Source organism: Arachis hypogaea, chromosome 13 (genome assembly GCF_003086295.3).
Source record: "Arachis hypogaea cultivar Tifrunner chromosome 13, arahy.Tifrunner.gnm2.J5K5, whole genome shotgun sequence".
Taxonomy (NCBI): domain Eukaryota; kingdom Viridiplantae; phylum Streptophyta; class Magnoliopsida; order Fabales; family Fabaceae; genus Arachis; species Arachis hypogaea.
In genome coordinates this window covers 139,891,012-139,963,100 of record NC_092048.1, presented here as the reverse complement: position 1 = coordinate 139,963,100, position 72,089 = coordinate 139,891,012, and the positions used below count along the sequence as shown (strand labels likewise).

Sequence of the window (72,089 nt, the reverse complement as noted above, 5' to 3'; positions counted from 1 at the left end):
AAAATGTTTATTAAAAATATAAAAAATAATAATTTTTTAATAAATTTATTTTATATTTATTAAATAAAAATATTCAAATTTTTTTAATAATAATAAAATCATATGTCTTTTATGGGTTAAAATTCATAATAATAAACAAACCATGGAAACTAAAAAACATAAATAAACAAACAATTCACGGTCCAAATTGACGCAAGTTTGAATTTCAATTTGTTGCATTTAAAACCTTTTAACAGGCTAATAAATTTTAATTAAGCGAAGACGATTAAGCCGCTTGTGTCCACAAAATTTAGGTGCTTATGGAAATTCCAATAGAAAAAAACAAGTCATAATTTTGCTAACCTAGCTAACGCTTTTGTATATGCATATTCCAGCCTTGAATGTTTTGCTTGCCATGTTTATTTCTGTTCTTTTCTGTTTTCTTGCTTCAAACCAAACATGTGCACTGTTACTCTTGTGTCGGTAACTTTTATTCCCAAAATCTCTGCACTTTACACATATAGGTTTGTTCATGTACCTCTCCCTCCTCTTCCTCATTATTATTATTATTATTATTATTATTATTATTATTATTATTATTATTATTATTATTATTATTATTAAACTAATTTTTTAGAAATTAAAGTATTAAAACTAATGTTTTTTATAGTGTATTTTGTAAATAACAAACAATTTATGGATTCTACAACATAAGATGGATGATTAACATGTTAGTATTTATTAGTTTAACATAAAAGAAAATAATTCCAAACATTATTAACGTTTTCTAATCCTAGCTATGCTAGATGGTGACAACTATTGGCAGGTAACATTTATAAATGCAATAAAATACTGGATAAAATCTGCGAGAAAGAACAAAATCTTTGTATTTAATTATCGTTCCAATATGATATTATTTTCAGAATTTAAATATTGTAATCTATGTTTAATAATTAATTTTTCCAGACATATATTACATCGCAGCCGAATATGAAGTCCATACTGTAGGCAATATCTAAATAATATTTCCCAGGTGACTGGTATTTTTTAATTGTGAGGAAATTGAAACACGCAACTATGTTGCCGGACAAATTAAAGGCAACTAATTAATATAATAATATATAATGCTCAATGCCTCATCAATAATTAATATGTTTTAAAATTAAATATAAAAATAAGTTATATTATATAGATCAGATATTCTTGATCAACTTTTCTACAAGCTGGTATGTAGTAAATGATTAATTAGGATAATTCGAATAATGTTATGTAGTCATTGACAACAAATAAAAATGTATAATTAATAATATTTGTATTTATAAAAAACGTAAATTATTTTTAATTTAATTGACATAATTATTTTTTATTTAATTATACCAAAATTCAATTTTAAATTTAATATGAATTAAATTTTGAAAAACTCTCTTTTATTTTTACATTCATACTTTTATAATTTTTTCTCAAATAAAAATATCAAATTCTTATATTTTTAATCTTTAAAAAATCTTAAATTACCTCAATATATTTTATAAAAAAATAAAAATACATTAAATTTAATTAGTCTCTATTTATTAAAAATCAGAAACATCTAAAATTATTAATTTGTGACCTGCAAAATAAAATAATAAATAATAAATCAACACTAATTCATTGATTATTTATGTATTTAAAATTATAAATATTATAAGTATAAAACTATGGATGTTAAATTAAAAAATTTAAATAATTTTTACTATACAACTCATATTTTATATATAGACTATTATAAAATAAAATATAAAATATAAAATATAAATAAAAATTAAAAATAAAATTTTAAAAATAATTATTAATTTATTATACTAAAATCAATAAATAACTATACATATAAATATTAAATAAAAATATTAGTAACATTAAAATCATGATCAATTGATGCATATGCAAGATCATTTAAAATATATAATAAGAGATATAGTCTAAAATTCGATAATATTAATTGTAAAAATTTATTAATTATAGATATTATATTATTATATATATGAAATTATGAATGCTATGAGTACAAAATTATGAATATTATTAATATAAAATTATAGATATTATTTATATAAACTTATAAATATTATAAGTAAATTTGTTAATTGAATAAATTAATTTTAAATATTTGATATTTTTTTCCAAATTCTGTTATAAAAAATTTGAAAACGTGTGTGATTAAAAAACTAGAATAAATCATTCCACTTTAAAAAACGTTAAACAAATTTTTAATTATCAAAGACGGTGATTTAAATGTATGCGATTTCTTTAAAAGATTTTTAAAATAATTTGAAATCATAATTTATTGGTACACATGTAAAATAATTTAAAATATTATGCAATAATATATAATTTAAAATTGAATAATATTAATTATAAAAATTATGTGTATAAATTTGTAAATGTTATATAATAAATAAAAAATATGATTTTATTATATAATACAAATTAAATGTCATAAATATAAATGATATAATTCATTTAATAAAAATATAAATTCATAAATGTATATAATTATAATATATTATTTAATATATGTAATTAATATTTTTATATACAATAAATATTACAATAAAAACAGATAAAATAAGTAAAAGAATAATAAATAAACATTACTCATATCATTAAATAAAATCAAAATAAAAGTTTTTGGCTGTTTTTGGTTCCTAAGTTTAGTTCTCAAACTTTTTTTGGATAATTCCATACTCAGTCAGTGTTATTAAATGGAGTAATAATATCCCACACTTATTGTTGTATTAATATAGATATTTTCTAGACATATTGAGATTTTTATGCCTCCAAATGATACACCTTCAAAAGATGAAAGTAAATAATATAAAAGTAAATATTGTACTTAGTTATCTAAAAAGATTTTACTAGGAACCAACTTGAAATATAGTCAATTATAATCAATTAGTTAAAAAATATGTTAGTTATATAAAGAAATAAAATAATTTTTTATTAATATTATTTTTTGAAATTTTAAAATTAAAAATAAAGAAGAGTTAATTGAGTTCATTTATACTATAGTTGGTTTTTTAGAGTTTTTCAATAATAAAAAATTGAAAGCCGGTTAAGGAAGTAGCCGAGCCAGATAGCCAGATTTATTTGATGAGATTAGCAAGTAGCTGCTCCTGGAATTGGGATGGGGACGTAAGTAGAATTTCATGTTTGTTAAACAGATTTATTATTATTTTTGGGCTATGCTTTTCAACGTCATGTCCCCACCACCGATATAAGACACATACCAAACCCCAATTTTTCAAAAAAGTGTGAAGTCAACGTCCCTATCACCTTTCTTTACAAAGAAAAGCTTCTTTTTTTAACCAAAATAAAAAAGTTTAAAAAGTATAATTTTGCTATATATTTTTGTTTATTAGACTTTTATAATAAAATAATAACAATAGAGTTAAATTAAACACGTACTGGTGAATGTGGCTATTTTTTAGATTTTTTTTAAATTAAATAAATATAATAATAACAAAAATAAATAAAAAGTATTTACGAAAATACATCATGAAACACATTTTAGATGTTGAGAGGATAACTTCAAAATAGCCATATCTTAAATACTGTGACTCCGTGCTGTGATCGGGTGATGCTGTGTCACATGTATCGTGGGTACACCCAAGATAAATATAAAAGCTAAAATCGGATACTGATCGAGCATCTGAGATAGGCGCATAATGTGTAAGGAGTCTCCACCCGAAATATGTGCAATTGCCATGGATGAGGTCTCAGCATCCGGGATAAGCTCGCATGCATAGATACGTCACAGTATCCAAGAACTATGTGCATAACCACCATATCTTCTACTTTTGTGACCTAAAAGCGTGCATTCGAGTTCTTTCAGAAAATATGCCCCCGACAACTTGTCCGCAAAAGAGATCAACAGACTGAATGTTACTTGACACGTAATTGGAGTTTTAGACTTCGAGGTTAGTAGTTTAACATTTTTTATTGTTGTGAATAATAAGTTTAGATATTTAGTCTTTAATAACTTAGTTAATATGGGTAGGTATAGTGAGTATACTAAGTTAGAAGATATATATTAGTTTTGTTGGTATATCTAGTATGGTTTTATACTTTGTATAATTAATTGTAAATACTTAAGCTAAATAAATAAAATAGGTAACTAATTCTGAGTTAAGTTAAATAAATAAAATATGTAACTCTCATTTTATCTGTTAATCCAATAAGTAGGTATCTGTTGCATTTAATATATATGTTTATCTAGGTAGTTTATAAGTTTTAATAATGTTAAGTAACAATTAATGGTTTAGACGTAATTAATATGTGCGAGTAAAGGTTTTGGAAATTTGAGAGACCACGGTTACTATTGTCACGCTGTGTAACTCTAGGTCTCCCGCTATCGGCCATTATGTTGCCCTATATAAGGGAGGCTAGATTTGGGCATGTAGCAGAGTTGAGAAATTTTATGTTTAACAATTTTTTTATCTCTACATTTGTCGAGTGGTGGAAACCTGAGACCCACACATTCCACCTTTCATGGGCTGAGGCCAGCATTACACTCAAGGATGTTGCCTACTATATTGGTCTACGCACTACTGGTGAGCCCATTGAGGGTTGTACCAGAGACTTCCAGCAATGACATGGACACCCCACGTGGGAGTGGATTGAGGATTTCGAAAGTTGTATCGCTTGACGATCTGAACCCGAGAACATAAGTTGAATCGCCCTCACTGTCATCCTCGTCGACATTATCCAAGGTTGGGCATAGTGGATCAGTGTGGCTTCGAGCGGGACAACTTCAGGAGTCGAAGAAGACGACCCACCACCAACAACCACGTCATGGACCGTAGCATACAACTATATCACATGCTGCGGCATTAGCCGTGCATGTACGTTGAACATTACCCTCACATGCTGATCCCATCAATTCAAAATAACCGGTTGGTAAATCCACCGTTTGAAAATACGTGCAGAAATTTATATGCAACCCGCTCAACCTCCTTCATACCTACTCCCCTCCCATATTACTCAGGATAACGGTCTTTAGCCCATCTAGGCTATCAACCCAGTTTGTGCGCACATGTCAGTCTTATTAGGCTCGAAAATCACTCCTTCAACACCGTAAACAGTAGTGCTACGTTACCAACTTTTTATCTGCCAAAATATGCCAACTTGAGTTGGGCTGGACATGAAGCCCATCTACTAAATAAAGCCACATCTAAGTTAATCATGGTTTAATCCTAATTTATCACGTGTTGGTAATAGTTGGCAGACTCTCTCTTGGTAACGTATACTTTTCCTTCTAACTATTCTATTGGGATAAACCACAATAAAGAAGAATTGATTATTCTCCGTCAAAATAAAATAGAAAGAAGAGAAAGAAAATATTGGTTTATGAGTTGTGTGAAGGGAGGTATTGGGATGGACTCTATAAACAGACTTATTCTCTAACATATCTTGGGTGTAAAGATATTTAAACTATAATACACATATCCCGGATATTGAGACCCTAATTAAATCCTTGACTATATTTCGGATGCTGAGGATGCATTAGGATGTTATACATATCCTAGGTGTTGAGTCTCTCTACATATTATTCGCTTATCTCGGATGCTCAGTACCTGATTTTAGTCTTTATACTTATCCAGGGTGCACCTAAGATGTAATACAGCATTACCCTATCACAACATGAGGTCACAGCATCTGAAATATGGTTATTTTGGGGTTACTCCTTCAGCATTCAAGATGTGTTCCAAGACAAATTTTCGTAAATACTTTACTGTTTATTCATTTTCGTAATTATTATATTTATTTAATTTAAATAAAAAAAATTTATTTTTTTATATATAAAAAAGATTAATATATTTTTGTTGAAAATGGACTAATTTAATATAATTACAAATAAATAAATGTTATAAAAGGAGCATATCTAATACATATTGTATTTGACACAAATCACATGTTTGATTCGACATAATTTTAACATGTGACTTGCATTTTAAATGTTTTGTCTATAAATATAAAATTCATTACCATTTTATTTTATTTTAAAGAGAATTGTTTTAGTATATTATGAATATAATAGATGGTATTACAAATATACTAATGTATCACAATAGTAAAATTATATAAAAATTATTAAAAAATTATAAAACTAATATTATAATTAACATTAACATACTCAGAGTATAAATATTCACATCTTCTATATCATCTATTTTCTGCTTAAAAATATTATGCTCTTCAAGATAAATGCTTTGTTTTGTGGCCAAAATGATATCACATTCAACACATAAGTGTGAATCTACAAAAAAATCGTGGAGCAGTGGTATATATTTTGGATGGTATAGATCGTCAACTTATTCGTGAAGAGAGTGATACTGAATAAACAGAATATATAACATCTGACATATCTCTAAATAGATTCTTTAGTGTCTAAAAATTTTCTGTCTTTTGTATGGTAAATTCATGACAACCTTATGTAACATTTGGAGTTAGTATACTGATGCGTGAGCATGTTTCTTATATTTTTTTAGTGAATTTGCATTTAAATTGTTGAGTTTAATCAAGAATTAATTATCTTTTAGCTACTATGGATGCTACTTTGAGTCTCGTGCAATTTTATTTATTTTAGGTAGCATTTGACTGGATTTGATGGAGAGGAAGCTTGCACAAATAGAAGGAGCACAAGAATTAAAGAAGATGACCAGCGAGGAACGACGCGTGCGCGTACCTGACGTGTGCGCGTGATTTGGAGATTTGTGCAGCGACGTGTGTGCGTACCTGACGCGTACGCGTGACACGCGAAGAAGACTATCGACGCGTACGCATGACTGACGCGTACGCGTGACATGCGCCACGTGCAGAAAACGCAGAAAATGCTGGGAGCGATTTCTGGGCCCCATTTTGGCACTCAAGTAAGGTGCAGCTCTTTGCCAAGTTAGGCGTGGATCCAGTGAAGCAAGTGGTCCCCATCCATCAATTGAAGACTTGCTTATTGCTATAATTAATTCTGATTTAAATTCAAATTTTATTTTAAATTAATTAGGATTAGATATAAAAAGAGAAACTTTTTCTTCTAGGATTTTTTCCATTCCACCTCAACCGAATTTACAGTTACTAGAATCCTAGTTTCTCTTTCTGAACCATGAGCAACTAAACCTCCACTGTTAAGGTTAGGAGCTCTGTCTATTGTATGGATTGATACTATTATTTTTCTATTTTAATTCATGTATTGATTTATAATTCAAGAATTATTTTTGTTCTTTATCTTATGAATTTGGGTGGAACAGAAGTATGATCCTCTTTCTAATTGAGTTCTTGTATAACTTGGAAAAACTCTTTACTTGAACAACAGCTTGAAAACAATTTCTCCTAAATTCTAATTATCTGGACTTAAGGGGATACGTGACATATAATCATCTTATATTTGGATAATTAGGAGTTTTGTGGCATAATAACTAGAATTAAACTTCACCATCTAATCAGAATTAATTGATCAAGGAATTGGCGATTGTTGAAAGTTAGAGGATACTAGAAAGGTCTAAGAAATTAGGGTCTAGTCACATATAATTTGTCATAAATTAAATCTTGCATGATTAAAATAGTTAGTAAAAAAAGTTAATCTGAAAAATAGATAACTCTGAAGGCTTAACTGCCTTCTTCATATTATTTTCACCTCAATTTATTGCTTGCTTTTTAATTCTCTAAATTACTATTTAATGCTTTTGAACACTCAAACATTATTTTCTGCTTGCCTAACTAAGTAAATTAATCAACCATCATTGTTTAGTCCATCAATATTTGTGGAATCGACCCTCACTCACCTGAAGTATTACTTGGTACGACCCGATGTACTTATCGGTTAGTTTGTGGTTTATAAATTTCGCACCATATACCCACTGGGTTTGCTGTCAAAAATCGTTAGACCCTCGTTGACTAAGAATTCGTGACTACTATCTGTCTTTCTTGTCACAACTTCTCAATCAATCGATAGTCTATATATATATGTGCCACATCTTTTAGTATAACCGTGACCCGACTTACCGGCAAGTAAAAGGCGTAAATCTCCGGCCTCCACCTTTTGATTATAGTAGTTAATAAGGAGACTTGTCATTTAATCTCCTCAATCTTCAAGACGTGGTAGAACCCCATTAATTAATTATAAGACGTCCTCTACCATTGGATGCCACATCTTCAGTAGATCAAATTTATGCAGTAAAAAGTTCCTATAGTCTAATACACAATATATATATATATATATATATATATATATATATATATATATATATATATATATATATTAACAAATATTAAACATAAATATTATAGTATCATAATTATTTATTAATTATAATAATTATATTTTAAACTACAAATAGTTAAGTTACAATAATATAAAATTATAATTAAATTTATCTAAAAAAATAGTTAGACCTGTTGAACTAATAAATTAATGAACCAATGACTAAAACGGTTCGATGATCAGTTCAGTATTTAGAACCTTGCTTGCTTAATATACCACATTAGCAAATTTTAACGTAATTAATAATGAAAGTAACAGAATAACTAATGTGCCTAACTTAAGATCTTTAAAAAATAGATTTAATTCAAAAAATCTTTCAAAAATGAATTTAAAAAACGAGTAATCTTTTATAAATAAATTTGACCATTTAACTACTCAAGTAGTATCTCTTATATGTTATATATTACCATGCAACTTACAACTGTAACATGAGCTTTACACATTTGAGATATATTAAACATGTGAAATTCTAGTTATTCTCCCTTTGTACTATGGGTTTTCTTAATCTTTTCTTCTAAGTTTTGTTGAGATTTTTTCCCCTATAAAAATGTTGGTCGCTTGTCTGTCTGTTGTGATAACGATAGTATGCATGATATTGTATTTTTCTTTTTTTTTTTCTTTTTTGAAGGAAACTCAATAACAATATCGGTGAAGTTCAACATAGCTCAACAGTTGAAAGAAAATCATCAAAATATACAATTCAAAAGAGTAAAAACACATACCTAGAACCTAGTAATTTCTATAATGGCTGGCTTCACAATAAACATAATCGTCACAACTCTTACTAACAATGTCATCTTTTGAAATCTTCTTATTTTCAAACATGATTGAAATTTACTAATTAAGCCAAACTGAGAATATAACGGCAGAAATAATCGTACCCACATCTTATTTGGCATTTTTATCTTATCATTACAAGAAATAAAGCATTTAGTTACAGAAAAAATTGTGGCTAAAATTTATAAAAACTGTAATAATTAAGGTTATTAGTCACAGTTTTAAATATCATAAAAACTTTTAAAGAGCCACAGTTTATATATCATTTTTCACATTTAATATTGTAGCTAAATAAAAATAATCAAATTAAAAATTATAATTTTATCACACTTTATCCAAAACTAATTTGTGCAGGTTGATGAGATTTTCAGCCAATATTTTTTCATGACTAATGTCAAGTTATTTAGTCACATTATTACCATAGCTAACTTGTAATTTTTTTTACATACCATCTATGACTAATTTGTATTAATTAATCATGTTTTTCTGTAGATAATAAACTTGAACTTTTTTAAGAATTTGTAGTCTTTATTATAATTTAATTGTGGCTAATTGAATTATTTAAATATATTAAAATTATATTTACACATATAACATTAATAACAAAAATTTAATTTTAAATACACAAATTGAATATCTATTGTACTGAACAAAAAAAGACATAATAATAACAATTTAAATTTAAAATTCTATATAATAAGAAATAAAAAAAATTCTAAATAAAAATAAATTCCAACACTTTGGAAGGAATTTCTTCAGCTACAATTCGCTCTTGATGTTTAGACAAATGTTCTAATATTTACTCCTATACAAGAAATAAAATTAGATTAGTGTGTATATAAATATAGGAAAAAACAAATATTGGTAGACACAATACCACAAACAAATAACATACTAACAACTTAAAACTATTGTCAGTGACTAATTTAATATAAAAAAATAAAATATCTAAAGTATTTATTCTTACTTCGAATTATGGACTACGTTAATCAATATGCATGATATTTTCTTGAAGGAAAAGTACAATAAGTTAATGAAATATTTTTACAATATGTATAATAGAAGTTTATGGAATATTCGAGATATAATTATTAGTATTATCTTTTTTTATTAATTAAAATTTTTAGAATGAATGGTGTATTAAAACGTTAAATCTAAAATGTCAAATCAATTTACAGATAATTATTCTAAATAATATGAAATTCATTTTGTAACTTAATAATTCATTATACACATTATACAAATAATAGTTCAATAATATAGCATTTTCTAAGTCGAGTAAAGAACAATGGCTTCCATCAATTCGAGCTGCCTCAATATATTACAAGTACAAAAATAAGCAGTTAATTAGTCAATATTAGTAATTTTTTAGTTCATTTTTTTGATAAAATTTAAAATTTAATATTTAAGATATAAAAATTAAAATTTTTAAAAAATAAATTAATTAATATTATAATTTTTTGTATGATATTTTTCAGCTTAAATTGGTTGGAAAATTTTTTTTGAACTAAAATAAATTGGTACATATATTACTTATCATTATAGAATGCTAGAGTGATCCAACCCGAAAAGATGAAAATTTAAATTCAATCTAACTTGTGTTAGAAAGGAAGGTTGAGATTAAGACAAAAAAATTATAAGAAAAATGGAGAGATTGATTAAATTAAATTTTTTTGTATTATATTTAATATAAAATATATAAAAATATTTTATTTGATTTAAATTAAATACCGTGATTAAAATAAATAAATTTATTTAAATATTTTTATAAATTATAAAAAAATAAAAACAAAATAAAGAAAAGAGGAAGAGAGAAGACGAAAAAGAAAAAAGCAAGGAGAGGGAGAAAGAATAAGGGAAGAAGTAGAAGGAGGAAATAGAGAAGAGGGGAAGGGAGGGAGAGACGCTGACGGTAGCAGAGGGAAGAGACGATGCTGCCGCACACGAACCGAAGAGATAGAGGGAGAGAGAGTTTCGGCGAGAAACAGAGAGGAGGAGGGAGAAGGTCATCACTGTCGAGACCGCAGTTGTCGCTGGAGGTCGTCGACGCCGTCGCCGTTGAAGGAGGCCACCGCCTTTGCACCTGCACTGCCACCAAACCGTCGTTGTTGCTGTTGAAGTACGCAGGGGTAGTTGAAAGCGTGAACGGAGAGGGAGAACGCGACGGGAGCAAGAAGGAGCTACCACCGCCACGTCTTCTATTCCGCCGTCGCCGTCGAGTCCAGCCGCCTAAGATTGCAGAACCGCCACAGCTGCTGTCGGAAATATCGATGGAGATGAGGTGAGGGAAGCTTGAAAGAGGTGAAGACAGTGAAATGAGGAGAATGGGAATTTAAAAAGTTAAATGAAAAAATAAAAAAAATATTAAAATTTTGGTTTCATTTTCATGAATTTGAGTTTTCTGTGTCTTTATTTCGTGGAGCTGTCAATAATTTTAGTGTCTTCATATTTACTAAATATAATATTAAATTCTAATCCTTTAATCTCAAACCTCTAATAAGAAATGGCAATTGCAGAGTAAGTACTCTCAGTTTTTGGCTTGTTACTATCCAGTTCTTATTCTCCCGGATTTGAAGACAAATTATGTATTCAGTTAAATGAATAGTCATAGATCACTGATTATTAAGTTTGGCATAATATTTCTATGCTCCATTAAATTCAAATAGTAGAATTATTTTATGTGTATATTAAAATTAGTTATTAATATAAAATAATAATTTTTAATTAATTCTCTTATAAATAAGAGATTGTTCTATTGTTATTGGAAGAATTTATTTATTAAATTATTTTTTTAATCTTAGATAATTAACTAAATTATTTAACTATAATAAAACTTAGTTTATAAATTACAATAGTTTTCAAAAATGCTTTATTTTACAATTTTTAAAATTTCTCAGTCCATTCAAGTTTTTTAATATTTCAGATTTTCAGCCAAAAGAAAATTATAATAAAAAATAAAAAACTAAAAAAAAAAAACGAATTAAAAGTTGAAAATGGCGAACAACTTTAAACGTAACAGAAATTTTTATTTTTTAATATCTAACATAGCAGAAATTAAAATATAATAATTTGAATGACATCTCTATATATTACATACACACAAGTGTATAAATATATTAGAATTTTTTATTTTTTAAACTTGTTATAGAGAAATATAAACATTATACATATAAAAAATATCCCTAATAAGATGTCCATCCCTAATTTTTTTATTCTTGTTCTTCAAATTTTTAAGTTTTGTTTTGTTTTATTTTGAATTTTTTTAACCTTTATTTTTTTAATTTTTTATTTTTTTTGCTGAACACATTAAGAAAATTAGATACATTGAAAAAATTGAAAAAGTATAAAATCAAATCTTTTTGAAATTAAAATTATTGCGATTTACAAAATGGATTTTACCCTAATTTAGTAATAATTTGGTTTAATTAATTAAAATTAGAAAAATAATTAATTTTAATTAAAAATCAATTTTTCCAATAACAATTGAACAAATAATAAAAAATAACTAAGCCTCTATTTATGAAAAGATTGACTAAAAATTACCCTATAAAATATATATTAAAAATAAGTTAGTTGACACGTCTATTAATATTTTATGCACAAATAAACTGATTTTAATATATAAATAATATTTTTATTATTCGCAATGTGAGTTGCTATTTGCCACGTCACTTGGTTTCAAGTTCAACATACTCCGGCGTAGGCGTTAGTTTGTGAATTAAGTTTCGTGTGAGTGAATTGTCACCTGACTTGTTTAATTATGGTTATACATTGTTAAGCATAAGGTAATTATCACGGAATATTTAATTTCCAGGAAGAAATTCAACTTTGACAACTAAGTATATGTTATTTTTTTCTTGTTTAATACTTCATCACGTTGAACTTTTACAGGTTTTGTAGATTGTTTTTAATTTGTTTCCAAGCAGCAAGCATGGTACGGTGGATAATTTGGAATCTAATGCGTCAATAAAAAAAATATGTTGTGTATACGTCTTGGTATGTTTTAAATCTTGAATGCCTAGCTATGTGTGTTTTAGAACGTTAAATCTTAAAGAAGCCCTATATGTTATTTCAGCAGAGCTTTTGTTGTTGTTGTTGTTTTCAAACAGAATTTAAAATTATATATTTTGATTTAAAACAGATTAACTAACTAACATTAAATTGACATAAATAAGTTGAAGTAAATGAATTATTTTATTATTTGGAATCTTTTAAATGCAAGGTTTAATCATACAAATGGAAATAAACGTTATGGATGCAAGAAAAAGTCGTATTTTGAGGCTTTGAGGGCGTAAAAGCCCGATAAAAGCCTGAAAGATGAGAAAGGTATTTTTTTCCCTTGTGTTTAATTTTGTTTGCGTCCTTTCTTTTCTCAAAGTTCCTTTCCTACAACACTTTGTAGTATATAATTAATCATGGTTTTTTGAGATTCCAAATGAAGTAAATCAACGGCAAGCGTTAACTAATCTTAATTTAGTAATTAGCAAGAATTAATAATATTAAAATTTGTCATATGTGTATGGACAGGTGAGGGTGTACATTTAATATAGAGAAGTGAAGTTGGCAGTGATAATGGGGCATTAAAGTATACAACCACTATTGGGCCCAAGCATAGTGAAAAGGAAAGAAAATGACATCTTTATAGGTGAGCATATGTCATCATACTCATTACTTATAGCCATGACGATAAGCTTTACCCAAACCCTTATATTTATTTATTTGTTTATTAATTTGGATCCATGACAATCCCACCTCAAATTAAAGAAGAGAGGATCGGAGTGTAGTAGTGCTGCACAAATTGCACTACTCCGATCCCTTGCTTTTTTTCCTCACCTAGTAGCTACCCCTGTCAACTCATGATTGAGCACCAACGAACTCATTAGTCATTACTACTACTCTCATCTTTTATAAAAAGCTGGAGATTTTCGTGACTAAAACAGCTTTTTCCTACCAATCATTTTCTTATCCGTTATTGTCCAAACCTCAAAATCCCCTATATCTTCAGTCTCTTCCACTTCTACATACTGCTATATATCTATACCTATCCAACTATTTCAATAAAATATATATATAATATCATTATTATGCCGTTACTTGTGTAATTGAGTTTTTTTTTTCTGCCCTGCATCCTGAGACTGTGCGAATTATTCAGTTTATAATAATAACTTTGTTGTCTCTCTCTCTCTCTCGGCATGTATGTAAAATGTGAAATAGTTGACGCTTCTTGAAAGATTGCGTGTAAGAAACTCCTTTGCTCGTTTGCGTATAAGCCTTTGATTTATAGGTTGAATTAGGAAGCCAAGCATATATATATATATATATATATATATATATATATATATATATATATATATATATATATATATATATATATATATATAGTAGTACTAGTACTATCATCGTAACATTGATGTAGTGGTATTATTTAGCAGCTTATTATTAATGACCTTACCGTAGAGCTTCCCATAAAAAAATGAGTATTATTCACTCGCCGATAAGAACTTGACAAGTTATATAAGCCAATGGGTCCTAATATATTTTATTTTATTAGCTACTTTATGCATTGATCATATTTAATTTTGACATTGTTAAATTAACCGGATAAATAAACGTGACTAGTGGTGGGTTTTAGTAAACGAAGATTAATTGATCTATATGCTACGAGGCTTAAAGGTAAGTTTATGTTTAAGGATATGTTTTAAGTTAGTATTTGGTCTTGGTAACATGAATTGAAGAAGAGAAGTCGCGCTTTCAGTTACATAAATAACTTGGTATATGATAATGATATATAAATGAGAAGATATATGTGTGTGCATGCTTTATTTGTGTATAAAAAAAAATGAAAAATGAGAAAACCTGATATTTGTTGTGAGGAGAAAGTGGAGCATGCTACCTAATCCGTAAGCTGCCTCTCACTACCCATAACAAATTAAAGAGCAAAAGTGATCCATTGATACAAATACATACTTAATTAATCCACTGAACTGAGAATAGGGTGTTAGCAAAAGTGGCATTATTATACAAGAAAGCGAAAGCAATTGGAGTTTGGAGAAAAAACAACCACCAACCAATGTGAGACCCCTGGAGTGGGGGGAAGAAGCAACAAATTAAATTAAAAGGGAATCTGTTATGTAGTGCTCATGCATAATGATCACAATATAAGAGTAAATGTTAAATACTAGTCTTTAATTATTAAAATTTGAAAAGGAAAATGGTAAGGACAAACATTTTTAGTATAAAAGGTGAAGAATTGATTAGTCTTAATTTAAATACTAGTAGCAAGTTAGAAAACTAAGTTTTTTTAATTTAATTTCACATGGTTTGCGATTTAAGTGTTATTAGTTATTATATATTACACAATTAGAAAGTAAATATAATTAATGCGTTAAATTAAAGGAGTGATAATAATTTATATAAAGAATGTCAAAAATCAATAAATAATAAAGAGAGATTATTTTAAAAGTGAACAATGAAGAGGAGAAGAAAGGATTAATAATTAAATTAGTTCTCAAAATAATGTATTCTTTAAATTCGTCTCTCAGATTTTTTTCAGTCAAATTGGTATTTCAAAAATTAATGAATTAATAATATCTGTTTTTCAGTTACTCTATTCACAATTTTTGTTAATGATTGATGATGTAAAATGTTAAGTGATAGCATACATGACACATAACATATTCAATTAGACGTTGACTAAATATGTTTACGAAAATCTATCAATTTAGTTATTAGGTCAGTAAATAGAAGACAAATATGATTAATTCGTAATTTTTTAAAGACTAATTTGATTAAAAAAAAATTTTAAAAATAAATTTAGAAAATGTCTTATTTTTAAAAAACTAATTTGACTATTAACTTAAAAAAATATATAATTTTAATATATTATATAAAAGGAACAAATATATAATTAAGATAAGACAATAATACGACTAATATAAATAATAATACATTTGATCGTAGTAATAATATTTTATATTTTTAAAATTTAATTATTAAATTTAATATAATTTATTTTTAGTTTGGATATGTTTAATTTTAAATTACGTACATAGAATTTCAATCATGTTATTTTGATAATTTTTTAATCAAAAGTGGTGGAATGAGTTTTTTATTTTTATTTTTATATTTTTGTGAAATACGTATACAAAAGATATGGAGTAAAAAAGATTCTCTGCATTGTGTCTTTGAAACCCAGTTGAAATAAAAGTGATTTGATTGTATTGTACACTTATACTTGAACCAAGCACAGGAGTCATTATTAAAGGCTAATATTACAAAATTATAATAATAGCGGCATCTTTTAAATAAATATTTTGAGATATGTATATATACCGTATACGTAATTTAGACTATACATATTGATAAATGGTAATAATATATATTAAAAAAATTGGCGTTATGAAGAATATCATGATAAGTTAGTAATTTACAATGAATACGTATGTGATATGATATGATAGGAGTAAAGGCTGATAATAATTTTTAGACATAAAAAGGGATGGAAGAGCTAAAGAGAAAAATAAACTAAGGTGGGAAGTTCATTAAAAAGATGAGACATTAAAAAGAAGAAGCATCCTACAATTTATTTGTACTTGACACATAAAAAAAATTATATGTATATTAAAATTAATTATTATATATGTATGTATAATAAATATATCTAATTTAATTTATTTTTAATATATATTTTATATTAATAAGTAATTTGATCGTATAGTTAACATAGATGTGACATATAACACATCCGCTCTCGTCTTCCAGCTGCCGTTCCCAGCTTTGTTGCAAATTTGCAATTTTTAGGTGATGCTGACCCGTTTTGACATTGACATCTTCGATGCATCATGGGTCCCACAGCACATGCCTCTACCAATACAGGAATCAAATCTGGGACCCACTTCTACTTCTAGGGGACCACACCCCTACTTTCCATTTTTTAATTTCTTTGTTTTACCTTTCTCCTGCTACATTAACTTTCTCCATCCGGTACCCAGTAGACTAGTTTAAAACTAATATCCTAATTAAGAGAAAACTAATGGAAAATCAAGGATTCAAGACACATTAGCATGAATGGAATCTGTCCCATGTTTTCCAGAGCCTATTAAGCTACACTCATAGCAGCAAGCACTCATATTATTAAGGATAACAACAAATTATTTAACGTAATCAGACGGAAGCTGGGGCCCTATCCCACCAAGTTGGACTCAGTGGACCCATTTTGGAATTGGTGTTTGGAATTCACCAAAGGGCATGGAAAAAGAAACAGTGTTCCCCGAGATAGCCACATCTCCATTTATTGGTTCCCTTGGATATTATGGTAAAAATAAATTATAATAATTTAAAATCAAATTAAAAATATCATTATTCATATAGTTTTTTTTAATCATTATTCATAAACTTGAGTGATAAGTAGTGAAGCGGGAGGGATGGAGAGAGCAGAGGAGCATTGGGATCACCGTACACGTGTAGAATGAACAGGAAGAAGGAAGAGAGAACACGTACGAGTACGCACGATCACAAAAAGAGGGGATCGGAGCCATGTGCCACACTGCAATCAGAGCGGGCTTTTCGAGTCTGCAGATGCTCAACCCGTACACGCACAATAAAATGCTCTTTTGTTTTCTTGTTTTCTTTTAACTACCTCCATATTAAATACTACTAAAATAATCAAAGACCATTTGCTTTTCCAGATGCAAATGCACCCTTACGTGTCCTCTTGCATCTTATTGGTTCTTCTTTACTTTTCCTTTCTTTTTCTTTTTCTCCTAATTAAACAATTCTTCCTATCATAATTTCTTTCCCCCTTTCAACTGTTTTAATTAACGCTTTGTTAATAAGAAACAAAAATAATAATCTACATTTTTAGGTTACCAAAATTACTGTAGGGTAAAATCTGCACTGCATGCATTGTCAGATACTACTACTACAGTACAATATTTTAGGTGACAGATTTTTATTTTTATATGAACTTTTTTTAACCTTTTATCACGGTGGTAAAAAGCTGCGGCTCCCAGCCGACACGTATTTTTGGGATCCAATCATGCGGCACATCTTTTTAGAGGAGGCTCTCTCTTTAATCATCCTTTGTCTTTTTCTTTTTTAGCATCGGATTTGGTTAAAGCAAGCTAAGGCCACAAACTCCCCCTACTAGTCCTATTAATATGTCACATCACATCGTGTTACTCGCTCATGCTATGAGTAATTAATTGTTAAAAAATGTTAATGGAGGCATATCCTTATATGTAGGCTCCCCGAAATTCATGCATGCACATTGGATGGTGAACACAATGACATTCCTACTTACGCTAGCAAACATAGGAGTAAAATAGTCATTTTCATCTCCGACGCTAAATTCTTTAGTTTTTCAATCTCATACGGTGTTGTCTCGGATCTCCAATTTCCGACCATATCAGTACCAAAAATCAGATCATTCATCAGTTTCGTAGTTTCACTGAATCAATTTCTAGAACCTCCCGTTACCTGCAATTTAGCTGGGTGTAATTTGTAGTATCAGTAATAAAACAAGAAAGAAAAGCTAAAGCAATACGGAAAGAAAGTTCAGTTTTTTTCCACTCAAATTAATTGTGCTAAAGATGAGTTAAATTTTAAAATAATTTTTTACATGTACTGCTTGTATGGAAAAAAAATTAAGATTATAATTGCATTATAAAGGTATCTGAAATTAAAAAAATTGCATTGGGTTGGTCTCTACCTCATTTTTGTTGAGTTATTTGTCACACCGTGAGTGACTTGATTTAATCTTGATGAATCAAAAAATGTTTTATCCCTAAAAAAAATATATGAATATTAAGTTTAAACGATATTGTTTCATAAAATATTTTGCACCAAAATTAAAATAGAGGAGTGCTAGAGGGCCAGCAGTTTTGGTGAGTTGTAGTCATTAATTAGCTATCAATAATATATTTAATGGTGTAAAATTTTATCTAATGATGGAGAATCACTCATTTTTATTTTACTAGTTAAATGCTGACCAAATTTTAATAAATCTGCTAGTTCCAAAACTTTCCCATTAAAATAATGTCGTGTTGTCTACTGCAGTCTGAAAGAAATGTATCAAATCACTTATCGCATAAGGAATAACTTGACGGAAAGAGAATGGAAGATTAGTGTAATGTAATTTTTTTAATTTCGACCATGTTTAGAATTTCGAAGACATTTTTAGTGTAAGAGACTAAGGGCTAATTTTTTTTTATATTGGGTTATTATTGGTGTTTTTCGTTAATATTATAATATTTTGGTGTAATACAGTGATATGAGATAAGAAGAAATCGTGAGTAACGATTTCAAATAAAACAAAAAAATTAAAAAAAGTTAATAGAAATCGTGAATTACGATTTCAAGTAAGACAAAAAAAATAAGAAATCGTGAGTCACGATTTCAATTTTTTGATTTAAAAAAATGTGATTTCTAAAATCATGAATAACAATTTCTTTTGTTAAGCAAATCGTAAATAACGATTTGTATTATGCATCACACTTGTGAAATACACTCATTTTAACTCATACTATTGTATTACACTATTTCATCCATCATATAAAAAATAATTAACTGAGACTAAGATCAATTTAAAGCTTAATTCGTTATAGATTGTGACGGAACAATTGTTCTATATATTATGAAAAGTAATGATTATTTTTTATACAACTATACTACCTGCGTAAGTGTGTATATATAAAACTTAGTTACTAATATAAAATATATATTAAAATATAAAATAAATATTAAAAATAAATTATAATATATATTTATTTATAAATATTTTATAATTGATTTAATAATTATTTTTTATTGTTACAAATATAAAAGGGTGTATAATAAAATGGAGATATTTATTAATCAGTAATTATAAAATGACCATGGGTTCCAAAATTATAGTATAAATCATATATTATTATATAATAAATTTAACTCCACGTATATTTAATATAAGAAATAAATTTTGTATATATTTTATTTGAATGCGGAATTTTATGTTATTTAGATAATTAACTTATGTATCATTTTTTTATAGGATTATAAAATTTGAGACATATCTGGGTAATTTTATAACATATTTAATATGTATTTTAAACGATTATTTTGTTGAAATTAAATAAATTTTAATTATGTATTGAATTATAATACATAAAAAGTAGTTTATTTTCTAAATAAAATATCAAAATAATTATCATTTCCTTTAAGATAAAATATATCTTATAAAAAAGTTTTTAGCTATATGGATACATCAGTATATTGATGCTTCAATAAATTTTAATTATTAATTTTATATATATCTTGTATAATTAAAATCAAGTATTAAAAAAAATTGAAACACTAGTGTGTCCATCTACTTGAAAGTTTTCCTATCTTATAACGGTGGTTTTCGTTTTCACTTTTCAGCGTGTATGTAGCGTGTGAGCAGCTCATGGAATCTTCTTTCACATACTTGATGTGTTCAAAGCAGGTGACGAAGGATGTTTATTCCTCGCATTCATGATTTCATGGGGGGTTTCAACTTTCTAGTGATTGGGTGGGGCACATGGAAAGGTTAAAGATAAAAAGGAAAATAAAATGTACATATCCTTTCGGACATTTATCGGCTTATATGTTTTCAATCTACGGGTACATAGTTAAATAGGACATGAAAGTTTACTCTATATACAACAAAAACAATTATTTTTACTCATAAATATTTAAAACTTTGATAAAATTAATATTATGCTCATAAAAAATATTTTTTTTGACAAAAATACACAAATCTTAAATTTTAGTTAACTTCATTAAAAATAATTCAAAATACTTATTCTATTCCCACTATCATCTTCTTTGCACCCTTTTCTCTTCTCATGAATTCAGAGTTTACGATCTCCATCGTCAAAGTGATTATTTTCAACCTTTCATCATCATTCTACATCCCCAATTTTAACTTTTTCCTTACTAACTTAGCCACCACCTCCTCTTTCACCTCCAACTTCACCACCGCTGCCTCAGAAAAGTATCTGCAGAGCTGCAACCACCTCCTCCGCCGCTCCTCCACCGCAGCTACTGAAGCATTCATTGTCTTTTTCTTCTTCTTGGGCGCGATTGGTGGGTGGTCCGACTCGATCCGCAGCGGTGCTGGAACGGAGCTCCATGGTATAGGTTTGTTGAACTTTGTGTTGTCCATGTATCCACCAACACTAGAGCCGATTATACCCATCTTTTTAGGATTGAAAACCTTTTTCTTTCATTTGGTGTTGAATTTCTTAATTGCTTCCTCTAATCAATTAGAGCAGTGAATCTTAATAAATTATGACTGAAAAATAATAGAATTTCTAACTACATTTTTGTTCAACTAGTTGTCAATTACAAATCTGAAAATTATTGAGGGATTAATTGATTAATTTGTGTTAATCAAATAATCACTAATATTAATATGTATGTGGGTAAATGTGGTTAGGAGAAAAATGCTAGTTTGTTTGTTTGATATGGAGCTTGACTACAGAATAAATTGACATGAATGTTTCTTAGTCTCTGGTGGAGCCGGCAGCACTTTTCTTGAGGTGGCGATGGTGAAGTTACTAAGTTAGTGAGGAAAAATTGAAATTGAGGAAGGAGAAGAATGAGGAATTTTGGTGGTGGGTGAGTAGCGGTGCAGTGGTGGATGAGAGTGGCGGTGATGCATTGGGGAGGAATAGTGTTGATGGAGATGGTGAACTGAAGAAGGTGGTCGAGGAAATGACAAGGGTAGAATAGATATTTTGGATTATTTTTTTAATGAAATCAATTAAAATTTGAGATTTGAGGATTTTTGTCAAAGAAAAGTTATTTTTAATTTTGTATTAAAATTTTGTCAATATTCTAAATATTTGTGAATAATTTAAATGATTAATCGTTTTACGTCAGTAATCTTATTTTAAGATAAATATTCATGTGAAATTATTTTTATATAAAATTGATAATTAAAAATTATTAAATAATTTAATATATTTAATTAAATAATTATTTAATAATTTTTAAATATCAATTTTATATAAAAATAATAGTAAATTTTTACTTTATTTTAACTGTTTTTCTTATAAAAAGGAGAATAAAAGCATATTAATCAGTTAATTTTTTTATTAGTAGAAATTTGGGTATAGCTAATTTTATATAAAATTTATAATTAAAAATCAGTTAAATAATTTGATATATTACAAAATTATCATTGAATAATTTTCAATTTGTAGCTAAGTTTTCACCATTCTTGTTTCTCATGGTTTTGTATAGAGGCTGGTGACCACTGTGGCATCCCGGCGTTGGATGTGGTGTTGCAAATTAAATTGCAATGCCTGGATTTTTTTTTTCGTTATTTTGTTCGTGCAATTGTGGCGCTGCAATGTTAGGACTAGCGCATTGTGACGGCATTTTTTTCAGAAAAATAAATTTGGACTCGTAGTTTTAAAATATCAGAAGTGCAATTCTTAAATTTTGTATATACAGCGACACCGGAAAAATTGAGTAATACTGTTGCAACACTAGTTTTGGTGTCGTTGCGCCACAATGCTGAGAATGAAAAAACAAATTTAATTAAATAAAAATTGGCACCTTAATACATTGTAAGTAAAAGTACTTAGCCAGTGATTCACTGACTAAGATTTTTAAATAGAAATGTGATGAAAATTACATTGTATTAAAAGGAGGGATTATTAGGTCCATTTATCTCTCATACGACTAGGTGAAACTTAAAATTCGTTTTCTGAGGCAGCGCAGTTTAACTGGCATTTACTTTCAATTGGTCAAGTGTACATTTGTGATACATTTTAGTTTGTTTACACAAGTCCGGTGTCACCCATTATATTGAGAAGACTGTAGGCTGTAGCCGCCATTCTCTCTTTCCAATATTTGGTTCTCAGATCAAGGGTGTATATAAAAAATGTTGTTGAAGTTAATTAAGAGCGGCGGTGTTTTAAGCTACCTAAACCACACATTCTATTTTGAACTAATTTTGCATGTGTTGGTAGGAGATATGTCTGTGGAAAACTAATGCTATAGGTTGCGGGAATTAAAATTCCTAAATCACTTATCTTTTATGCCCAAGTCTGTTATTTTTTGTCTGTGGCCTTACAGGGACTTGTATGCCAAAAAAGTTCACCCGCAAATAGAGAGTATTTTCATAGTGCTTATTGATTAAAATGGAAATAATGTACCCTTTTTTATACATCCTGTGTCATTGACCACCAGTCTCCCTTTGATCACCAAAGTGAACCTAAGAGGAAGCTAATAAGCCAGTTGGGGTGCACTGTGTAGCTAGTATGAAAGTTGAAAACAAATTAAAGGGAAAAAAGGTTAGGGCGAACAAGTTATTTAAATATAGATAGCAGTAAAGAAAATAAAGGTTTCAGGGAGGGGATGCAATTAAGGGGCTATTTTAGTTTTAGGACAGCAATTTTTGTAGCCATGTTCCAAAAATTTTTACAGCATGATTTCATTACGACATTACGACCTAATCATTATTCCATTCATAAATTAATTACCCCCTTTTCTACCTCCCTAGCTTTCCCGCACGGCTGAGACAGTGAGACTCATTCCTCATTATTACCATATTACCCTTCTCTCTCATTCGTGCCGCCACCACCTTCCACCATTTTCATCTTTTCTTTATACATACATCATCTTACATCTCTTATTTCTCTCAGTTCCTTCCCCTTCAACTCCACTCTTCCGAACAGTACCACTGAAGGGTTGGTGCTTGTTCATCGGAGAAGAAATTGCACGTCTCATCTGCACTGAAGAAGTTGTGCTCCTCCATCTTCACGTACTGTGTGGCCTGGTACGCCTTCTGGAACTGAAAGCAGCTCATGGATGATGGCGACTCGTCATGCTGAGACATCAAAAGGTTCGAACTTTGCAGAACCCCACCACCACACGAAGACATCGCCGCGTTGTTCATGGGGCTACAGCTGCTGTTGTTATTCTCTTCGTTCAAGATCGCGCTTGAATCGCTATCCGAAGAACCGTCTTTCAAGTCCCCACAAGGGAACAGCGATATCGATGCTGCTCCTCCCACACCATCACCGCCCTCACCGTCGCCCTTGTTGAAGCAATCGTAGCTCAGGTCCTTGTTGGAGTCCGATCCAGCAATGGCGGCAGCGGTTTCAAGATCGCAAGGGTTCTCCTCCGAGTCTTGCAGCGTTGTTATCATCTCCACTTGTTCCTTCTTCACCGAAGCATCGCTTTCGGTGCGTTCGTCTTGCATCCTTGATTTCAATCCCTTAATCTGCATCAAGGTTAAGTGTGATTATTATATGCTACTATTGGTGATAAATAATGTTTGGCCATAATCGACGTTGGTGGGTACCTCTTTATGCAAGGCTTGGTTGTCTTGTTGGAGTTTTTCGAAGTTGAGTTTAAGAGCTTCGTAATTGGCTTTGAGAACGCCGTAGTCTCTTTCTAACTGCTTGGTTTTCCACCTGGCTCTGCGGTTTTGGAACCAAACGGCAACTTGTCTTGGCTGCAAGCCCAGTTCTTGTGCTAGCTTCACCTTTCTGTCCGGTTCCAGCTTGTTCTCAACCTCGAAGTTCTTCTCCAAAGCCTTCACTTGTTCCACGCTTAAGCGCCGTTTCTTCTCGCCGTGGTGCCCCGATTCTTCGATGCAACCGTCTTCGTCCAGTCCATCCAACATCGATTGGAACTCCCTTCCGTACACCTGCTGTTTGTTCCTTGGACTGTGTTCTTCTATATCAATGCAAATCGGAGACAGCATGGTTAGTGTAACAGTACTTGTGTTTTCAAACAAACATCACTATTGGTACGCAACACCCCAAAAAGGAAAACAAAGCACGATTGAACCTTGTGACTTGGAATGCAATACCCAAGGAAAACAAAAAGGAACAAGACCGAATCAAACACATCTCAACTTATAGTAAAACACTACACATGATAGGCTATGGATCTGTCTGAATTACAAAAGTAGATAACAAAAAAAATTTAATAGTTAACCTGTTGTTGATGATGGACAAATTGTCATGAGAGCGCCCAAAGAATCATCGGAGCTGCTAAGTCTCTTCATGATGAGTTGTGTACTTAGGAAAAGCACGGATCTTTAAAATTAGACCGATCAAGGTGTTTCTTTCTTTTAAGATTATGATGATGGATGATCCCTTTTATTTTCTTTTAGCAGTCAAATGTATGTATATTAAGATGGCAGAGAAGATGAGATTATAGAGGAGAAAAGGGGATCTTTATGTTATATTTACTTAAAGGGTGCCATTGAAGAGGAATTGTAGTGTCTCAAAGAGAGCCAGAAGTGTAAGAAGCAGCTACTATACGAGAAGCTATCTCCATAAACATCAAAGTAGTTGTCCTTCTTTCTTGCCACTTCTACTTCTCCCTCTTCATCACCCATCAACCCCACATACACACAAGCACAAGTAATTTAATTCATACAGAAACACGAGTGAGGAATGATCTTAAATTCAGAGTGCACCCTGGTCTCTCTCTACCATCATTACAACAATCAAATTTTGATGGGATAGAAAGGAACACAAGATAGAAGATTACAGAGAACAAGGGAGGAAGAGAAGGAGAGAGAGAGAGGGGTGAACAAGTTCAGAGCCCGGGTGAGTTGTGAGTTTCAGTGTCTTTAAATAAAGCAAACCATAGGGATGGGTTAAAGTCTGACTACTGGGGTTAGGTGCCTCATACTCGGGTTGGCTCCTCTGTGAATATGAAAATGAAATGAAAACTCAAATTCAATGCAAATGCAACTTTACTGCTATACACGGTTGCCGGTTGCTCCTCCTATTTTTATTTTCGTGTACAACTGTACATAGTGACACTTGGCTTTAGGACCGGCGCGCCATTCCTTTCAGCTCTCTTTAAGCCGATTAACCAACATTTCTCTTTCCTCACACTCTCCGTTCAAGCCGGTGCACTCATTTTTTTTTTTTAAATTGAGGGAGGGATTAAATTAAAAGAGGAAGTATAGGGAACCAATAGAGTATCTGTACAATGTATATAATAGGGGTTTAGGGGTTTATGATTCAGTAGGATATCATATGTTTATTATTCTTGGTATCCGAATAATTATTTTATATAATATGAGTGTATTGTGTTTGAGATATTAGTATTATTTTACTCTAGATATTATTTTTTAACTCATATTGTGCTAAATAAATAGCCTATTGTATATATTATACAAATATTTCACCGGCTCTCTAACGAAATTTAAATTAAAATTAGAGTAAAAATAACCAGCTATTTTCGACTAAATTTTTTAGTTATTAGATATTAGTCGGTGTTTTTCACGATTATTTTTTTATTGACATGTTTTATCATTTTTTAATTTAGATGTGGTTAGAATAATGGTGTAAGACATAATTATGGCGTGTATAGATACTTTACGTAATTATAGTGTCAGGAACAAAAATCGAACCATCTGATTTCTGAGAACACAAAATAAACATTTTGATTTGTGTTTTAAAACTTAAAAAAAATTTGAAGTACATAAATTAGACCCTTTAATTTGTGTATTCCAAATTTTTTAATATTTTAAATACAAATCGAAAAATTCAATTATCAGTAAACTTAATTTTTTTACAAAGAAATTAGATGGTACAATTTTTTATCCCTTTATTTTAAAAAAAACTATCTCACATTCACATCTAACACGCATATTTTTCACTACAAAGCACAACACACATACTTTTTATATAAAAAAGATGTATCTGTGTTTTTACATGCATGTGAATTTTTTTTCTTTAATTTAAATACAATTTGTCAGTGATGTTTTGTCAGAAAAAGATTTTAAAAAATGAGTAACATGTTAGAAAAGTGTAATTTACTAGTAACATTTTGTAAATTTGATTGCATCCTACAACGGCGTAACACAAATATTTTGGGCAACTTTCGGGATTACCCCCGTCAAATATTTTAAGAAAAAGTTCGTTATTTTCGTAGTAAGGAAAAATACATGAAGGTATAGCAGGTAGTCAAATCTGTTGAGTCTAGTTTGATTTTGGGTTATATTATAATGACAAATATTGTTTTGGGTTAAAAGTCCAATATTGTTTAATGTGTGCTTTATTGTGGCAGGCCTAAGTATACAAGCATTTGATACATCAGCCCATCACAGCAAATAGAAAAGCAGCTCACATTGTTCTTTGATGCAGTAACCAAGTCCAACAAATTTCTCATAGCAACGTTCAGCAACATTAAATGATTATGCATATATTTGATAAAAGCAATATGAGGACAGCTGTATTCATGCAATGACAAGTGTAGCTCTGTAAAAGTAAGCAAGGACACAAGGGCACACACACTAACCCAAGGAAATCACCAAAGCACTGCTGTGGTTCGTGGTTATGCAAAACACAAACTTGCATAGAGTAGCAGCAAGGAAATGGAGCAGAATGAAAAAGAGGAACATGCCAAGGAAGAAAGAAACACAAAGGACGGCAGAGGTAGTGGTGGAAGCTCCTCGGACAGTAGGGGAAGTGGAGCAGGATGAAGAAAGGACTGCATGCCATCAAGGACCACTCCAACGGGCAGCAAGAAAAAGAAAAGAGGAAGATGCTACAATGAAGCAAAGCTGAAGATATAAAAGAAGCTTCATTTCATCTTCTAAAAGTGAGAAAGAGAGAACACACATTCAGAGCACCTTCTCTAACACAGAGCTGGAATCTCTTTCTTCTACTCAAGCTTAATTCTTATTTTATGCTATGACTGTCTTGAGTTATTTTCTGTTTTGAGAAAAAAGGCTATTATGTGAGGTTCAAAAGCCAAGAGAGAAAAGGCAAGAGTGATACAAAATAGCCACTATTTTTTTGATGTAATTTGGGTTTATGAATTAGGATTGGTTCCCCTTGCCAAGTTGGGTTAGCACTTGGTGAGAATTGAATCTGTGTAGGTTCCCCTTCTAAGTTGGGATAGCACTTTGGGTTTGCTAAGCTTTGGTGTATAAAGCTTAGGGGTAGATACTAGTTAGATTAGGAATTAATTCAATAGTATTGGTGTATGTAATCTGAGAATTATAGTGGAAATTCCACCATGGTTTGTGGTGGAGACTGGATGTAGGATTCATGGCACTAAGAATCCGAACCAGGATACATGCTGGCCTCTTTCTTCCTTTCTCTGCACTTTTAATGTTCTGCATATGAGACAATTCTAAATAATAATCTCCTGCAACGCGAGCAACAGCAACACAGAGTTTGAAACTTTAAGTTTTAAACTAACTTGATTCACCCCCCTTCTCAAGTTCCACTAGAACCATCAAAATCAATTCTAAAAAAAAATGACACTACTAGTCTAAATCTTCTTTTTAAGAGTTCGCACCCAGTTAATTTTTTTGGATATTAGATAAAAATTGGTGTAATTCTTTAATATTAGAAGTTATGGTGTTTTACAAAATTATGGGGCCATAGAATTCGCAGAGTGCGAATTGTCATATTAATATTTTTTAATTTATAAAGACAATACACAAACTGCATATTACATTATTTTAATATTAAATTTCAATATGCAAACTGCATATTATAAATACATAATTTACGTATTGTCAGCACAATACGTGTTCTGCTTATTGTGCTTGCACAAAGCAGTCCCCTATAACACTGTAAAACTTTATCTTTTATAACATTAATGTAAAACTCTTTCCACTCTTCCATATTAAAATAAAAAATCCTTCGCACCCAGCATATCGGTCATGTTTAATTTCCAGGTGCATGCATTGCCGGAACTTGGTAGGGCTGGAGGTGGCAGCTATCTTATCAAAGGTTATAATAGTTTTATTTGTCATAGCCAAATTACCTTGCTCCCCTAAGTTTTTCTCCATCATCCGTCACTGGGTGCCTGCCAAGATCTTTTTTGAAACCATGAAAACATAAAACATGTATTGAATACAATCTTATATATCTTTTAGAAATAAAGAATAAAATAGTAATATAATTATTATTGTTAGTTCTAAATTCTAAAATAATTTATCATGCAAATGTGTTGATATCTAGATATCAAACTTAAATAAACTTAATAACATCTATCTTCGGGAAAAATGGCAACATGTAGAAAATATTTAGGTTTATAAGGCTCTTTTTTTGAAAAATCAACCAAGTAATCTTTTAAATTACTATAATTATATTTCTTTTTCTTCACATTTGTTCTCATCCCAAGTAAGAATTAGAATAAGTTAGCGTTTGAACGCGATTATTTTGATAAAAAAATATTTTTTCATTGAAAAAAGATATTTTTTATTTTTTAGTGTGTTTGTCAAATTTTTAGTAGTAAAAATAAAAATATTAAAAAAATAAAAAAATATTTTTTTGAGAAGCTGTAATTTATATTTTTTTTAAAAGATTTTTTTAAAAAAAAATATTTTTTATGTAATAAATAAATAAAAAAATATTTTTATATTATTATACTCAAATATAATTGATAAATAAAAAAATCTTTTTATATGAAATAACCAAATATAAAATTACTTTTATTTTTTTATAAAATCTTTTTAAAAAAATAATTAAAAAAAATATTTTTTTAAAAGCTCACTCAAACAAGTACTAAACATAGGCGAAAGATTCTTTTGGTTTCGATTAAATATAACAATTAGTTGAACTTCAATTCAAGTAATGCTATATTGATTTTCGCATCAAATGCGAATTCAAAGTTCAACCCCATCTGCAACCGCTTGAGCTTGCAAGTAAAGCCAAGTTTTTAATTCAACGCACAGTGAATAGTCATCAGATTCACCATATGAGAAATAAAGGTGAAAAATTAAAATACACCATTTGATGTGTTCTGAACCCTAGTATAGCTAGCTACCCAACTAACGTATTAGACTTTTAAGCCATAATCAAATTTCCACAAATTAAATTAAACTGCATGTTGTCTAGCTAATTGAACTAGTTTCCTCGGTAAAAGTCTAAAATTCTTATCACGTATTACTATCGATCATGGTAACTGGTCCAGCTTGGAGACATTGCTAGTCACAGCCGAAATTTCTAGTGCTGAAGGAACCACCCTCGTTTGACTTTGGATCCTCTATAAATCGTAGCATCCTCTTATCAACTGTGACTTTGAAAACCTTATACTCTAATTACTAATTACTTATCAAGAAGGTTGTCTAATTTTAAATCGTAATAACTTAATTGTTGGAATAGATATATCTTGTCCTATCTGACTTGTATTAAAAAAAATGTTCTTCTTCTTCTTCCACATTGCTGCCGATCTTAATTGACTAATCTTCACGAACTAACTTGTACCCATTGTCAAATGTATATTATTATACTCGTTAAAACAGATCTCTAGTAATAGTATGTATGTTATAGGTTAGTAGGCATATCATTTTTTTTATGATAAATAATGTTCTTTCAAGTTAATTTACTTTCAAAATGGCAAGTAAGCACCTTCAAGAAGGATTCGTTGGGTTGATAAATTCAACCCTTGAGTTTCAAGTGTTGAAGAAAAAGAGTTAATCTATAACATGAATCTTTAGTATTTAGCAATAATGTAATCCACAATGGGCACCAATATTTTTGCATGATCAGCCTTATTCTGTTTAAGGTTGAGCTTATCTCTGTTTAGTTTTTAGTGTATAAAATAGATAAGGTATATATCGATTTTAAGAAAAACAACAACGATAAATACTCATAAAAGTTATATCGATGTTCAAATTAATAAAAATAAAAAATAAGTATAATATTATTTAGAATAAATAATGTATTTTTTAAATGCTTAAATCTCTTAACTATAAAGTCGACTGCACGGTGATCGGAGAAGAAGTAAGCAGGGATGAGAGGGAAGTGATGCATGGACAAGTGGCACGCAATTGGCAGGGGCTTTGAAAGCAGTTACCGACCACTCCAGTGAGAGAGAGGGTAAAGGTGAGGGGTAGGGGTATGGCCATCACAATCACTGACCCCACTCCCTTTCGCAACAAAACAAATCCTCAAAGACAATTTTGTGGCTTCTTTTCTTTTAATGGGCCCTCTTTTTGTTTCAATTGCAACAACACGTGTGAAGCGGCCCTCATTCATCAATTCATCAACCCCACCAAAAAGCCCACCTCTTCCCCACCAATTTATTCATATCTCTTATCTAAATCCTTCTCATTTTTTATATCAATACTTTTTAATTTTTTTATCACTCTGTGTACTGAAGAAAGCACATACGTTTGTCCAAGATGAGACTTGAGAGGAATACAATGTTACTTAAAACTGTACTCAATAGCACAGTTAAAGCTCATAATTGCTCTCATAAAATGTGAAAACATCTAGAAAACGTGGCAAAATAATAAAATCCTGGTTAGGTAGCAGGATCATTTCATATATCCAAAACGAAACTAGCAATCTGATAAGGAGGCACTAACATGTAACTAACTAACTAACTAACAGAAGATGAAATGTGTCAGAGCAATATGCATGGATATGCATAGTTTTGCAGCATTCTCTGTCTCACATGCAAACATTTGAGGTTGCGGGTACTGAGGGGATTCAAGAATGATGATCAATTGAAGAAGGCCATGTTATGTTGGGGGAACAGACATGTCTCAATCGTAGACAGCTATAATAAGGGAAGAGTCTCCACTCCCCACTTCACAAATCACAACCTTGTTCTTCTTCTGCTTGTGGACCTATCATTTTATGGAAAAACACCCTTTCAACTTTCAACATTATTACATAATTAATAACAACTCATAGGCCCTTCCGAGAAGGTGTCATCACTTGTACAAATACAATGACATGTCTTACAAAACCCATGTGACCTTGATATAGATAGACACAGTGAGAGGAGAGCCATATCCTAAGAATATGGATGGATTCAAAACTCATGGGACACACTCATTAGTGTCGCTGACTTTCACAAAAAGGCATCTCCATAACAACATAACCCTCTCTTCTATTTTTCTTTCATATTTTTTACCCTCAAGGGATATCCCCACGAATAATCAGACTTTTAATCTTCCTTAACATATGCTGTAAAAGATCAATGTAAACACACATAGATAGATATAACTTGTTACTTTCAGCAACCTAATAATTGCATACAAGACCAATGCTAGAAAATTGATGCATATGTGACTTAAAAGATTTTCATTATTTCAGTAAATAGAAGAAAAGAAGTTTATAGGGGGTGCAAGGTTTTCAACGCTGCCAAGGCTGTATTCACACCCGGCAAAATCAAACAAGAGAAGAAAATCTCATGAGGCCATTAGTTTCAACTTGTTATGTGAGGAAGACATCTAACTTTTTGGACCCCACAGCCATTCAAAGTGGTACAAATTGGTAAGAAAACTCGTGCAAAAAATTGTGTCTACCAACCAAACTGAGAAGACAGCATGAGTTTAACCCGGAGTGCAACTATTTAAAAGATCAGAAGAGAACAACTGTGAGTTGTCAAATGCATGAATATAAATTTTAGAAGTGGAGCTAATTAATTAAAGCTAACAACACATTATGGACAATTTGATACACAAGCATCTCGGGTTCCATGAAAACTAACAACACAATAACCAAAATTAAAATAAAATAAAATGAGAGAATGAGACAATCACATGGCTTTCACAGAAACTGTTGTAATTAGTAGCAATGGCTGTAGAAAGTAAGAAAGAGATGGATTTTTGTTTTGGTAGCTAGTAGGGGCCTAAGAATTGAGTTGCTTTGCTTGTGCTATAGAATCCAACAAGTAAGAAACAAAGAGAGAAAAACAAGAAGCAAGAAAAGAAAAGTTAACAGAGTGGAAAATTAAAAAATGAAAAAGGGATTTGATTAGGTGAAAGGTTTCGTCTGACAGCGCATAACCCCTAGTGGTAGGCAGCTTTCTCTTTTGTTCTTTCCTTTTCTAATTCGTGAGTGCTATCCAAAGAATATAACAAAAAGTTATAGGGGCAACAGAATCTTGACGATGACCTCCTTTTCCACTACTATGTCTCCTTGGTACTTTTTTTTTCCCCCAACACACAAAAGTACAGAACATCTGCTTAATAAAACTGTTCCATTTGGATGAAGCAGGTTTGCTTAGGTAACCAATGATTACCACTAACACAATGCCATGCTACTGCCACACGTCTAGACCTCATATCATGGCTAATCAGTGATCAATAAGACCAAGACTTTGTGTCATTCCCACTAACTGAGGTTAGTTGTGCCACTATGCTCTATTGTAACTTGTAAGTCATATGCAGGGAAATGTTACACATTCTATGTATAGGAAGAGGGATGAACCTTGATACTGAGTTGTATTTGTGACAAAGGCAAATAGAAGCATATAGCTTAATCATGAATTATATCACATGATGGCAGACATTAAATATATGTATAATGATGCTAGTGGAGAATGTTTCAGAATGTGTAAAAATATGGCAGTGTATATACGAAACTCGACATTCCCTTGCAGTTTGTGCAATGTCACTGGCAAAATAGCATAGCCTCTGTTGGTGGTGTCACTCTCTGGTGTTGAGTCTTCATATCCAAACTTGTGTTGATCCTTCACCAGACATACATTCTTTGTACACTCTCCACTGGCTTCAATTGGGTATAAATCTCCCATTGATGATGACACACAAAGACAATGCAGAAAAACTCGAAGGAGACGGGAATGTGTGGTTTGTTGATGTAACTGTGGGAACAACTTAGAGCTTGCAATGAAACAGAAGGCAGGGGTGTCCTTGTTTATCTCGGAGGTAAAAGCATTGCCTTGGGCCACAAGCTACCTACTTATGACGTGGCAAAGGAATTACTACAGCATTGGCCTCCTGATTCTCGTGAATATGGTGGTATTGGAGCACAGGTAAGTAGATAATGTTGTTTGTTGCTTGTGTTTCTTTCAGATGAAAAGATTCCAATAACACTTGTAATATTCCTTCTTATCTAGAATATTTGAAATAATTGAGAAATATGCTTCTTTGTTACAGATATTACGAGATTTTTGGGAACTCGAGAGATCATTGGAAATTAAGCATTTCAAAATTTGCTACGTAATTAAATGATATTATTATGAAGGGGATAATTAATGAAATAGCGCTCACTTCTTGATGCTGTGATGGTGTCATACATGGTATGTCTCAAGTCAGTGCCTCAATTTTTCGGGTAATACTTTGGGTTAGTAATTAATATCTTCTTCACCTGAAATTAATAGTTGTAAATCGTTAAACAATAATTTAGTTAAATCTATCAATTCATCAATTTCATATGAGTTTTTACCTTAGTATAATCATGATATGATACATTAATCAATTCCTGGTAAAATTTGTTTCAAAGAAAAAAGATTGAAAATCTGCCATTTATCCCTTGCATATAAAATGTAATGCTTGCTGATCTGATAAAGTGATGCATGAATTGCCTGTGTATGCCCCCTATTGTTACACATGTATAAGGAAAACTTGAACATCTCTGAAATAGTTGGTAAGTGGTAGACTTATATATATATATATATAGAGAGAGAGAGAGAGATGTTTTTAACATCTTCGTCAGAATAATTACTTATATATATAGGCACAACTCCGATGGCTAAAAAAATATAGCTAAAAATGATTAAATATGGACCTTCAAATCCAAAAGTAATATGTGTTAAAAATTATGGATATATGTATAAATTTATTTGGCTATTTATTTGAACATTGTCATTTTGCAAATTTGTAGCTAATTTCTATTTCTTTAGAAAATAAGAACTACCAAAATATCGTTTTTGCTCGAATGTAAGTTGGCACTATTTACTTGCAAGGAGTGTAAATGTTTTTTGGCGTTGAATGAGGCAGTGGTCTAGCGTAATGAGGGGATACAAGTTAATGAATAATTTTTATTTCTTTAGAAAATAAGAACTATCAAAATATCGTTTTATTCGAATGTAAGTTGGCACTGTTTGCTTGCAAGGAGTGTAAACGTTTTGTAACATTGAATGAAGCGGTGGTCTAGTGTGATGAGGGGATACAAGTTAATGAATAATTTGTATTTCTTTTTAAAATAAGAACTACCAAAATGTCGTTTTCCCCGAATACAAGTTGGCACTGTTTGCTTGTAAAGAGTGTAAACGTTTTCTAACGTTGAATGAGGCCGTGGTCTAGTGTGATGAGAGGACACATGTTAATGAATAATTTCTATTTCTTTTTAAAATAAGAACTACCAAAGTATCGTTTTTCCCAAATCCAAGTTGGCATTGTTTGCTTGCAAGGAGTGTAAATGTTTTCTGAAGTTGAATGAGGCGGTGGTCTAATGTAATGAGGGATACAAGTTAATCAATAATTTCTATTTCTTTCCAAAATAAGAACTACCAAAATGTCGATTTTCCCGAATGCAAGTTGATAATATTTGCTTACGAAGAGTGTAAATGTTTTTTGGCATTGAATGAATGAAATGATGGTACAGTGTGATAAGGGGATATAAGTTAATGAATAAAATATAAAAAATTTAAATGCATGTATGTATATATATTTACTGTGGTGTAAGACAAAATTTAATATTTTTGTGGTGGAGCATAGTTATTGTTTTGAATTTGATCGATAAGTTATTGCGGTTTATTAGTTAATAATGGTGTTCGTAATTAGATTGGAAACGCTATATTACCAACTACAATAATATCATTAATCTTTCATGTTTTGCTCATATTTGTTTGTTGATGTCAATGTTAAAATTAGTCAAAGGCGTTGTGAAATAAATAAATAATGAAGAAGAAATAAATATAAAATAAAAAAGTGTAGATATAAAAATTTAATATTGATATTCACTAAATTAATATCTCAATATAATAGAAATGATTCATATATATTATATATATTGCAATGTGCATAAAGACAAAGAAAGAAGAGTATTTTTATATTTTGTAGTGTATCATATTATTTTAACTTAGACCTCTATTTATATAAGTGCAATATTAACTTGTTCAAATTTTCTTCCATTCAATGTTTATACCATTCAAAAGCATTTGATTGGAGAGACAAGTCATGCTGTGGAGACATCTATATTATAACACTTCTTTTTAGATGTCTATTAAGAATATGCCTCGTTAAAAATTTTAGTTAATAAAAAATAGTGCAATATCCTTTGTGATAAGTACTGTCTCATTAAAAATATTGTACAGAAAATCTATTAGGGACAAAAACCTGACCAAGAAAAAAAGAGTACAACCTCTCCTTCTTGTCGACATTATTTACTATATCGGAATCGATGCATCCCAGTCTGATATACCAAATTTTCAAAGGAGTATTTTAGAAGTGACTTTGTAAATAAATCTGCCAGATTATCGCTTGAGAGGATTTGTTGAATATCAATTGTTCCATGATTTTGAAGGTCATGAGTGAAGAAGAATTTGCGAGAAATATGCTTTGTTCTATCACTTTTGGTGTATCCACCCTTAAGTTGAGCAATGCATGCTGTATTATCTTCAAACAGAACAGTTGGAGCTATCTTATTATTAATCAGTCCACATGGTGACAGAATATATTGGATTAAACTCTTGAGCCAAAAACACTCGCAATTAGCTTTATGTATCGTTAATATTTCTGCATGATTAGAGAATGTTGCTTCAATTGTCTGTTTCATGGACCTCCATGATATAACTGTACCACCATATGTGAACAGGTATCCTGTTTGAGATTTTTCTTTGTGTAGGTTAGACAAGTATCCTGCATCTGCATAGCCAACTAGTTGTGACTTGGATCCATATGGATAAAACAATCCCACATCAACTGTTCTATGAATATATCGAAAGATTTGTTTGATTCCATTCCAATGTCTTCTGGTTGGAAAGAAACTATACCATGCTAAAAAATTCACAGCAAATGATATATCGAGTTGTGTATTATTAGCAAGATACATTAGCGCTCTAATGACACTAAGATATGGTACTTCAGGACCAAAGATATCTTCATTTTCTTCTTTAGGATGTAATTGATCATTTTCCACATCCAAAGATCTTACGATCATTGGGGTACTTAATGGATGTGACTTATCCATATAAAATCTCTTCAAGATATTTTCTGTGTATCTTGTTTGATGAATAAAAATCTCATTTTTTGTATGCCCAATCTGCAGGTCAAGACAAAATTTAGTATTTCCAAGATCTTTCATCTCAAACTCTTATTTTAGAGCTTTTATAATTGTTGGAATCTCTTCAGGAGTTCCAATGATATTTAAATCATCAACGTACACAATAATTATAATGAATCCAGATGCAGATTTGTTTATGAAAACACATGGGCAGATATCATCATTCTTAAATCCGTTTTTGGCTAGATACTCAGTAAGACGGTTATACCACATTCGTCCAGATTGCTTTAGACCATATAAAGATCTTTGTAACCCTGCGAATATTCATTAGATGGTTTAAATATCTTTAGTCCTTCAGGAACTTTCATATAGATATCACGATCTAATGATCCGTATAAGTAGGTTGTTACCACATCCATTAAAGGCATATGTAGTTTATGATATGTGGATAAACTAACCAAATAACGCAATGTTATTGCATCCACTACAGGACAATATGTTTCTTCATAATCTATACCGGGCCTTTATGAAAAACCTTGTGCCACAAGTCAAGATTTGTAGCGTACAACTTCATTTTTCTCATTTCGTTTTCTCACAAATATCCATCTGTATCCAACAGATTTTACATCTTCTGGTGTACAGAAAACAGGTTCAAAGACTTCACGTTTTGCAAGTGAGTCTAACTCAACCTTCATAGCTTCTTCCCATTTTGGCCAATCATTCCTTTGTCGACATTCTTCGACTATTCTTGTCTCAGTATCCTTACTTTCATGCATGATATTTAATGTCACATTATATGCAAATATTTCATTGACAATTGTCTTATTTCGGCCCCATTTTTCTCTTGTAAAGACATAATTTATCGAGATATCGTCATTTTCATAATTTTCAGGTACTTGAACGTCTCCTGTCGTCAAAATTATATCAAAATTTTGGATAACTATAGGTGACTTTACTATGTCTTTATCTTTTTCAACAAGAATAGTATTTATCTCTTTTCTTTTTCGAGAATTTTTGTCTTTGGAATTGACAAGTCTACCACGCTTCTAGTGTGAATTTGTTTCAGTGGCTACTTGTCCAACTGAGACATCAATTTGAATTGGGGCATTTTCAGTTGGTATATAAGATTTAGTTCTCCTCTTTGTATAAGAAAATGCATCAGACAATTCATTTGTTATTCTTTGCAAATGTATAATCTTTTGAACTTCTAGTTCACATTGTCCTGATCGAGGATCTAAATGCATCAAAGATGATGCATTCCAATTAAGTTCATTTTCAAGAAGCTTATTCTCTCTCCCTAATGTTGGAAATTTTGATTCATCAAAATGACAATCTGCAAATCAGGCTTTAAATACATCTCCAATTTGTATCTCAATATATCTTACTATAGAGGGAGAATCGTATCCAACATATATCTCCAATTTTTTTGGGGTCCCATTTTGGTACGAGGAGGTGGTATAATGGGAACATATATTGCACGCTTGAATATTCTTAAATGGAAAATATTTGGCTGCTAGCCAAAAGCTAATTGCATAGGAGAGAACTGATGGTAACTTGTTGGCCTCAAACGAATAAGTGCTGCGGCATGTAAAATAGCATGCCCCCAAGCTGAGGTTGGGAGATTTTTTCTCATAAGCAAGGGTCTAGCAATTAATGGAGGCGTTTAATAAGTGATTCTGCTAACCCATTGTGTGTGTGAATATGAGCTACTTGATGTTCAACGCTTATTCCTTTAGCCATACAATAAGCATCAAAGGCTTAGAAAGTAAATTCACCAACATTATCAAGACGAATTGCTTTGATTGGATTTTCTGAAAACTGTGCTTTTAATAGAATAATTTAAGTAAGTAATCTCGCAAACGCCAGGTTGCGAGAAGACAATAAGCACACATGTGACCATATCGAAGATGCGTCTATTAGGACCATAATATATCTAAAAGATCCATATGGTGGATGAATAGGTCCATATACAGTGCCTTGAATCCTTTCTAAATTTAGAGAACTCAAATCCAATCTTTACTGGTGATGACCTTAAAATTAGCTTTCCTTGAGAACATGCAACACAACAAAATTTTCACTAGATTTAAGAATCTTCTGGTTCTTTAGTGAATGCCCATGGGAATTTTCAATAATTTTATGCATCATAGTTGTTTTCGGATGACCCAATCTATCATGCCAAGTTATGAATTCATTTGGGCTAGTAAATTTTTTGTTTACAATGGCATGTGATTCGATTGCACTAATTTTAGTATAATATAACCCAGATGAAAGTGAGGATAACTTTTCTAATATAATTTTTTTTTGAATTATGAGTTGTGATACATAAGTACTCATGGTTTCCCTCCTTCATTGTTTCAATATGATATCCATTTCGACGAATATCTTTAAAACTCAACAAGTTTCTTAGAGACTTGGTAGCGCATTGTTTATTATAAATTTTGTTCTTCCGAGAAACAAAATTATAGGTTTTCTGGAGCCTTTTATCACATTGTTTGAACCAATAATAGTATTAACATATTCTTTTTTTGGCACAAGATGAGTAAAATATATATTATTTTTGAGAATGGAGTGTGAACTTGCACTATTCGTAAGGCAAACATCTTCATTATATATATTTGTCATTTTTTTCAAAGACAAATAATAATAAAAAAATGAGTAGCAGTACATGCTCAGTAAAATTGTATTCCTAATTGAAATTATTTTCTAAGAAATACTGTACATAAAAATAGTGTCATATACTAGAATTTTATTGCCATTACTATTATTATTATTATTTTAAAACTTAACACATTTAATGATTTTGAAATTCTTAAACATAGACATTAATATTTTATTAAACATTAATTATATACATCATACTTGAAATTTAAATACATTAGAAATAAAACGTAATAAGAATTTTTTTTATATTATTTATTTACATGAGAACTTTAATAAACCAACATATTAAACTTTTCCATCATTGATCAAATGCCAATATTTCCTTCAGGATCTTCAAATAAATCAGATACTTCATAATGAGTGGTGTAATTTTCAGCAACATCATTTGAAACAAAATTCTTCTCTTTTTCTTTGTCGTCCTTTTTCAAGGATGCTTGATAAAGATCAACTAGGTACCTCGGGGTACGACAGGTACGTGACCAATGGCCCTTTCCACCACAATGGAAATATTGATCTTCTGTTGATTTATTTTGTCTATTATTTCTTTCTTTATCCCACTTCTGGCAATATCGTTTTTTGTGAACATAATTTTTCTTTCTTCCATTATTTTTCTTGTTACCAAAACATTGTCATTTACCTCTTATGGGATAATGATTTACCGCATTTGCTTCAAGAAACAGGGCAGCGCCAACTGAATGAGCTTTATGATTTTTTAAAAGCAATTCATTGTTGCGTTTAGCAACAAGAAAGTAAGAAATTAGCTCAAAATATTTTTTAATTCTTTTTTTCGATACTTCTGCTGCAGGAGCACATTCGAGGCATGGAAGGTCGAAAATTTTTTTTAACATATCATTATCAGTTATTTTTTCTTCACATAATTTCATTCGTGAGGTAATTTAGAACATTACTGAATTGTTTTCATTTATGGATTTAAAATCCTGTAGATGTAAGTGCGTCCACTCATATCGGGTTTGAGGAAGTATCACTATTTTTTTATTATTATACCTTTCTTCAATATTTTTTCACAAATCTGCAGGATCTTTTAGCGTGAGATATTCATTTTTCAATCTTTCGTTAAGGTGACGACGAAGGAAGATCATAGCTTTGGTTTTATCTTTTTGGGATGCATTATTTTCAGCCTTAATGATATCTCCAAAATCCATTCAATTAAGACGAATTTTGACATCTAGTATCCATGATAAGTAGTTGTTTTTAAATATATCATGAGCATTAAATTTAAGATGAGAGAGTTTTGACATAATGAAAATTTATTATCTGAGTCTTTCTAAATTTTGATCAGAGTCTTGTGCTGATAACGTATTGTAAAATAAATAAATAATAAAAAAATAAATATAAAATAAGAAAGTATAAATATAAAACTCTAATATTGATATCACCAATATTAGTATCCCAATATAATAGAAAATATATATATATATATATATATATATATATATATATATATATATTGCAATGTGTATAGAGACAAAGAACCAAGAGTATTTTTATATTTTGTAGTGTATCACATTGTCTTTATCTAAATCTCTATTTATACAAGTGCAATATTAACTTTTTCAAATCTTAAAAATTTGCACCGTCTTCCATTCAATATTTATACCGTCTAAAAATATTTAATTGGAGAGATAAGTCATGCTAAGTAGATGCCGAGTAGATATTCATATTATAACAAAAGGTTGCTTTTCAGAATAATTGCATTTGGTATTTATAAAAAAAAGAATGGTGCAAATTTAAGATAATAGGAGTGAAAAAATTGATATTCTTCTTTTATTTTTTATTTTTTGATATTTGGAGAAGATAATATTCTATTTTTTGATTTAATTTTTGAGATAAGTTTTGTAATTTAAAATTTTTAAATATTTTTGGATTAATTATATGTGAACTAAGTATCACTCTAAAACTCAATCAAAAAAATATTATCCTAAAATTATTAATAAATAATATATATTAAAGAGAATTTAAAATTTTAAATATTAAAAAAAAGTTATTTTTATTACAGTAAAAAAAATTTATTTATACTTTCTAAGATCTGATATCTTCTGTTTAGGACTGCGTATGAATCGAATCTGATATAATCTATAATTCTATCCGATCCGTACTGCACTCATCGGATCGGATACGATATACAAATTTTTGTAGGTCAGATCCAATCCGATTCGCATATTTGCGGATCGGATTGAATATCAGGTATATCCGCATAATTCAAAAATACTGTTTGGCTGTTTTTACAAAAAAAAATGTCCAAAAAATCTATTTTTTCACATATTTAAGCCTATTTACTCTTAAAATATTGTCAATAAAAAATCTCTTGAATAACAAAAATAAAAAATAATAACATAAGGTCTAAGTTTAATTATTCTAAGTTAAAATATAACATAAAAAATTAAAAATAAGATATCATAAAATTCATAAAACAACACACTAAAATTTATATCATATTAAAATTTATTTTCTTAAATTATGATGCAAATCCGCGAATATCACGGCCAAATTTGCAATTTGATCCTATAGTGCAGATTAAATAATATCCACAAAATTTAGATCGAAATACTGCAAATATACAAATATTATCCGATTCATGTGCAACTCTACTTCTATTTAATAATGGTCAAATGCTAAGACCTGAGGTGACTTAATATAATGGATTAAATTTTTTTAAAGTAAAAAAATTAATAAAATTAGGTAAATAGAAAAATTAATAAAATTAGTAAAATAATAAAATAAAAAATTAATTACTTTAATATAACAAAATATATATTTCATAAAAATTATAAAATTAATAATAATTAAATTTTTATTTTATCATTTTTTTTACTTTAGAGAATTTAAATTATAATATAATTGGTTGTCAAAGCATAACCGACGGAACCTATATACATATATATACGTGTGCATAATTTATGTATATATTATTTTATATATCTTTTATTTTTAATATTAAAAGTAATTAATAAAAATATGTATTTTTGATATCATAAAAAAATATACAAAAGGAATAAATACAGTTTCCTTTAATAAATTAAAAGTTTAATTATTCTATTAGTGTTTTAAGAAAATTTTAATTAGATTTTTATACTATTTTTTTAATTGAATTTTTGTATTAATTTTTTTTAATTAAGTTCCTTTTAACAGTAATTGACTTAATTTTATAGGGACCAAACTAAAAAAAATTGGTGCAAGAATCCAAATAAAAAAAAGATATAGGAACCCAATTAAAAAAAAATTATAGAACAAAGACTCAATTAAAAAGAAAAGAAGCATAGAGACTCAATTAAAAAAAAATTGGTACAAAGACTCAATTAAAAAAAAATATAAAAACCAAATTAAAAATTTGGTAAAATTATAGAAATCAGTAGAGTAATTAAACTTAAATAAAATGAAATGTAAACATACGTAATACTTGGTGATCACTGCACTAGTAATATATTTTAAAGGGATAATGTTAAAAAGACAAAAAATACAATCAAAATTTGTCTTATTTAATATTTATTAATTGTCACAATAATTAATAAAACAAATTATAATTATTTTTGACTAATTTTTTAACCATTTCCGATTTTAAAGAATGTTGTGTTGTACAGGGTCAACTAGTCAAACACACTATGGTAAGTAAAGAGTCGTGGAGTGTCCAATAAGGCAATAGCAGTTACTAGCATCACAATCACAATCACAATCACAAACACTAATGATATGATAGGATAGAATAGGAATCTCTTAACTGCCCACCATGATTTAAAGTTAAACGCGTAAACGCCCTATTGACTTTGGACGAAGAAGGAGATGAAGCTGTGTGGTGTATTTGTAAAGATGTTTTTACGCAAAAAGATAACTAAAATGTTAATAGTCATCCAATTCGCCAAAAAGGAAAGCCGCTAAATTCCAATTATGTTGGTCAGCTAATGAAGCCACACTTTATGCCTCAAACGTTATCCTCTCTTTCGCCGCTCATGGGTTTTCTTCCCAGAAAACTAGTGCTACTGCAACCGCAACTGCAACATCAGAATGAGCATATGATTATGAACACAGTATCACATAGCCCTAGCCCTAGCCCAGGCCCAGGCCCAGGCCCAGCACCTTCTCCTTCCCCTCTTCAATCATCACTGTCACTCCCTATCCCCATCCCGCCAAAGTTCCCTTTCCCTTTAATCCCTATCCGTGATGAAGGGTTTCACGTGCATCTTCTTCAACTTGGCATGATTATCATGGCCGGCACCGTTGGAATCGCGATGCTTCTATGTGCCGTCTCCTTGATCCGAAGGATCTGTTGTTCCCGGAGGCATAACCGCACGGGAGGAAACACGCCTATACTGTTCCATGTTAATGGAGATTCTGCTGTTTCAGGTTCGGATTTCGATGACGATGAGGGAGCCTTGGTTGATCACCCTATATGGTTCATCCGCACCGTGGGGTTGCAGCAATCGGTTATAGATTCCATCACAGTGTTTGTTTACAGAAAAGGCGAGAGGCTAATTGATGGTTCAGAGTGCTCTGTTTGCCTCGCTGAGTTTCAAGAAAACGACTCTCTCAGGCTGTTACCAAAGTGCAGTCACGCCTTTCACATCCCTTGCATTGACACGTGGCTTAGATCGCACAAGAATTGCCCTCTCTGCCGCGCACCCGTTCTTCATGATTCCGGTACCGCAACTTCTGTTAGTACGGAGGTGATAGTTCCCGAGGCTGATTCAAATGGTTCTGGTGAGAATCAAGAGAATGGTGAGAGTAGTTCAGTGAGGAATATTGGAGATGAGGATGATGGGGGTGAAGATGGAGAAACCCTAGAAAAGATGAATAGGCACAGAGATGCTTCGATTACACAACCAATGAGGAGGTCGGTTTCCATGGATTCATCATCCATATTTCGTGATTTGAATTCTGATGATCAAGATGACAAAATCACCAATTCAAGTTCAAGAATATACAAACTGGCTTCAATAGCATTTCAGAAGAGGCCTAGAAGCCCTTTTTCACATAACAGGAAATGCTCCACTTCTACACACTCTAGGAGCCACAGTTCAACTCTCCCTTTGTAGAATCTCCTCAGCAAAAGTTAGAATTAGGGTATCAGAGTTCATCCAAACCACTTATGATCTCTCTATATATGTATCTATGTTTCAATACAATTAATTATACACTCAAATTTTAGTGTTTGTGCTCAGATCCTTCTTTTTCCTTTTTTTTTGTGCTGGTGGATCCGTTTTTCTTTCTTCTTTTTCCTATTAACAAGAAAAGTTAAGAAAGAGTAGATTATTGTTTAAATTGCATCAGCAGGGAGTTCAATCCAGACATCTGAATTGGCCCAGAAACACATGTGGGTTATCTCTGTTTTCAATATATTTTGATAAAACAGAAATATAACTGTTCTGAACGATACTTTTTTTCCTTGTTACTTGATCATTGAATCTCTTTTTTATATAGGTGAATTATATAAAGTATAACCTCCATGTATACTCGTATAAGTAACTTTAATTTACAAGTAAAATGCATTCTGATACCGTTTAAATTAAGTTGACTCGAACAAGTGAAAAACAAGGTCACTTTCAACCACATATTCCCCAGATCACTGACACCTTCTTTTAGTCATTTCTAATGCAACAAATTATACGAAGAAAAATTATAAGATATTAACGAAGAAAATCTTGTTCATTTTATTCTGACTATTATGAATATGGTTTAGAAGGCAGGTTCACACATCTGGTTCTATGGTGTAGTGGTTAGCACTCTGGACTTTGAATCCAGCGACCTGGGTTCGACTCCCGGTAGGACCTCTTCTTTATATATGTTTGTTTGGCAATGTCATATTGTCATGAGTTTTTAAAATTTTGCTCGCTGTCATGCACCCATGCTTCATGCTCCTTTGAATCCCGGTGATTTTTAAACAGAGAAATAATACCTAAGTAAAAAATTTAAAATTCCAGAGCTTGTTAGCTTGAACCTTGGTTTTTGACTTTTAATCTAGACCTATATAGGGATGTATAAGTTGCAGTAGCAGGGTACTAGTGGAAGAATGTATGTGGAATGCTAAGTGTATAGATATTCTATCTTAATATTATTCAAAGCCATCTCTTATAAAGCAATATGTAAAGTCTCTTAACGAGCTGGCCAAGTACAAAGTATCCAAGAAAAAGAATGAGCAAAAATCCGAAATAGGAGAAGGGTAGAAGCGTGAATTCCATGATTCTGCCAATAGGTGTGAATGGAAGTGCAATTCCAATTGCAGATATGACAAGCGTGGAGCACATGACAGGCGAAGAAGCAATGTCCTGTATGAAAGGAATTTTGTCAGTTCTGATCAAGTGAATGATGAGAGTCTGCATGAGGAGGCCCTCAATGAACCATGCTGAATGGAAGAACTTCTCATCCAAATCAGCTCCGATATTGTAATAGAACCAAAGGAACAAGAGTGCTGCCACGTCACAGAGAGTGCAAACTGGCCCATTCCACAATATGAACATTGGCAACCCTTTCTCTGACCATTTCTGAGGACTCTTCACATACTCTCCGTCCATTTTGTCCCAGGGGATGGCGATTTGTCCCACGCTGTAGAGCAAGTTCTGTGTGAGGAGCTGTTTAGAGGTTAATGGCTCATACTTGAGGAACAAGATTGCTATGAGTAGTGAAATCACGCCTCCCAGGTTTGCAATAACTGACATTTTCACATACTTCATTGTGTTGCCAAAGGTGAGTCTACCGTGCTCTACTCCTGCAACCAGCACATTCAGATCCTTCTCAAGTAAGATGATATCTGCCATGTCTTTGGCTATGGCTACACCTGAGTCCACTGAAATGCTAACATTCGCAGCATCAAGGGCAAGAGAGTCATTCACACCATCTCCCAAGAATCCAACCACATGCTTTCCAACTGTCTGCAAGGACTGTACCACTCTCAGTTTCTGAGTTGGCGTCAGGCGTGCTAGCACCGTGGCGCGTTGAACCGTCCCATGGAAACTTTCTTGGTCAAGTTGCTCTAGCTCTGGCCCTGTTATCACATCACTGGTTCTTATGCCAACTTCAGTGCATACTCTTGTTGCCAATGACAGTGAATCACCTGTTAAAACCTTTGCTTCAACTCCTTTTTCTGCCAAACGCCGCAGTGCTTCTTTCGCCGATGCCTTTGGTGGGTCGAAAAATGTTACTAGTCCAAGGAATATCATGTCTCCCTCCTCACTTGTCTTTATTCCATTACTTGCTTCCTCTCCAAGTTTCTTTATAGCTACTGCTATAACCCTTAATCCCTCATTGCTTAGTTCTTCTGAAAGATTTAAAACTCTATTATAGTCATCTGAAGAGAAAATCGAGATTCCTTCTTTTTTGTCAGGATTCGCAATGTAAGAACAAACTCTCATGACTTCTAACAATGCTCCTTTTGTTACCATGAACCTGCCAGAGAACTGTGGCTGTCTCTCATTTGTTTCTAAGATTACAGATACTCTTCTTCTTATGAAGTCAAAAGGAATCTCATCTAGCTTTCTCCACTTGGATGGCTGAAACTTAAGTCCATTTGTATATACATATGCAAGAATTGCATCATCCAATGGATACTTCTGCTCAATCTTGAAGTAAGAATTGAGAAATGCAAAGCGTAGAACTTGTTCTTGGGGCATCCCTTTGCTGTCAACATGATTAACCATAATTGCACGATTCATTGTTAGTGTGCCTGTCTTGTCAATACATAGAATATCCCTGCAAAATATGAAGAGTGAGTACAAGACAAATGAGTGATATTTCTTTTTTTGGTTGATAATGTGACTACATTCTTACATGGATCCCATCTCGCGAATCGCGGTCAAACTTTTAACTATACACTTGTCTTTAGCCATAGCAAGTGCTCCTTTGGCTAGACATGTATTCACAATGAGGGGAAGCATCTGAGGATTGAGGGCAGATGCAACTGAGATTGCAAAAAGAATGCTGTTGCTCAAATTAAGAGATGTAAGGTAATCTGTCAAGAACATAATTGTAACTAGCACTAGCATAACTGAAATAAGCAAGTAAAATATCCACTTGAGACCCTTTTCAAAGTCATCTGGTGGCTTCCTCTTCCCAACTTTTGAAAACATGGTGCTCATATAAGTATTGGATCCTGTCGATACAACCAATCCTGTTCCAGTACCTGAAACCACGCTTGTGCCCTGCAGTTAAGTTTAGTATTGGTTTAGTATTGGTTTGGTTTGTAAATATAAAGTCTTTGGTTCATTTCAATTCACCATGAAGCAGATGTTCTTTAAATCTAATAAAGGAGTGCTTTGATCTTCTCTGATATCAGCAGTTTTCTCAGTTGTCCAAGATTCCCCAGTTAGTGAGGCCTGGCTGTTCAAAACGTCACAATGTAAAATTTAGTTAGCTTAATTCACGCGCAATTATGATACGAGCAATTCTACATGGCCAGTAAATATTATTATTTTTAGCCAGTAATAATTTGCGTCCATATTTACAAATGTTTTACACACAAGAAGCATATAATTTGCACCTATATTTATACGCATAAATCAATATAGTTTACACTTTATACTCATGAATTGTACACATAAATTAGTAAATTTATTTATTAAAAATAATTTAGTGTTTGTGTTCGTCACAAACGATGGTAAAAAATACTAAAAGTTAAAAGGGTGGTAGATTTTGAAGTTGGCATACCTCACAACAAGATGCTTTGAAGATAACAACCTAACATCACCAGGAAAGAGATCACCAGGTTCAAAAATGACAATGTCGCCGGGAACTATATCCCTGTGATCAACTTGAACAATTAACTCTCTCTGCACAACTCTACCAGCGCATCTTTGCACTTTTACTGGGCACCTTACCAATTCAGAAAGTTTCATGGCTGCTTTTGAGCTGCTGTATTCCTAAGAATCACATTTAGTTTAGTGAATGCATTTATGATTTCTATATTCATTCTTGATCAACAAACAAGGTGAGAGGCAAGTATACCTGACAGAAACGAAGGGCAACACTAATGAAAACCAGTATAAGCATGATGCATCCATTTGCATCGTCACAAGCAATGAATGACATTGCAGATAAAACAATGAGGATCATGTTAAAAGGATGGAAAAGAGAATTCCACAAAAGATGCCACCACCTTGGAAAAGAATACTCAAGTGGAACATTTGGCCCATTTTCCTTTAGCCTCCTCTCTGCTTCAGTGAAACTTAGACCTGCAAACACTTTATTAAAAACATTTTCTAGGAGCAAATTCAATATGAAAATATTGTTGACTTGCCTCTTTCGGTGGAAGCAACATACTCGAAGGCAATGTATTTCTGAGAGTGAGCCAAAGTGTATAACCATGAGCACACTCTCTCTTCTTCCTTACTTTGTGAACCCCCATCAGCTTCCTCTACAATTCAACTCAACCATCATAATGAATAAAAGCATCATATTCTAAAAGGTTGTTGTTTTCTAAGGAGCTTACTTGAATGGATGAGGCGGCGCAGTAACAGTAGAAGCTTAGTTGGGAATGAACATTGGTGGGTGGTAGTACTAGGAGGATTCTGTACAAGAACTTGGTTTATGTTGTTGGAATCAGGTACCATGTACGAAATTTTGGATCTGCCCATGACAAACATTGAAATAGGAGGGTAGCAACCATTGAGATGGAAAAAAAAAATAAGAGTATCTTTGTTGAATGGTTCGAGTGAGAGGAAGATCAGAGGTTTGTCTTTTATTTATGAGTAGTTAGTTCTTCACTTACTACTTCTAATTCCGTATTGCATGCTTCTAACTACCATGCCACCAAAGAAAGTTAGGTGACTACTTGATTAATCAATTCAATTCCATTGTTAACTAACATTCTTACCTGGATAAAACAATAAAAGCAATTTCATACACTTTACTCGAAAATTCTCAACATACTTCTAAATTAAATCAAATACATTTTTTTTTGTGAAAATCAAGAAAAATTTATTATTATATACATTAATCAAACTTGTTTAATTTGTCTCTAAACTTGGACATACATGTATACTTGTCTAAGCGGTATACATAGATTGTTTTTTAGTTCATTATAGAGAATATTATGAGCGGTCAATTATGCAATGGAATTCTAACTTTCAACATGGACTTTACGAAATTAGAGTTGATAATAAGGGTTGATTTAAAATTAATGTAAAAAAAATAACTATTATACATTTGACTATTAATACACATGTTAGTTTGGATAAGTGGATAACTGATTTTTGTGTGTGTATATACTATAATTTAATTTAAAATTAATTGGTATTCTTTTTGTTAAAAAAATAAGATATCCAAATCTATTTTATAAAGTACACTAGTTCTTTTTTTTTTTTGCTCACGGTATTTCCTAGCCCGACAACTCGACACTTGCTTAAGCGGACGAGTGAGCTTACTACTCGACCAACCTAAGTTGGTTAAGTACACTAGTTTCTTAATATATAAAAAAGTCAAAGTAATAATTATTTTGAAATAAAAAGAATACTTTTTTTTTTTGGGACGTGAGAATACATTGTTAAGTAGATGGAAAAATTTATTGGAGAAGAGAAGGGTAGGTTATTTGGGCCATTTGTCAAGCCTTCAATTGATAACTTTTTAACAAAAATAAATAATAGAGGATTGAATTAAAAAAAAATATCAGTTGTTTTGCTTACTCGTCAATGATATTCTTTGGTTAACCAAAAAGTATTGATACTTTTTTAAGTTTTTTTTTGTTAACTTTTGCATTTGTTGTGTTTAGAATTTTTTAAAAAAAATAACAATAGTAATATTTCTACTTTCTATTTCAATTCTTTTATAAATAAAATTATATATGAAGATAAAAGAAAAAGGTGAATGCTAATGCACTAAAAAAATAAGAGTGTATGACTCATTGAACTCTAAAATTTAAATTACTAACTTCAAATCATAAATTTTAAATAATAAATTCCAAATTTTAAATTCTGAATTTTAAAGTCTAAAATTTAAATGAAGAGCTACAATTCACTTAATTAATGAAGAGTAGTGTAGCACAAATTAAAAAAAAAAGTAAACAAAAAATACTTAAATTGTTTTATACCTTTTACTTCATATATATATATATATATATATATATATATATATATATATATATATATATATATATAGAAAATAAAAGTCTAGAAGACCAGTAGATTTTGTGGTTTTTAGCCATTAATAATATTTTTAATGGTATAAAATTGTATCTAATGATGTAGAATCATCTATCTTTGTCATGTGTAGAACCAGGTCGGATAAATAATCTGCAAAACATTCGATGCTAAATCGTACTGTATTAGATGATGAAAGTCTTTTTTTTTTCTTTTAACTTTTGTCCTATGTGGCTGCCGTTTTTTCGACATTTAATACTTATTACAATATATTATTGTCAAGATTCAATGGTTACAGACTTTGATGATATAGCCATTGTGATAACCTCACCGTTATCCTGTGAAGTCGGTTATGGTCTAATTACTTCGTCATTTACATTCTTTTTTTTGTCCAAAAAATATATATAAGAGATGGAGATTGACATTTTTAAATTTACAATGACACTCTTAATTTAATAAAATTTTATGGTTGATATGATTTGTTGTATATATTATATATTCTTTTATTTATTATCTGTAATATATTATTTAAAAAAATATTGTATTTTCTATTCTACCTGAATTGAAAAAATAAAAATAATATTATGAAACACCTGACATATTTACATACTAGACTTTTTTGCTAAGAGACAGAAGTATGGGATAAGGAGTTTTGGAATGTTTCTAGATAAAGGAATACTAAAGGATCATTAAAACTAATTATTTTTTATTATTATTTAAATATTAATGTTTAAGAGTGTGAGATTGTTTAAGAGTGTGGGATAAAGTATGTTTGTGATACCCTAACATTTTTGGTGTAAGTATACAGAGGCATGCGCATGGTAATTAATGCTGAGGTAGACCATACAGTTCAAAAGTGGAAAATCATTTCTAAAAGCTTTCACAAGATGATGTATGTGTCATCACCTTCACCTTGACCTGAAAAAGAAAATACTAAGCTCCTGATCCACATCTCCTTCTGGATCAATCAAATGGAAAGATTCGCACTCCCTTGATCCACGCACCCTTCTAAACTCACCTTTAAGGTAAGTCACTTTGGCTTCTTCTTCTTCTTCTTTATTCATCAACACCTTGATTGTCAACACACCAGTGCCTACACCAACCGAACCCATCATGTGCAGAGCTTGAAGATCGGTTTCCGAAGGCTTGCGTTTCACAGCATACCCTACCTTCTTTCCATTACAATACATTCTCCATAAAGGCGTGGAAAATAGTGATGATGACGACGATGACACCTTGCTCTCTAGCAAGATTCTGAGCCTTCCCCTTCTCATCTCCTTCGCTAACGTGCTTGCTGGAAGTGCTAGTTCTAATAACAGAATTGGGTTTCTTGAATTCGAGTTGTTCTCGATGCACAAACTTACCTTACCCTTATTATTGCTATATCCAAATATAGTGGCAGTGATGATGGTGCTGGATGGTGAGGAATAATAGTAATAATAATGCTTCTGGTTTTTGATGCACTCCTTCTTTTGTGCTGTTTCTTCTTCTTCTTCTTCTTTATCCTCTATGATGCAAGTGGTGCATGTGGGGATTATTAAGTGCATGAGAGAACGTAACAGACTCCATGATCGAACTTGTTTCTGGCAATCCACTGATGTGGTGACAGCTATTGTGTCCATTCTCTCTGTAATTATATTATGCTGGTGTTCTTTATTGATGCAGCCTCTGCTCTATGCTACCCTATGCTTAAATACTCTTTATCATTGGATGAAAACGACAAAGAATCTTTTAATATTTGTCTTTTTCTTTAGTTTCAATCAATAGATATTTTCTATAAAAAATTATATATATATATATATATATATATATATATATATATATATATATATATATATATATACCTAATAATCTCTGTTATTAAATCAACTATTATGTATTTATATATTTATAAATATGTACATATACATATATAAATTGAGTACATAAAATAAGTAAATATATAATTTGTATAAGCTAAGCATATGGTTTGAGTACATAAAATAAGTAAATACATAATTGAGCATAATAATCTTTTTAAGATTGTTCCCGAGTACATAAAATTAAAATTTTGATATTATCTATACCCAAATTAATCTAGTAAATTACTACATGGAGATTTTTTGTTCCAAACAATTTATATGTATGTCATTTATCAAAGGATAATCAATACTTTTGTAATGCCAACTAAAAGGTTTAATGAATCTGATGCAACTGATGAGTCTCTAGATTCTAGCACAACTCACGCAGCACAGAGCAATAGTTTATTTTCCCTGCTTATTTGGATGCTTAACCTCTTTATTATTTATTCTCTTCAGGGATTCTTTTGGTTTGTGTGGACGTAAATTAAACAACTAAAGCATGGTGATGGAGAATTCATACAAGTAAAGAAAACAATTAGCGTGTTGTCTTCACATATAACGGTTTTGTTTTTAGCCAATTAAAAATATTAAAGTTTTGGATGGTGATTTCCGCTACCCGCCAAATCCCATATCATATGATGGATCATTATTATTTGAAACATCAGATTTTTGGCCATAAAACTACAATAATACAACTGTTCAACTTGACAACTATATATATTACAGTATACAATAAGCATCTTTGTGCATATAACATATACTAGAACGAGTGATCTTCATCATCTTTTTTTCTTTAGCTTTTTTCTCAATTATCGAACCTACATCACGTAAATTAAAAGAGAAAAAAACAATATGTCGGACTTATATTATTACATGTAGCAGACCCACAAAGAAGCACTAATTAAATTTTATTTTATTAATTTTTTTATAGCATGTTGCACAAAACCATGTGAGATGAACTTTAGCTGCAAAGTTTTAAATGGAAAAAGGTGTGGTTAGTTTTACTCCATATGAAATCACCTGCCAAATGTCTTGTATTACCATATATAACAGTGGTACTAGTTCACTCTAGTATATATAATTACTACTTAGTTTCATGACCAACTTAATTAGTCATCCATAATGAGTTCCAAGCAAAATTTAGTGCCATCTCAGAATTATAATAAATTGTATGAAACAACGCTTAGATAATAATGTGGACAACAGATCATTCACGTTTTACACTTTTTGCTCAACCATTATTCAATGCCGACAGCATGTTTTTGGCTATACAAATCACATCACTGGATTTTGCAGCCTATTTATGGTATATGGACGAGAATCACCAGACACAAACAAGTCTGCAGATTTTAATTTGGATGCACTATATTCCGCGACGAGTGTTAGGAACCAGCAACTTTTGTGATTTATAACTATCAAATAGTCATTAATGATGATTTTAATGGTGTGAGATTGGTGTGAGACTTCATCCAATAGCTCACTTTTCTTTGCTGGTTACATGCTGACCAGAATTTAATGAAGTTACTGCCCCTAAACTTTCCCATATTTCGCTGTCCACGTATGATACAATTTAGTTGCACACTAATATTTTTTACCCTAATAATATTATGGAATTTTATGTTTTTTAAAATAAATTGTATCTTAATATTTTATTTTTATTATAAAATTTAAAAAATTAATAATTATACCCAATTGTTTGCAAGTTTTAAATCATTATTTTTCATCAGACCTTCATACTATGAAGGTTGATCCGATGCTTTTTGGTGATCTCAAATGTTCTGATGGTTATAATATAGATGAGAGTGTAGAATTGTGACTCGGATATAAATTTTATAATATAGTTGTACACCTAGCCATCAAGAACTATAGTGTCCGAAAAAATATTGAATAATGGGTTATTGAGCCTGGTCGGATTATGATAGATGCACCGGGTTTGATTTTAGCATTAGCCAGAAAGGAATCCTTGTGGGTCAGCCATGGACCTCCGATCCATCATTATTCCAGCACTATTTGCATCTAAATAATTGTTGTAAAATATACGACTACTCAATAACGTGAGTTCGAGGAGTAAATATTAATGTAAAATTGTACTGTAATATAATAATGGATCAAAAATAAAATCACGCGTATTATTTGGATTATGCATCCCAGGGATAGAAAAAAGATATATCTAACTTTAAGAATTTTAATTTAATATGTATAATAACAATTTTTTTTTCTTTTGGTGACATTATATTACATTAGTTTTGAAAAGGGCACTATCTTTCTTCTTTGTTTTTCTCATTATGTACTTGCACAAATCGTTATAACCATATTATTATGTTAATTGTTAGTACGTAGGTGTATTAAATTTAATAAGTAGTATACGTACTATAACTTTTTTTAGACAATGGCCAAGCATATTGAACCCGGAGTAATTGTAATGAGTGCATTACCGTAAATATGAAGTTTTTTTTATTTAATCTTTTTCTGAAGATTATTTAATTAATATTATAATTGTTTGGTCATTATCAGCTGCTGGATATGAAATTATGAAGAGGAAGTTGAAGCGAGTCGTTATAGCCACGAAGAAAATTAGAGGACGCTTTTTGAAAGGTATTTAATTCCTTACTTAGAATGTGTTCCAACAATATGATGATGATGTTATGGATAAAATTAAAGAAAAGTATAGGGTACTAATATATTATCTGTCAATTTATAAAGATATTTTTATTATATTAGATATGATTATAAAAAAAATATTTTATTAAACACATGCATTTATAAAGATATTTTTATTAAATATAATTATAAATAAAAGTTGATAGAAGTTGATAAAATTCTTATTGATTATATAACAAGATTGATTAATTAATCACTACTCATTAATACCGACTAAACGAGTATATAACGATATGAGCTCATAAAGCCTAACAAAAACATAATCAAAAGCTGTATATAAGTAAGGCAACTACTTAAATAACGAAGATACTAAAAATATCTTTTTACAAAGATTTTTGTATTAAAAGTGTATTTTGTTTATTTAGTCATTTTTTTAAAAATAATATTTTTATAATATATTAAAATTAAATTTTATAATTTATCATCTAATAGTAAAAAAAAAAACTCATCTTCATATGAAGATAATTATAAAATTTTCATGGTAGTATCTACCTAAAAGTAATAACTTAATGAAAAATATTATTTGTACACCAAAATCAGCCACTAAAATTAGTTATCAATATATTTGTGTATAAATATACGTGTGGTTTAATTTATTTTCAATGCGTATTTACCGGCAAGTGTACCGGGTCGCATCAAGTAATAATAACTCATATGAGTGAGGTCGATCCCACAGGGATTGAAGGATTGAGCAATTTTAGTTTAGTGGTTGATTTAGTCAAGCGAATCAAGTTTTGGTTGAGTGGGTCATATTTAACAGAAGCTAAATTGCTTGGAATATAAAGGGAGGAGGGAGAATTGCAGTAAATTAAAGAACAGGAAAATAAACTTGCTGAATCTTAAAGAACAAGAAAGTAAATGACTGAAACTTAAAGTGCAAGAAATGTAAACTGCAGTAACTTAAATGGCAAGGAATGTAAATTGCTTGAATGTAAAAGGGATTCGAGGACTGGGATTGCAGAATCTAAACAAAGAGAAATTGGATTGCCACAATTAATAGAGCAGAAACTGAATTAGAAGCAATTAGAATTCAAACAGAAATTGAAATTAAAGTGCAGCAGGGTTCACAGAAGAACCAAAAGTAAATTGGGATCTCAGGACTCCAGAGACTAGGTAGCAGAGTCTAGATCTCAATTACCTTCCTAGATCCAAGCTCTCAAAAGCAATTAACAAGAAATTGAAGAAGAAGCAGTAAAGGGAATGTAAATGAGTCCAATTAAGCAGAAGAGAAATTAAAGAGCTCTTGAGTGGAGATTGAGACAGAATTTCCTCAATTCTTAACACCCAAGACTCAAACAAGAAAATTCAAAGTGCCCAAGCAAGAACGAGGAAGAAGAGAGATCAATTCTCCTCCCCAGTTCTCTAAAATCTCGGTTCAGTCTCTCAAGAAAAGTTGCAGAAATTCAAAGCTCAAATAAAGTGCAAAATTCAAAAGCTAAGCAAAAGATCCTAATTACATCAAACTAGCTCCTATTTATACACTTTCTATTCTTGGATTTTGGGATTTGGATGGGCTTTTGATTTGGTGAAGAAATGAATTAAATTGGATTTTTAATTCAATTTTTGGCCTAAAAAGAGTAGCTTCCAGGAGGCTGCCCTGCCCTTGCGGAGGGCAGGGCAGGATTTGGTGCTTGGTGCGTGCGTGGTGCGCCAGAATGGTGCCTTGGTGCGCAGGATGCTGCCCTGCCCTCGCGGAGGGCAGGGCAGAAAAAATTGGTGCGCCAGATGGGTGCTGTGGTGCGCTGCTGGTGCTGCCAGATTCGTTCCTTGGTGCGCCAGATTCGTTCCTTGGTGCGCCAGATTCATGCCACACAAAATGCTGCCCTGCCCTCGCGGAGGGCAGGGCAGTGTTTCCAAACTGAAGTCCCGCGTTCGAATCATGGCAAAAACACACGCTACTTAATTTCCTTGGCTTTCTTGGCACCAAAGTGAGGCTTAATTCCTTGCTTCCTCATGGTCCCGTGTTCAACTCTTGTGGCAAGCATTGGTAGACATTTTCCTTTGATTTTCTTCCCTTGTGAGCCCGATACTGCCCTTGTGGAGGGCAGGGCAACATTTTCTTCTTCTTGATTCCAAGGCACAGATTTGTGCTCTGCCCTTGTAGTGGGCAGGGCAGAGTTGCCTTTCATGCTTTGTTCCCTTATGTTGCCCTCCTAGAGGGCAGTGTGCCCTTGTGGAGGGCAATGCTTGCCTCCCCTCTTTACATGCGGCACACTTCTCCTTCCTTTAACCACGTTTTCTTCTCCTTTGGTCACGCTTTCTCTTTTATTCTTTTCTTCACCTACAATAAACCAAAACAACCACTCCAAGTATCACTAAATTCACAAGGCTTATAAATCAATTAAAATTCAATTAAAATTAGCTTAAACCTCATGAGTTAACATTAATTTCATGGTGGTTGTTTGATTTAAAGAAGTTATGCATTTTCACTCCAAATCACTTACTTAGGATGCAAGAAAGTGCATAAAGACTAATAAAACAAGTGAAATTAGCTTGAAAAACGGGTATATGATGACTTGTCGTCACAACACCAAACTTAAATCTTGCTTGTCCCCAAGCAAGCATCAAAATTAAGAGCAATTGAAACGAATTAAGAAAAGAACACATATCCTTATTAGGCATATAGCAGAACTTGATTTATGGGATCTTTATGCAGACAATGATAACTCAATTATTGTTACTGTTACATAATATACATCTTTCCTCAAAGGCTTGCTAAACTTGCTGTTATAAGACTTACTCTTTAATTACTCTCTTGCTAACTTTTCTTTCTTATAATGCTTAACAAGCTTATTATTCTTTTGGAGGTTTGGTGTCCAATGTTGCAGTAGTAGTCTTTGGCTTTATTTTTTTTTCTTTTACTCAACATCTTTCCACCACAGACACATGGCTCACTATTTCTTCCTAGGATCATTGATGCCCAGCATCTCTTTGGATAACTAAATGTTCTGTATCTAAGTTGCTCTTTACTGTGGACTTTCAATTGGCCATCCCAAATCAGTTGATCTAAGTGACCGGGTTTTAAAATACCCCTTAGAATTTACTCCTCCAAGCATATCTCAGTACAAGAACACCACAGGCATATGTCCTAGGGTCCAAGCTATTGGTGTCCAACCTTTATTCTTTGTTTTTCTTGCCATTTTGGCTTTTTTCTTCTTCCTTTTCTTTCTGTTTTTGTTCCCAAGGGCTTTTTCATTATTAATAAGAGTCTTTGTAACAGCAAGCTAACTCACATTTGAATGAGAATGATATTATGCAACAATTATTTCATGAGTTATGCATTTAATCAGACACATATACCACCACTAACTTCCATTCTTACTTATGCAACATTGGATATTTCACTTTTCAATTCAAACAAGTCTCTTTTATTCAAGCATGTGGGAAACAAAACAAAATTTCAAGCTAAGTAATGGATAACAAGCATTATGCAGATTTAGCATTTTTAACAAACAATTTCACTTGCAACTAGATAAACATTTTAGCAAGACATACAATGGTTTCCAGATTCAAAACATTTCACAGCAGCAAGGATTAAGTTTAGATACAACCTTTGAAGTTGCAGCCCTTTGATTCTTCCTTCTGTTGTGTTCTCTTTGAGTTAAGATACATAATGTCTTCAATTGTTGACTCATGTCCTGCATAATTCTCAAAGTTGCTTGCTTCTCAAGCCCTTAATTGTATGGTTAGTATGCATAAATTGAGTGTGGCTCTTGGTTTTATTTAGGTGTGAGAACACCAAACTTAATTGTTTGCCACTGCTTCTGATGCAACAGTTAACCATATATGAAACCTTGTGTCCTTGCTAAAGGTTATGAAATTAAAGCTAGAAAGAAGTTAAACTGTTGAATAATGTGTTTGGTTGCTTGGAGCTAGCATCATGCAAGAGGTGAGAATGTGTTTTTAAATAATATTTTTGGTGGAACACCAAACTTAGAATCTTTCATTCTCCCTTAAATTGTTTTGGTGTGCAACACCAAACTTAGCTCCTTGCAATCCATACTAATTATTCAACATTTTTATTGAAAAAGCTATGAAAAGAAAGCTACCTCAGGTTGGGTTGCCTCCCAACAAGCGCTTCTTTATTGTCACTAGCTTGACATCTTACTCTTTGATCATGGGGGCTGAAAATATAGTGCCTCAGCTTTTCTCCTCTTACTGTGAACTTCCTTCTAGTCTCCTCTTTGATGATCTCTAGGTGTTCAAGTGAAAGGACCCGGTTCACAGTGTAGTATTCAGATAATTGTGGAGACACCTTCATTGGTTGGGTGTTTAACACCTCCCCTGGTGAAAAGCCTTCAGTAGGGATCTTCTTATTTCTCCACCCTCTTGGCCTCTTCTTCTTTTCTTTCTCAAGAGATACTCGCTGCCTTGGTGGTTCTTTATCTGGGATGTTGAATTTCTCATCTGGGGGTTTTGGATCTAGTTCCTCCTTGACTTCTTTGGTTTGTTGCACCATCTCTACTGCTTTCAAGCAAGGATTTAGAAGTCTTGGAGTTAACTCATTGACTGCCTCCTTCAAACTTTGATCTCTGGCCTTATCCTTCATAAAATCTTCTTCTTGAGTAGGTTCATGCAGGATTTTAAAAACATGGAATGCTAGGTGCTCATCATGCACTCTCAGCAACAATTCTCCTTTTCCAACATCTATCAATGCTCTGCCCGTAGCTAGGAAAGGCCTCCCCAGGATGATTGGAGTGTTAGGGTCCTCTTCTATATCTGAGATAACAAAGTCAGTAGAGAGAAAGAATTTTTCCACTTTTATCAACACATTCTCCACAACTCCCAGTGCTTGCTTAATGGATTTGTCAGCCATTTGGAGAACTATTCGTGTGGACTTCAGCTCAGAAATTTGAAGTTTCCTCATTAGAGACAAAGGCATCAAGTTTATGCTTGCACCGAGGTCACAAAATGACTTCTCAATTGTTATGTTTCCTATGGTGCAAGGTATGTAAAACTCCCAGGATCATCTTTTTTCTCTGGCAACTCTCTTTGGAGGATAGCACTACATTCTTTTGTTATCTCAACAATCTGTCCTTCCTTCAGGGATCTTTTCTTTGTGAGTACTTCTTTCATAAATTTGGCATATAGTGGCATATGTTCAAGTACTTCCAAGAAAGGAATATTGATGCTGAGCGTCTTGAATATGTCCAGAAATTTTGAGTATTGCTTATCCTCATTTTCTTTTTTAAACCTCTGAGGGTACGGAAGTTTGGGGACACAAGGATTCACTTCTTCCCTCTTCTTTTGTAGTTGTGATTCAATGATGTTCTTGTCTCCCTTTGAAATTTGTGCATTTTTGGTTTCTTGATCCTCTTTACTTTTCCCTTCTGTCTCTTCTTGTGGAACTTCTCTGTTATGTTTGTCCTGATTGATGGCTTCCTTCTTCATAGTCTTCTCACTTTCCACTGTGATTACTTTGCACTCCTCCCATTTTGTGGCTTTTCCTTTGTCCCTTGGGTGTTCTTCAGTGACATTGGGGAAGGCATTTGCTCTCTTCTCATCCATTTCTGAAATTTGCTTAGCCATTTGCCCCATGTGTCTCTCAAGGTTTCTGATTGAGGTTTCTTGGTTTTTGAATGCCAGGGTCTGATCTTTCCTTGCAGCTTCCTGATCTTGTCTTGCCATCTCTTGATTTTTCATGAGTTTCTCCATCATTTTCTCTAGACTTGAGATTCTTTGAGAGTCTGAATTTGGTTGTGGTTGTGTGAAATGAGATGGTTGTTGTTGGAAGTTGTTTGAATTAATTATGGGGGTACTTTGTGGGTGGGATGTGGATGTGGAAAAGTTATTCTGGTGGTTTTGTGAGTTATTATGGGGTTGGTGATATGTGTTTTGTGAATTTTTGAATTAGTTAGTATTATTGGATGAATGGTTATGGTTGCTTGTGTTGCTGAGGCTGCCAGAGTTGAAGTCCCTTTTGTCCTTGATTCTGATGCTCACCCCACCTTGAATTAGAATGAGTCTTCCAGGGTGTCTTGTGTGCATTACCATGAAAATTGTGTTGAAATGAACTTGAAGTATTTTTCATGCATTGTACCTGCTCAGGGCTTTGTTGCTCAAAATTGAATATCCCAAAACTTTCTTCAGATTGATTCCACCCATGTGAGGTTTGAGATTGGCATTGTGTGTTTACTGCAACACCTTGCAATCCATCAATTTTCTTGGCCATCATTTCTATTTGTTGCTGAAGCTGTTGATGCATCTGTTTGTTTTGTGCCAAGAGAACGTCAACACCTTCAAGCTCCAGCACATCCCTTCTCTGGGCTGGTTGGCGTTGTCTTTGATGAGCAAAGAAATATTGATTGTTTGCCACCATCTCTATGAGGTTTTGGGCTTCCTCTGCTGTCTTCATTAGCTGCAATGAGCCTCCTGCTGAATGATCTAATGCTTCTTGAGCTTTCTGGGTCAACCCTTCATAGAAGTTTTGGAGTCTATCCCACTCATTAAACATTTCTAGGGGACATTTCCTGATTAAGGCCTTGTATCTCTCCCAGGCATCATACAGTGACTCTCTATCCATTTGAATGAATGTTTGCACCTCTGTTTTCAGCTTGATAATCCTTTGAGGAGGATAGAACTTAGCTAGGAATTTGCTCACTAAGTCTTCCCAATTATTGATGCTTTCTTTGGGAAATGTCTCTAGCCATTGAGTGGCCTTATCCTTCAGAGAGAATGGAAACAGCAGTAGCTTGTAGATGTCTGGATGCACACCACTTGTTTTGACAGTTTCACAAATCCTGAGGAAGATGGATAAGTGTTGGTTTGGATCTTCAAGTGGACTTCCTCCATAGGAGCAATTGTTTTGCACCAGAATGATAAGTTGAGGCTTCAACTCAAAATTATTTGCATGAACGTTGGGAGTGAGTATGCTACTCCCACAGTTTCTTGCAATGGGGATAGTGTAAGAGGCCAACACCCTTCTTGCAGGCTGGGTATTGTTGCTCACTCCCTCTTCACGCACCTCAACCTCCATGACTTGCAAGAATCACAAACAAACCAAATGAAACATGGACATTCTAATGCTAGAATGTGGTTAGAAGGTTAGGTGACACAATGTGTCAAATAGTTAATGTGCTTAGTTAAAAAGAAAAAAATGCTTAATCTAGACCACCACCTTACTTAATCATTGTCAATCAAATTCAATCCCCGACAACGGCGCCAAAAACTTGATGTGTGGAAAACGATCCAACACAAAACTCACCGGCAAGTGTACCGGGTCGCATCAAGTAATAATAACTCACATGAGTGAGGTCGATCCCACAGGGATTGAAGGATTGAGCAATTTTAGTTTAGTGGTTGATTTAGTCAAGCGAATCAAGTTTTGGTTGAGTGGGTCGTATTTAACAGAAGCTAAATTGCTTGGAATATAAAGGGAGGAGGGAGAATTGCAGTAAATTAAAGAACAGGAAAATAAACTTGCTGAATCTTAAAGAACAAGAAAGTAAATGACTGAAACTTAAAGTGCAAGAAATGTAAATTGCAGTAACTTAAATGGCAAGGAATGTAAATTGCTTGAATGTAAAAGGGATTCGAGGACTGGGATTGCAGAATCTAAACAAAGAGAAATTGGATTGCCACAATTAATAGAGCAGAAGCTGAATTAGAAGCAATTAGAATTCAAACAGAAATTGAAATTAAAGTGCAGCAGGGTTCACAGAAGAACCAAAAGTAAATTGGGATCTCAGGACTCCAGAGACTAGGTAGTAGAGCCTAGATCTCAATTACCTTCCTAGATCCAAGCTCTCAAAAGCAATTAACAAGAAATTGAAGAAGAAGCAGTAAAGGGAATGTAAATGAGTCCAATTAAGCAGAAGAGAAATTAAAGAGCTCTTGAGTGGAGATTGAGACAGAATTTCCTCAATTCTTAACACCCAAGACTCAAACAAGAAAATTCAAAGTGCCCAAGCAAGAACGAGGAAGAAGAGAGATCAATTCTCCTCCCCAGTTCTCTAAAATCTCGGTTCAGTCTCTCAAGAAAAGTTGCAGAAATTCAAAGCTCAAATAAAGTGCAAAATTCAAAAGCTAAGCAAAAGATCCTAATTACATCAAACTAGCTCCTATTTATACACTTTCTATTCTTGGATTTTGGGATTTGGATGGGCTTTTGATTTGGTGAAGAAATGAATTAAATTGGATTTTTAATTCAATTTTTGGCCTAAAAAGAGTAGCTTCCAGGAGGCTGCCCTGCCCTTGCGGAGGGCAAGGCAGGATTTGGTGCTTGGTGCGTGCGTGGTGCGCCAGAATGGTGCCTTGGTGCGCAGGATGCTGCCCTGCCCTCGCGGAGGGCAGGGCAGAAAAAATTGGTGCGCCAGATGGGTGCTGTGGTGCGCTGCTGGTGCTGCCAGATTCGTTCCTTGGTGCGCCAGATTCATGCCACACAAAATGCTGCCCTGCCCTCGCGGAGGGCAGGGCAGTGTTTTCAAACTGAAGTCCCGCGTTCGAATCATGGCAGAAACACACGCTACTTAATTTCCTTGGCTTTCTTGGCACCAAAGTGAGGCTTAATTCCTTGCTTCCTCATGGTCCCGTGTTCAACTCTTGTGGCAAGCATTGGTAGACATTTTTCTTTGATTTTCTTCCCTTGTGAGCCCGATACTGCCCTTGTGGAGGGCAGGGCAACATTTTCTTCTTCTTGATTCCAAGGCACAGATTTGTGCTCTGCCCTTGTAGTGGGCAGGGCAGAGTTGCCTTTCATGCTTTGTTCCCTTATGTTGCCCTCCTAGAGGGCAGTGTGCCCTTGTGGAGGGCAATGCTTGCCTCCCCTCTTTACATGCGGCACACTTCTCCTTCCTTTGACCACGTTTTCTTCTCCTTTGGTCACGCTTTCTTAGGCCACGCTTTCTCTTTTATTCTTTTCTTCACCTACAATAAACCAAAACAACCACTCCAAGTATCACTAAATTCACAAGGCTTATAAATCAATTAAAATTCAATTAAAATTAGCTTAAACCTCATGAGTTAACATTAATTTCATGGTGGTTGTTTGATTTAAAGAAGTTATGCATTTTCACTCCAAATCACTTACTTAGGATGCAAGAAAGTGCATAAAGACTAATAAAACAAGTGAAATTAGCTTGAAAAATGGGTATATGATGACTTGTCATCAATACGTAGCATAACCCTAACTTAATATGTTACTAAATTATGACATTAAAAACGAAAAAAAGAGCCACTCAAATAAAAACACCTAAAACATTTTTTTTAGTAATTAAAATTCAATACATATAATTGATTAAATTGTGTTATTTTTGTCAAAATTAAATCAGACAAATTAATTTAGTCGAAAAATCGATGAACCAAATCTTGAATCAGTCTAAATTAATATTATTTTTTATAAAAAATGACTATAATACTCCTATTATAGAAAACGACTAAAATACTCGTATTATATATATATTAATTTTGAAAATTCTAACCCTTCTCTTCTCTTTATATCATCATAAAATTAAGATTAAGATTCTCAAAATTAATTATAAGAGTATTTTAGTCATTTTCTATAATAAAAATATTGTAATAATTTTTTATAAAAAAATATTAATTTAGACAGATTTAAAATTTGGTTCATCGATTTTTTAACCAAATCGATTTATCCAATCTAATTTGATCAAAATAACCTGATTTAATTGATTACATATTAACTTTTAATTATTAAAAAATATCTTTAAAAAAGACATTTTAGATGTCTTTACTTCCAAACAAAAAATGTCTACATAACCGAATGTTATTAAAAAAATAAAAAATACACAATTTTTTTATTACCACTCAATTACACTACTCACTTGAAGTATCAAAATGTTTTGTAGTTATTTTCCCCGTCTGATACTAACACAGCTTGGATTAAGATTCCTGTAAACTCATAAGTTTGGAAACCCTACTTCAAGTAGGGGTGCACACGGCTCGACCCGGCCTGAAAATTCGGCCCGGATCCGAAGGATTTTGAACGATGAAGACCCGGACCTGAAGTGATCCGGGGTGAACCCAGAAAAAAAATAAAATCAGGAAAGGAGGTGAAGTCGGGACCGGGCCATGGCTCAGGTCACCCGGATCCGGACCGATGGCCCGACCATATACACAAAACACAGTTACAGATTTCAAATTAGGGGCTAGGGCACAACACATTCAGTCCATTCTCCATTCATTGCCTCCCTCAGTAGCTCAGCCATTCAGGCTCACTCCCACACCCCCAGTCCCCAGTCCCCACTCCGGCACCGGCAGTCCCCACTCCCCATGGCACAGGCTGATCCGGTGACCCTTGACCTCATCTTCTCTCCTCACGGCCCACTTCTAGTCTCGCAGCACGTACCACGCAGTCGCCCCCTCCTCCCATTCTAGTCTCTTCTCAACCCTCCGTGTTTCACCTCAGTCACCGGCGAAGCTCTTCGTTTGACTGATGACGGTGACAACCTACGGTGCTGCCCTGCTTCTCGGTGACGTGACGCTTTTGTGCTTGACTCAGTCGTCCTCTTCTCTATTACTACCCCGCCGTTGCTCTGCTCTGCTAGTCCTACTCCTTCTGCTCAGCTCTCTTCTTCGGTCTTCTTCTCAGGTCTTCTTCTCAGGTAAGTAATTAATTTTATTATTTCATTAATATTCTGATTAAGGATTAGGGATTTTGATTATCAGAATTTGTGAATTTAGGATATGGGTGTTGATTTTCATTATTAGAACTCTGATTAGGTGTCGGTGTTGATGTATGTTTAGCTGATTTTTGTTCTGAATTGTTGTTGATTACTGATGTGTTTAGTGAATAGTGATTACTTGTTCTGTATTTATTGATTTTTCACTAATTAGGTGTGGGTGTTAATGTGTATTATGATTTGTTTAGCTGACTTTTGTTTTGAGTTGTTCTTGATTACTGATGTATTTACTGATTATTTGTTCTGTGTTTACTAATTTTTTACTAATTACTTATTTTGTGTTATGATAATTAGTTACTGATTACTTGTTCTTGATCACTGTTTACTGTTTAGCTAATTTCTATGTTTACTGATTTTTTACTGATTTCTAAATTATTACTTGTGTTTACTGTATGTTTACTGATTTATTTTTTCATGTTTTATTATAAGATTTCTATCTTTCTGATTTGCTGATTATTGTTGAATTTGTTCTTGATTTTGCTTGTTTAGATAATGAACAATGGGAGGAGGAGATAATTGCATTTCTCCAGAAATTATCGAGGAGAATAAAACAATGGTAATTGAAGCTAAAAATGTTGTTGTTCCTGCTATTGATGCTGCCACAACTCCTGCTGAACCACAAGTTAATAAAGAAAATAAGGATACAAATATTGAGAATCCAGAAGCTGCTCGTAGGGGAAAAGAAATTGTACGTTTGGCAGTATTTTACACGACTTTCGTTAACTGAGACAAAGGGACAGTACCAGGCTAAATGTAATCATTGCCAGAAAAAATATGATTGTCATCTTACTAAACATGGCACAAATTTTCTAAATAAGCATTTAAAGAGTTTTCATAAGTGGATATTTACTAAAGCGGAGAAGAAGAGGACACTTCATGGCTATATTTCCAAAATTGAGGAAGAAGAGGATATATGCAACGCCTTTAAGGGTTATAACTTGGAAGATTGTAAGAAGTCTGTAGCTGAGTTTGTTGTACTTGATGAAATGCCGTTTAAAGTTGTTGAGGGGATTGGATTTCGTAAGATGTTAAATCAATTTGAGCAAAGATTTATGGTACCATTTAGGATGACAGTCTCAAGAGATTGCTTTCAACTTTATTTAGATGAGAAGAAAAGGCTAAAAAAATGGTTGGCAAAGTCATGTGCTTAGATTTGTTTGACAACAGATTGCTGGACATCAAATTAAAATTATAATTATATAAGCTTGACTGCACATTTCGTTGATGAAGAATATAACTTACAAAAGAGAATTATAAATTTTTGTCAAATTGAGAACCACAAGAGTGACACTGTAGGAAGAAAAATCGAGAAATGCTTGAGAGAGTGGGGAATTGAAAAGGTTTTCACAACACAGTAGATAATGCAAGTTCGAATGATGGAGCTATTACTTATCTTCAAAGAAAATTAGGTGCAAGAGGTGGGTTGGTGTGTGGAGAAAAGTATATGCATGTGAGATGTTGTGCTCATGTTCTTAATTTGATAGTGAATGAAGGAATTAAAAAGCAACAAATTTCAATTAAAAGCATTAAAATTATGTAAGATATGTTAGGTCCTCTCCTCAAAGGACTAAAAAATGTAAAAATTGCATTAAGGCCGAATTAATTGAATCTAAAAGTCTTGTGTGCTTGGATGTTCCAACTAGGTGGAATTCTACCTATCTAATATTGGAACATGCCGAGAAATTTAAAAAAGCTTTTGATAGACTTTATGATCAAGAACCTGATTTTCTTAGATGGTTTAGAGAGGATAGTGGAAAAAAAAAAAAAAGAAAATTGGTCCACCTACACCCCTTGATTGGCAACATGCTAGATTATTCATGGATTTTTTGAGAATCTTCTATGAAATAACTTTGAGTTTCTCATCTTCCTTTCATGTTATATCTAACATATGTTTTCATGAAATTGCAATTGTTGCTTCTCAATTAACATCTTGGAGCCAAAATCATTCTGATTTGTTAGGAAGTATGCCATGCTCTATGAAACATAAATATGATAAATATTGGGGACCGATTGACAAATTTAATCCATTATTACTTGTTACTGTTGTATTGGATCCTCGGTACAAACTAGATTATCTTTTTTGGTGTTTGGAGGATGTTTATGATAAGGAAGTATCTACTAGCATGACTGGTTTTGTTAAACTCACATTAGATACATTGCATAAGTTTTATGAAAAAGAGGTTGTCGATGATAAAGGAAGGGATGATGGTGGAGATTCATCTAGTGTTGTATTGGATGACAATATTAAAATTTCAGCTGGTGCCAATGATGTTTTTGAAAATCGAGTGAATATGTGAAAAAAAATAAAAAAGAGAGAATACTAATGCAGACAGCACAGATGTGGAGAGATATTTGGCCAAGGATACTGTGGAAGATGAGAATTTTAATATATTGACTTGGTGCGTGGAAAGTGAATGCTTCAAAATACAGGATTCTTTCTCTCATAGCCCGTGACATCTTGGTATTCCGATTTCAACTATTGCTTCTGAATCATGCTTTAGCACCGGTAGACGTGTGCTTGATATCTTCCGTAACTCTTTGTCATCATTAATGGCTGAAGCTTTGATATGCATTCAAAGTTGGTTGTGCCCTTCTAAACAAGACATTGAAGATCAAGAATTTGATCAATTTAATAACAGTTAGAAGATTGTTGAAGGTACATTTTTTATATCTTTATTATTTGTGACTTATTTATTTCAAGTAATAATCTTTTATATGAAAAATGAGTAATTTTATATGTTTTATAGGTTTTACTAATGCATCAACATCACAAGGAACGCTTTTTAATTTACATATGGAGGCAAAGGTGGTGTATGAATATGATATGGGGGTGGAAAGTGCTTAACAAAAATGTGGTGTCAGGGAGGAAGCAACTCGGACCATCCAAATTCCCCAAACAAAACGCACGGTCCGAGAAGCCAACATTTGGCTCAGACCACATAGCAACTCGGACCATCCGAGTTCCATCAAGCTCACGGACCGTTCGATTTCCCTTGGACCAATCGCACGGTCCGAATTGGCCTTAGAAAGAACACGCGTCGCTTCCTCGCATCTCCAAGAAACGGTGCCCCTAAAAAACACAAATAACCTCACCCGCTCTCACCACCCGAGTACACACTTCAGTCTCTCACATTTCACTCTCAGACTCCATACTTCTTCTTCCTTTCTCTGGTATTTGCATGGTGGAGAAGCAACAAAATGCCAAAAAAATATAAAGTTAAAGATGTTGATCGATCTGAGCTTCATATTATTCATTATCTCAGTGATCCTGATTATGTAAGTATTTTTTTAAAAATATTTAAATTTTATAATTTTTTTTATATTTATAATTATTTAAATTTAAAATTTAATTATTATGATTGTTGTTAGACATGCAGTTGAAGAATATAAATAGAATGATTATGACTAATTTGAATATTTGTTAGATTTTTTTAAATTTTTGGACAGATTATTAGTTATATATATCATTATTAGGAAATTTTTTATGATTATTGTTGTTAGGTTTTATGTTTTTTCAACTGTAATAGAGAGGCAAATAGAATAGAATAGAATGGTTGTTAAGTTAATAAGTAGATAATGTAATTTATTTTTTAATTTTTTATTAATTTTTAGTATAATTTTGTGTATGGAGATCTTATTTAAATGTGTTTTTAAAAAATTAACTATAACTGTTATTGGTGAAATTAAATGTTAATGTTATTGTTATTGTGATAAAGTGTTAATGCTGAATGATTATTAGGATTATTTTAATTAAGGCATGTTAGATTTTTCTTTATGAGAATATTTAAATGTTTTTAATTCTGGTAATTATTATTAGCAAGTTAATTATTACCGTTGTTAGAATATGAATGATGGCATATACTGAATAATAATATTTTTTATTATGAAAGAAAAAATGTTTAACAAAAGAGTAATTAACATTCGATATTATTCTACATGTTGTAATATTGTTGAGAATTTTGATTAGGAATATATGTATTTGTAATGAGTTTCATTTGCAGTTATGAATAATTTTAAGGATTAATTAAATAATTTTAGAAGTTAGAAGAATTAGTTATATAAGGATTCAATAAAATGATTGATGATGGTAAGTTATTAATTGTTAATTATCTGACTAGTAATTTGTTATGTTTTTTTTTAGAAATCAAGAATGTTGACATGTAACCGTCCAGTTTCTCCGGATCGGTACAATGATAGGGTGGAGGATCATTTGCGAATTACCGGGTTCTATCATGTGTCTCAGATTGGAATAGTGCAGTGTCAGAAAGCATTGGTAAATGCTCTAATCGAACGTTGGCACCCAGACACACATACGTTTCACCTTCCAATTGGTGAATGTGCCGTGACACTTGAAGATGTAGCTCTAATTCTTGGTCTTCCCACAGATGGTCTTCCAGTCACAGGGATGACAATGAGTAGTTTTGAAGCCATGGAGGCAGAGTGTTTGCTTCATTTGGCGTTGTACCACGAAAGGAGGACTGTAGATCTAGCTGCATAAAACTGACCTGGCTGCAGAATCTAAAAGAGAATTTAGAATTGACTGATGAAATAAATATACAGAGGTATGTGAGGTGCCACATTATGTTGCTGATCGGAACGATCCTGTTTGGGGATAAGTCAGGGGCAGGTGTGCACTGGAAATTTCTACCCTTGCTTCGTGACTTTGTCAATATTGGACAGTATAGTTGGGGCTCCGCATTACTAGCACACCTTTACAGGGCATTATGCAGGGCATCTTGTTATAACTGTAAGGAAATAGATGGTCCACTAACACTTCTACTCGGTTGGGCTTGGATCCGACTGCCATATCTATCGCCGCTTCCTAGAGAACCCTGCAGTTTTTCACTAGCAAACAGGTAATATTATGCCACATTGTACCCATTTCTTGATATTTAAGATTCAGTTGATCTAATTGAGAATATCATACTAGGTGGTGTAATTGGGAGCGTGGTGACCGACGATTTAGATATCTGAAGCTAGATCACTTTAGGAAGGCCTTTGATGAACTTCAGGAAGGACAGGTGTGTTTTAGTTAAACAAGTATTAGTTTCGGGTTTATGGGCTTCGATAAAACCATGATGCATTGTTATTGCTGCTTGAGTTATGGGTTGTAATCATGAGTTTCCCTTATTTTTCCAATTTGTCTAGGTTGCTTATGCTGTGGATCGTGTGGATCCGAACATAATTTCTGCTGAAATCTACATGCAATCGGTTGTTTGGAGTGCTACAATTCCATTGGTGTCATTTGAATGTATCGAGTGGCATGCCACCGATAGGGTTAGGCGACAGTTCGGTTTCGTTCAGGGAATACCTATCCCAGAGCAGAATTTGGATAAGGCGCATGGAGAGGTTTTGATTGGTCCTAAGAATCTTAACTGGGCCACGACACCGACTCATTCTAGTTGGGTGATGCATTGGACAAACAAGTATCACTACGTTCTTTCTGAGCTTCCCATGCCTTCACAGCATTCATTGGATAGTTACATGAACTGGTACCGTACAAAATATGGAGACCGCTTAGCCTTGTCGAATCTTGTGGGTGAAGAGAATGATGAAGGTAACCAGGACATGGATGCGGGTAATGAGGATACGGATGGGGGTAATCAGGATACCGATGAGGGTAGTCAGGATATGGATGAGGTCAATGAAGAGCAGGAGCCACATATATCACTTCCAAATCCGCCTCCACAAGAACAACCTCAGCCCTCAACCCAGTATCTACCTCAGACACAGTTCACCCCATCATTTCCAATGTAGCAACAATATTGGGGTATGTCACAGTTTGAAACAGGTGAAGGATGTTCTTTTAGCCAGTTGCTTGGGTTCATGGCAGCAGATGCAGCACAGTCACAATATGGCCATCAGCCTGAGTTCATGCCAGGCAGGTATTCATTGGATGCGAGGTATCCATGCAATACCTCATCCGTTGCTTCTGGAGGGTTCGTATCTGTCGACTCTAGTAGGAGTGAGGGTGGACGCGGTGTCCTTAATACTTAAAATCCTAACCGTCTTAACATGGGACTTATTGAGGAAGACACTAACACACTCGAACGAGAAACCGATGCCTATCTAGCAGACGACCCAGATGACGAAGGCGATGATGAGGAGGATGATATTGAGGAGTTTGATGAGGATGAAGAATCTCGTAACGATGATATTATGTTAAATATTTTACTTTATGTATTCGATTACATATTTATTTTGTTTGCATAAATGGCATCTCTTTG

The 72,089-nt window shown here is 32.3% G+C and overlaps 5 protein-coding genes and 1 non-coding gene across 8 annotated transcripts; 3 read left to right on the top strand and 3 right to left on the bottom strand.

Moving 5' to 3' along the window:
• Positions 1–23,436: 23,436 nt before the first annotated feature.
• On the bottom strand, positions 23,437–25,811 carry LOC112792185 (homeobox-leucine zipper protein ATHB-6). The gene is made up of 3 exons (XM_025835317.3): positions 25,010–25,811; positions 24,369–24,745; positions 23,437–24,287 (listed from the first exon to the last, which is right to left on the bottom strand). Exons 1-3 carry the CDS (start codon positions 25,077–25,079, stop codon positions 23,718–23,720), a joined length of 1,017 nt encoding a protein of 338 aa, XP_025691102.1. The 5' UTR covers positions 25,080–25,811; the 3' UTR covers positions 23,437–23,717.
• Positions 25,812–43,298: 17,487 nt separating this feature from the next.
• Positions 43,299–44,815, top strand: LOC112792184 (uncharacterized). The gene has a single exon (XM_025835316.3). It carries the CDS (start codon positions 43,560–43,562, stop codon positions 44,688–44,690), a length of 1,131 nt encoding a protein of 376 aa, XP_025691101.1. The 5' UTR covers positions 43,299–43,559; the 3' UTR covers positions 44,691–44,815.
• A 538-nt stretch (positions 44,816–45,353) lies between these two features.
• On the top strand, positions 45,354–45,425 carry TRNAQ-UUG (transfer RNA glutamine (anticodon UUG)). Its single transcript has one exon. It is a non-coding gene; the product is annotated as a tRNA-Gln (tRNA).
• A 249-nt stretch (positions 45,426–45,674) lies between these two features.
• Positions 45,675–49,308, bottom strand: LOC112792181 (uncharacterized). Of its 3 annotated transcripts, none has more exons than XM_025835312.3 (7): positions 49,076–49,308; positions 48,884–49,000; positions 48,592–48,818; positions 48,295–48,506; positions 47,865–47,967; positions 47,419–47,789; positions 45,675–47,340 (listed from the first exon to the last, which is right to left on the bottom strand). In XM_025835312.3, exons 1-7 carry the CDS (start codon positions 49,227–49,229, stop codon positions 45,711–45,713), a joined length of 2,814 nt encoding a protein of 937 aa, XP_025691097.1. In that variant the 5' UTR covers positions 49,230–49,308; the 3' UTR covers positions 45,675–45,710. The 3 variants fall into 3 exon arrangements, with proteins under 3 accessions (XP_025691097.1, XP_025691099.1, XP_025691098.1); XM_025835314.3 differs by having other exon boundaries at positions 48,743–48,818; XM_025835313.3 differs by lacking the exons at positions 48,884–49,000; positions 49,076–49,308 and having other exon boundaries at positions 48,295–48,498; positions 48,592–48,728.
• A 2,320-nt stretch (positions 49,309–51,628) lies between these two features.
• On the bottom strand, positions 51,629–52,342 carry LOC112792183 (protein MIZU-KUSSEI 1). Its single transcript, XM_025835315.2, has one exon. It carries the CDS (start codon positions 52,340–52,342, stop codon positions 51,629–51,631), a length of 714 nt encoding a protein of 237 aa, XP_025691100.1.
• An 18,101-nt stretch (positions 52,343–70,443) lies between these two features.
• On the top strand, positions 70,444–71,619 carry LOC140177780 (serine/threonine-protein phosphatase 7 long form homolog). The gene is made up of 3 exons (XM_072210947.1): positions 70,444–70,718; positions 70,793–70,883; positions 71,011–71,619. Exons 1-3 carry the CDS (start codon positions 70,444–70,446, stop codon positions 71,617–71,619), a joined length of 975 nt encoding a protein of 324 aa, XP_072067048.1.
• Positions 71,620–72,089: the final 470 nt, after the last annotated feature.

Excerpts from the sequence above, each read along its gene's own strand:
- LOC112792184 (XM_025835316.3), top strand. The coding sequence starts at position 43,560 with ATGAAGCCACACTTTATGCCTCAAACGTTATCCTCTCTTTCGCCGCTC.
- LOC112792183 (XM_025835315.2), bottom strand. The coding sequence starts at position 52,342 with ATGGACACAATAGCTGTCACCACATCAGTGGATTGCCAGAAACAAGTT.
- LOC112792181 (XM_025835312.3), bottom strand. The coding sequence starts at position 49,229 with ATGTTTGTCATGGGCAGATCCAAAATTTCGTACATGGTACCTGATTCC. Across the intron at positions 48,507-48,591 it reads TTGCCCTTCGTTTCTGTCAG|GAATACAGCAGCTCAAAAGC; the intron begins GTATACTTGCCT and ends TGTGATTCTTAG. Across the intron at positions 47,968-48,294 it reads TCAAAGCATCTTGTTGTGAG|CCAGGCCTCACTAACTGGGG; the intron begins GTATGCCAACTT and ends CGTTTTGAACAG.
- LOC140177780 (XM_072210947.1), top strand. The coding sequence starts at position 70,444 with ATGTTGCTGATCGGAACGATCCTGTTTGGGGATAAGTCAGGGGCAGGT. Across the intron at positions 70,719-70,792 it reads AGTTTTTCACTAGCAAACAG|GTGGTGTAATTGGGAGCGTG; the intron begins GTAATATTATGC and ends ATATCATACTAG. Across the intron at positions 70,884-71,010 it reads ATGAACTTCAGGAAGGACAG|GTTGCTTATGCTGTGGATCG; the intron begins GTGTGTTTTAGT and ends CAATTTGTCTAG.
- LOC112792185 (XM_025835317.3), bottom strand. The coding sequence starts at position 25,079 with ATGAAGAGACTTAGCAGCTCCGATGATTCTTTGGGCGCTCTCATGACA. Across the intron at positions 24,746-25,009 it reads TTGTCCATCATCAACAACAG|AAGAACACAGTCCAAGGAAC; the intron begins GTTAACTATTAA and ends GCATTGATATAG. Across the intron at positions 24,288-24,368 it reads ACCAAGCCTTGCATAAAGAG|ATTAAGGGATTGAAATCAAG; the intron begins GTACCCACCAAC and ends ACCTTGATGCAG.